Source organism: Nicotiana tabacum, chromosome 5 (genome assembly GCF_000715075.1).
Source record: "Nicotiana tabacum cultivar K326 chromosome 5, ASM71507v2, whole genome shotgun sequence".
Lineage (NCBI taxonomy): Eukaryota > Viridiplantae > Streptophyta > Magnoliopsida > Solanales > Solanaceae > Nicotiana > Nicotiana tabacum.
In genome coordinates this window covers 17,680,388-17,752,476 of record NC_134084.1, presented here as the reverse complement: position 1 = coordinate 17,752,476, position 72,089 = coordinate 17,680,388, and the positions used below count along the sequence as shown (strand labels likewise).

The window sequence follows — 72,089 nt, the reverse complement described above, 5'->3', positions numbered from 1 at the left end:
AAGACATAAAAGAAAGAAAAAAGATACGGTGAAGGGTAACAATTAGGAGAAAGGAAAAAGACCATCGGAATACTTTCAAAATTAGAAGGGACTGGCTCTCCCTATACACAACTTTCTTGAAGATTTTTAGGCTTATAACAACTATGGCTCAAACTCAAGCAGGTTGTGGTCGGCAATATAAATCTTCACTGTCCATGCCGTTCTATTTAAGCTCATTTCAGCCATAAATAAAAAAGGATTAAGAGGACGAGAACTATGTCATGAAAATAAAGTTTAAGGACTTCAAAAGAAATATGGAGTATGTTCCTTTGCCTTTTTGGGGCCAGATTAGAGAAGCCTAAAAGAATTCGTGTCAGCGGAAAGTTAAAATTAACCAATCGGAAGACATGGAGGATGGAGATGGTGTCAACTTGCATTTGTTGGAGTAAATGGCGAAGTGAGAAATTTTTCCAATGGTGTCCAGACTTGGAAGAAGTAAAAATATTTCTTGATAAAGAGTATTCAATATATATTATATACGTCCAAAATTTAATATCTATATATCTATATATAAAGGAGGGAAAAAGAATGCTGACTTGACACTTTTCTTTGGCCAAGAAACTCAATTATCTTTTTTCTCCTTTTTTTGACTTTTTTCTCTTTATTTCTCCATTTATCTTATTTTAATAGTTCAAAAAGTCTTTAAATGCAATTAATCACCTTCCACTAAAATTGTTCTTTATTACATATCAGAATTAATTTTGAAACTGAAAACGCTCCATTTAAGGAATTTCAATAGGTTTTTCAGCATTAAACATAATGCACCAATACACCACTATATATATATATATATATATATATAGATTCATCCTTTACCTTGACTTTGTATATGTTAGTGGATTTCATGGCTTCATGTTTTCAATTTCATTGTTAATTTGTTATTATTAAATTTACGTGCTTGCTCTTCTAAAAATATCAACGGTATGTAATTTTTTGTTCGCTCCATCAGATATAATGACGATCTTCTTTTTTTATAGGTGCAAAACAACAGTGTTAATACATTATTTTTGGAACAAAACCAGCCATGCGGGATGAAATCCTAGAGTAAGTTACAGTTAAGTTGACAGATTTAATTCATAGAATTATATCTTATGCCATTAAATAATGTCATTTTTCCATTTTGTTGGATTGCAATTGTTGTCTCATTTTTTGTTTTGCTTTCAAAGATCGGACAATATCAATTTTCTTTTCTTGTAATTTTTATTTTTCTATTTTGTTTGTTTTCATATGTTTTTCCCTCCCGTTACTGCACATATTGGTTACCTTTTTTGCCTATATTTTTCCTTTAATATCTCCTCCTAATTTTATGTAAAAATCCCTAAAAATTAGTTTTTTCGTTAAAGTACCCTTATCATTATCTCTTATAAATTCAAAGGGCTTCAATGGAGAAAAGGGAGGAATACCAAGACAAAAAAAAAATACATTCACATAAGATTTCATGTTGGAAAAAGTTATATCAAATTTGGCTCTAACTTCTTGTCAAAATTTTACATGAGTTTATTCGAAAAAAACTATACATCAGTAAAAATCTATATATTAATATAAATGTGGGCAATCAAGAAGCTTATGTGGCATGCCTCCTAAGCCATCATTCCTATTTATCTTTTTCCTCAGATATTTACAATTATTTTCTGTTTTCTCGATCTTCTATTCATTTTCCATTGTGATGTTAAAGCCTTAATAAAAGGTTTCAGTTATAAAATTGATTTTTCTTTCGGTTACAGCTTTTGTGATCATGGATTTCTCCAAATTCTTTCAGTTACACCTTTATAGATGCATCCCTTAATTACAGAATTTGAATGGAATCTTCACCATTATATTTTGAAAACCACTATATAAGCAGACATCATATATATATATATTCACACATTGTGCAGTAAAGTTTAGCAAAAATAGGTTTATTGATAAGATGAATTCAAGGGACCAAGCCATTAGCAATCCAAGGTCATTTTCTAATTTCACGTACGGCATCAACACCATCACTATCTGGCACTCCTCTTGGATCAGCGCACTATATCATACTATATATATATATAGAAAAAGCTCTTCCTTGACCCATGGCAGAAGGAGTCAGGCAGCTTCCATTAATATCATGGGTAGAAGCAAGCGAAGTAGAAAGGAAACAGGGGGTCAGAAGCATTGTAGAAATTCTTTCATTCAAGCAACAAAGAGTAAATATTGTAGGAGGAATATATATCGGTATAGAAAAGGAAAATGAAAACAAACAAAGAGTAAAGGTGTGGAATTTGGCAAAGTCCCACGTCGGTGGGTTAGCCATTTGGTTGGGAAATTTTCCCTATAAAAGAAGGTCTAATGTTTAGGATTTAAATACACCTCTCATTTGTCTTCTCATCTGTTTAAGACATTTGTATCTTCTCTCTTTAATATTATTTCACTTGTATTTTTGGAGTGGAATAAAATATTGGTTGTATCCGAGGAGTAGCCAAAATTAGCCGAACCTCGTAAATTCTGGTGTTCCTTTTATTGTTGCTTTATTGTCTTATTTATTATTTGGTGGCTGTCATAATTTTGGTATAGTAGTTGTGACTTATTCACACTATATACATTTGGCTTCCGCAACAATTGGTATCAGAGCCAAGGTACTGTCTAAGTATGCTCTGTGGTTGCAGCATAGTCTGATCTTCCACATCAGAAAAGATTTATCTTGGTAACTGAGTCAAGGTTTTGTCTGAGTATGCTCTGTAGTTGCAGTTTAGTCTGATCTTCTACATCAGAAAGGAAATAATCTTGATTTGTGTCGTCAACTATTAAATAATATTTGTGTCAAATATGGGAGACAATAAACAAGAAGAATCTACATCAAGTGTCAACAATACGTCATCATTGGCATCTTCGCTTATAACAAGAATTGTGTCAAATGCGAAATTTGCGGTAGAAATTTTTGACGGGTCCGGACATTTTGGGATGTGGCAAGGCGAGGTTCTAGATGTCCTTTTTCAACAAGGGCTAGATCTGGCCATTGAAGAAACGAAACCATATGTTATTGGAGAAGAAGATTGGAGAATTATCAACCGTGTTGCTTGCGGTACCATTCTATCCTACCTTGCTAGAGAGCAGAAATATCCATACACAAAGGAAACTTCTGCAAGTAAATTATGGAAAGCACTGGAGGATAAATTTTTGAAGAAAAACAGTCAAAATAAATTGTACATGAAGAAGAGACTGTTTCACTTCACCTATGTTCCTGGTACCACGATGAATGAACATATCACCAGTTTCAATAAGTTGGTCACAGTTTTGCAAAATATGGATACAACTTATGATGATGGTGACTTGGCCTTGATGTTGTTGGCGTCACTTCCTGATGAGTACGAGCACCTTGAAACTACTCTACTCCATGGAAATGACGAAGTTTCTCTCAGAGAAGTTTGTTCAGCTTTGTACAGCTATGAACAAAGAAAGCGAGAAAAACAGAAGGGCGGAGAAGGAGAAGCACTATTTGTGAGGGGTCGTCCTCAAAATCAAACGAGGACAAAGAAGGGAAGATCCAAATCAAGATCCAGACCCAACAAAGATGAATGTGCCTTTTATCGAGAAAAAGGGCACTGGAAGAAAGACTGTCCGAAGTTGAAGAATAAGGCCAAATATAATAATGGAAAGGCCATTATGGATTCAAATGTAGCTGATTGTGATGATTCAGACTTCTCATTAGTTACAACAAAGTCATCAACATCATCAGACATATGGTTGATGGACTCGGCTTGTAGCTATCATATGTGTCGCAACAAGGACTGGTTCGTGGATTTTCAAGAAGGAGAATATGGAATTATTCACACAACGGATAACAGCCCTCTTACCTCATATGGGATTGGTTCAATACGATTAAGGAACCACGATGGAATGATCAGAACATTAACAGATGTTCGATATGTACCAGATTTGAAGAAGAATCTCATCTCTGTGGGAGCCCTTGAATCAAAAGGGTTCAAAATCATTGCAGAAAATGGAGTGATGAGAGTATGCTCCGGTGCACTAGTGGTAATGAAGGCTAATCGGAAGAATAATAATATGTACCACTATCATGGCAGTACAATTATTGGGACAGCGACAGTGACATCCAGTGACGACAAAGAGGCAGAAGCAACCAAGCTATGGCATATGCGCTTGGGACATGCTGGAGGAAAATCCTTGAAAACTCTATCAGATCAAGGATTGTTAAAAGGAGTCAAGACTTGCAACTTGGAGTTTTGTGAGCATTGTGTTAAAGGGAAACAGACAAGGGTTAAATTTGGTACAACGATCCATAATACTAAAGGCATTTTGGATTATGTACACTCTGATGTTTGGGGTCCTTCCAAAACACCTTCATTGGGTGGGAAGCACTATTTTGTAACCTTTGTTGATGATTTTTCCCGAAGAGTATGGGTGTATACAATGAAGAGCAAAGATGAAGTGTTGGGAATTTTTCTCAAATGGAAGACGATGGTGGAAAATCAAACAGGCAAGAGGATCAAGTGTATTCGCACAGACAATGGAGGTGAATACAAAAATGATCATTTCAATAAGGTCTGTGAAAATGATGGCATCGTCCGACACTTCACTGTTAGACATACACCACAACAGAATGGAGTGGCAGAACGAATGAACCGGACCTTGCTGGAGAAGGTACGGTGTATGTTGTCCAATGCTGGCTTGGGCAAAGAATTTTGGGCTGAGGCAGTTACATATGCATGCCACCTCATTAATCGCTTACCATCTGCTGCTATTGATGGCAAGACACCATTTGAAAAATGATATGGAAAGTCTGCTGTAGATTATGACTCTTTGCACGTGTTTGGCTCAAGTGCATATTATCATGTGACAGAGTCAAAATTGGATCCAAGGGCAAAGAAGGCTATTTTTATGGGAATTACTTCTGGAGTCAAAGGATATCGCTTATGGTGTCCTATGACAAAGAAAGTAATATTCAGCAGGGATGTTACCTTTGATGAATCTGTTATGGTAAATAAGGTAACAGAAGATACCAAACAAAATGAAGGTGCTTCTAAGCAGGTGGAGTTTGAGGGAAAATTTATTTTTCCTACACAAGAAGCAGAGGAGGAAACAAATGAAGATTACCCTCTGGAAGGAGAGCCAGTAGAGGAGATTCCAACTCAGGAACCTCAACAACAACTTGAATCAATAGCAACCAGCAGGCCAAAAAGAACAATAACAAAACCTGTTCGTCTCATAGAGACGGTTGCTTGTGCAACCTCAATTGTAGCTGATGATGTTCCTACTGCTTATAAAGACGTTGTCCAAAGTTCAGAAGAAGATAAGTGGAGGATTGCCATGAATGATGAAATACAGTCCCTTCATCAGAATCATACATGGAGATTGGCCAATCTCCCGAAGGGAAATAAAGCAATTGGGTGCAAATGGGTATTTGCAAAGAAGGAAGGGTTTCCTAACCAAGTAGATGTTCGCTACAAAGCAAGATTGGTGGCCAAAGGATATGCTCAAAAGGAGGGAATTGATTACAATGAAGTATTTTTTCCAGTTGTAAAACATTCCTCCATTAGAATTATGTTGGCTTTGGTAGCACAATTGGATTTGGAACTAGTTCAGATGGATGTAAAAACTGCGTTTTTACATGGAAACTTGGAGGAGGAAATCTACATGACTCATCCAGAAGGATTCAAAGTTGTTGGAAAAGAAAATATGGTGTACAAACTTGAAAAATCATTGTACAGATTGAAACAATCTTCTAGACAATGGTACAAGCGATTTGACGAGTTTATGTTGCGGCAAGGGTACAAGAGAAGCAAATACGATCATTGTGTGTATTTGCGCAAGCTTAAAGATGGTTCCTTTGTATATCTTCTCGTATATGTTGATGATATGTTGATAGCTTCCAAGAATTCAGAAGAAATTGATAAATTGAAGATTCAACTAAAGAAGGAGTTCGAGATGAAGGATCTAGGTGAGGCAAAGAAAATTCTTGGCATGGAGATAATAAGAGATAGACGTTCAAAGAAACTCTGTTTATCTCAAAAGGAATATTTGAAGAGAGTACTTCAACGTTTTGGCATAGATGACAAGACTAAGCCAGTTAGTACTCCACTTACTCCCCATTTTAAGCTGAGTACTACTATGTCGCCAAAGGATGAAGTTGAACGAGAGTATATGTCAAAGGTACCATACGCAAATGCTGTTGGTAGCTTGATGTATGCAATGGTCTGTACGAGACCTGACATTTCACAAGCTGTTGGAGTTATTAGCAGATATATGCATAATCCAGGAAAGGAGCATTGGCAAGCTGTGAAGTGGATTCTACGGTTATTCATAATACTGTAGATGTCGGGTTAGTTTTTGAGCAGGAAGATAATCAGTCTGTAATTGGATATTGTGACTCAGATTTTGCGGATGATCTGGACAAACGAAGATCAACTACTGGTTATGTGTTTACTTTTGCAAGGGGACCAGTTAGTTGGAAGTCTACTTTGCAGTCAACAGTTGCTTTGTCTACAACAGAGGCAGAGTATATGGCTATTACAGAGGCTGTGAAGGAGGCAATTTGGCTTCAAGGATTGCTAAAGGAGCTTGGTGTTGAACAAAAAGGTATCACAATTTTGTGTGATAGTCAAAGTGCTATTCAATTAGCGAAGAACCAAGTTTATCATGCAAGGACGAAGCACATTGATGTTCGGTATCATTTTGTACGAGAAATCATAGAAGAAGGTGGAGTCACGATGAAGAAAATTCATACTACAGAGAATCCTGCTGATATGCTGACAAAAGTGGTGACTGCGGTCAAGTTTCAACATTGTTTGGATTTGATCAACATTGTTGAACACTGAAGATTGAAGATGAAGACACAACCAAAATTTGTTATTGAGAGAAGATTAAAGATGTGGAATTTTGCCAAGGTGGAGATTTGTGGAATTTGGCAAAGTCCCACATCGGTGGGTTAGCCATTTAGTTGGGAAATTTTCCCTATAAAAGAAGGCCTAATGTTTAGGATTTAAATACACCTCTCATTTGCCTTCTCATCTGTTTAAGGCATTTGTATCTTCTCTCTTTAGTATTATTTCACTTGTATTTTTAGAGTGGAATAAAATATTGGTTGTGTCCGAGGAGTAGCCAAAATTAGCCGAACCTCGTAAATTCTGGTGTTCCTTTTATTGTTGCTTTATTGTCTTATTTATTATTTGGTGGCTGCCATAATTTTGGTATAGTAGTTATGACTTATTCACACTATATACATTTGGCTTCCGCAACAAAAGGAACAACGAAATATAAAAAGGAAAGTTCCATTTACAAAGTCAGACCGAGATTGAAGCATTGGTAAATAATTAAATATGATTCAAATGCAGTATGATCTATATTTTCAAAGCATTGGAAGTTTTGAGTTACTTAATTTGCCCTTTTTCTATTACCACTTGATCCTTTACAGTAAATAGATATTAGGTTAAATAAACGAAATTAATGTGTAAAAAAAATATCAGATATTAGGGTAGGTATAAACACATTTATAGAAAGTATAAGTAAATTTTATTCAGTAAAAAATTGGAATATGACAACTATTTCTTTAATATAACAAAAAAATTATAAAATGGATTATATATAAATCATTTAAGAAATATTTGAATCATTATGTTATAATCTATTTTACAACATATCTAATGATATCTTTTAAGGAAAATTTTGACAAACTTCAGTTTCCTATGTATTTTACGGACTAAATATTTAAAATTGGTCAATATTAAGGTGATGTGGCACGTCCGCACAATCAACATTGTATGTTTTTATCCTTTCTTTTGTATTTTTTTGATAGAACAAATAAAACCTTTTATTTCTTCTTTTATTATTATTATTTCCAAATAAAACAAGCAAAAAGCAGTAAACTAATCCAAATTATCTTTTCGTTATAGGTTGTTAATTGGAAGTACTATTTTTACAATTCCATAGATTGTTGTTGGTAGCCAACATCACCTTTTAAAACTTACTAACAGTTGCCTTTAAAAGTCATTTTATCTTATTATTTTACTCTTTTTTCATTCCAGATAGAACTCCTTTGTCAACTTTATCATCTTTCAAAATCTAAAAATATTAATTCCTGTCACACCTCCTTTTTTGCGTGCCGGCCCCGAAGGGTAAATGCGCGAGGGAATTTTTCTAATTTAAGTGACAATGTTCGAAATGAGATTATTTAATTAATTCAGAGTCGCCACTTGGGAAAGGTTTGGCTTTTGGTGTCCCAAGTCACCGGTTTATCTTGAATCCCAAATCGAGGAAATTTTCGACTTTCCAAATGAAGTCTGCGAACCAGAATTCTAAGTAAGGAATTCTGTTGACCCGAGGGAAGGTGTTAGGCACCCTCGAATCCCGTGGTTCTAGCACGGTCGCTTAAATTGTTATAATGGCTAAATATCTGATTTAAATACATGTTGTGACTTATGTGCTTTTATTAAGTTTAAACCGCTTTTATTATTATCATTTATTTTTTATAGAATTGCAACGTCGTGAAAATGCATCTCGAACCACGTCACAATCAATGCACCCGTAGTTGTTAACACATTTCGACTCCGTTGAGATTTGAATTTGGGTCACATAAATACGCACCCGAGTTTAAGAATGTAATTTAATTAAGTCGCGCCTAAAGAGTTTAACGCGTTTTTATCTTTGGGGAGGGTCATGAAATTCGCTAAATGACCCATCCCGGATTCTAAGTATTTAATATATACATTTGTGAGGGCCCCGCAATTTGTATCCGTACCTGGCGAGGCTCGTCTTATTTTTTTTTGAAAGGATAACACCTACAATGACTACATTTTCAGTTATGTTTGTCTCTAGACAGGGCGAGATCCTACTTAATTGCAAGTTTAAAAAGGGTGTAACTTCTTAGTCATTTAGATCCAGACGGACGTAAGCGTGAAATTTGCGCTCAAATAGGTACAAAAGATAGTCAGTCACAAACCTTTACACCCAGCCCTAATGGAATTCTAATTTACGGGAAATGACGATATGTTAAGCAATTATGTCATGCATTTAGTAATCATCCAAAAGGGTAGTGCGTGTCTATTCAAATTAAGAAATACTGATTGTTTATTTCTAGCTGCGCATGCAAAGCTTCCTTCCTGATTATTTACTTATGGGTTTCATAATGTTGTTGAGAGTAAGAAAACGACTAAAATCATTTTAAAGTTGGCATTGAGATTTTAACAAAGCGAAGCTAATATATCAACTTTGTTACTGATACGTCATTATACGTCAGAATTACGGATTCCGAAATCATTTGCCTGTTTCGGTTAACCTTTGATGTTTAACAGCTAAAAATACAGTGGCTATAAATGTGGAGACAAGTAGATGAATGTTGATTTCCTCTTCTAAGTTTAACTACAACATCTAACATGAATTCAAACTAAAAATCAATTTTCAGTCTATAATAGGTTACTGATACCAAAAGTTCACAGCAAAACACCTCCTAACCAACTAAATATTGAACAACTACAAATCAGTTGAATACCCATAACTACAAGCGTGTGGAATATGCTCAAATCAGGAATGTGGCTTCATTTCATTCAAGTTCAAGGTTACATTAGGGTGAGCTTAAACTGTGTACCTGGATGTTGAAACAACCACAGGAAGAAAGTAGAAGAATCAGCAGCAGTAAAAGGAATGGCGGCAGCAACAACAAAAGCAGAGTAAACCCCAATGAACGAACCAGAAGTAGCTCAATAAAACAGTACCCAATATCCAAGCAAAAGACTCAAACAAACTCAGTTGAGACCGGGGAATTCCAATGTTAACCAACAGGCAATATATAGGTGAAACCGAAACAATAATAGAAAACAATTTCTAATTCTCAAACACTCAAAATAAGGACCCTAAGTTTTGACAAAACAAAGCAGTTGATGATGATTTCAAACAGAAAAAGTGAATAAAAGTAGAATTTTCAGCTTCTTCTTTTGTTCTCAAATCTCTTTTGGTCCCAAACCCCTTTTCCGTTCTAGTTTTTCTCTCTTCCCTTTCTGATTTCAGAACTCTCTCTTTTCTGATTTTTAGAATTATTCTGCCTCCCTATTTTCTGATCTCTTTCCTCTCTTTTCTCTAAACTTCTGATGTCCCCAAAACTAATGGAAACCTTCTGTTTTTATAGCCTAGCATCAGCCCATTCAACAGCCTGTTAAAACTACTGAACCCCTCCCATGTTCTCCTCATGTTCTTTTCACTCAACAGATTAAAATAAAAAGCCTTCCCATGAGATTCCCCTGACAGCCCTTTTTTCATTGTTAAAGTGGTCTATCTCTATTAAATTAGCAAATATGGGCAGCATGAGTATGTCCTGACAGCACATGCTGTCCATTTTACTCTAATTCATTAACAGCTGACAAAACACATACTGCCCAAAGCCTAAAGTGAGTAAACATGCTATCAATTTAAACCAAAGTCGGAAATCTATCCTAGACTGCAGCTATAAATCAATCCTTAAATGTTTTCTGATTTAACTTAACAGACTAACACACGTTGACAATCAATTCTCAGCTGATTCAACAATGCCTCAGTAAATCAAATTAAATAGCATGAGTCAAATTAACTATCATTCCAGACTGAAACTAATTGACGACATATATCGAATCGACTACGCGAATCACAACACATACAATCAAAGCCAATGATCAGAATTCAACAGTATTAACATGTGATTTGAATTGTACTGACCAAAACAAAAAGGTTGCCCTGAAAACTAATTAATCGACCAAATTCAATTTCAGTCAATTGTATAGTTTACAACCATACACCCAATCAGTAAATGAAGAAAAACTCGACCAAATGAAAGATCCGGGCAAAGTGGACAGAAAAGTCGACACAAAATGAAAACAAATCGAAATGACATTTAAACACATGAACAAACATTGAGCAAAACAAACAACATGAACTGGCAAGGAAAAGAAGAAGAAAATACCTTAAAGAATTGAAAATCATATGACCATGTCTCGGATTTTGACTCGAACCTCTTTTGGGGTTGAACGGACTTTAATCGAAGTGTTCTCAACTGAGAATACTTCGATTAAAATCTATTAGACCTCAAACTTCTTGTTTAAACGGACAAAAACTCAGATTCTGGACTTCTAGGGTTCCTAGGGCAGATTTGGGATTCAAATTTTTCTGCTTAGATTCGGACCAAACCAAGCCTGGTTTGGTCACGAGGGAGGTTAGGGGAGTGCCTGGCATGGGTCTGGGGGGGTGGCGGCATGGGTTGGGGTCCGGCTCGAATCTTCAAATGAAGATTCGAGACGGTGGAGGAAGATTCGAGACCTACGGTTAGTAGATCTGTGTTCAGGGGGTCGAGGTGGCCTAGGGGTGTTAGTCTGAGGGTCACCGGCGTTGTTGCCGCTGGGTTTACGGTGAAGGGAAAGGAGAGTCGCGCTAGGGTTTCGTGGGGTTTGGGTCTGGTGAGGGAGACGACCTAAAGGAAGGGGGGTCTGGCTTAGGGGGCGTGGGGGTAAGGGATGAGGGATTATATACGGGGTGGTTGTTTGATCCTGGCCGTTGAATCGAGTGGGATAAATGGCCAGGATCCTTTCGTCAATGGGAAACGGTGTCGTGTGGTTTAAAACGTGGGACTGGGTCGGTCTGAAATGGGAATGGGTCGGGCCATGAGGGGCGTTTAACACCGTGGGATCAAGGGAGATGAACGGTTCTGATTGCATATCCTACACGGCGTCGTTTGGTTTAATGAGGGGTTGCATTGGACCGTTAGATTTGTTTAAATCAAAGGTCCAGATTTGACTGGCACTAAACGACACCGTTTGGTGAGGCTGTAGGGATCAGGGACCGGACTGGGTCAGGCCATTATTGGGCCTGATTTCTTGGTCTCAAATTTGAGCCCAATTCCAGATTTTCTTCAATTTTGAACTCTTTTCTTTTCCTTCTTTTAATTTCTAATTTAAACAAAAATCCTAACTAAGTTGTAAAATAAAAATAAAACTTATACAAATATTAATTACTACTTAAACAACAATTAGCACACACATTAAACATTTAATTAAAATAAAAAATCACTCAATGACAACAAATAGAATAAAAGATACATATTTTTTGTGATTTTCCTTAAACCCAAATTATGGTTTGATTAATTTCTAATAGTAGAACGATATCCTAAATTTACACGCGACATATATCTTTTTATATTTTTATTTGACAAAACTAAAACAATCAGAGACAAAACTACAAATAACTACCAAAAATGCCACGTAAATTCCAAAAAGTTGTACAACAAAACCATTTGTTTTTTATTTTTCGATTTCTTTTGGAGCAATTGTCGTGTAGACAAAAATCACGTGCTCACAACTGCCCCTCTTTATTCGAAAACATACGAGGTTTTCGTGCAAAGATAAAGTGAGCGGATATGAGCGATTTTTGCCCGTTGGACTATTCCGTGTGAAGCACATTTTTTGAAAGATTTGACCGAATCTTTGCTTCAAGGATTTCCTACATATCCTGGGCTAAACAGGAATCAGGTCAATGTAGTTCGGGAAACCTTGGTAGCTGGGACTACCATGGGATTGCAATGCTTGTTGTTACTGCTGTTGTTGTTGCCACTACTGCTTTACCGACCTCCTTATTACAACCAAAGGAAATTGAAACTGAACTAACTATTTATGTCTGTCAACCGCTAGTTACAAGATTCCTATCGATAATTCTTTTGCAACTTGATCTTGGGTCTTAGCTGATTCTGCTTGTAAACTTCGATCCGAATCTTGATGCTTGCAAGTTGTAGGCGCATGTTTATTTCTGCGGTATTGAGGGAGACGGGATTGGCGGAGCTCGAAACGTTGATCAAATTTTGGAGCGACCCGCCATTTGTTTGTTCCAGTATTTGGGAACATCTTCTCTTTTTGTTCTTTTCTTCTTTTCTTTATTCAAGATTGAGTCTCATCCCGTAGGTCATCTCGATCCATGCGCCTCGAGGTCAGACCTGCTGAGACAAACAAAACAAACGAACGAAATTTTTCTGCCCCAGTTTCACCAGGAAAATTTCGTTAGTCAATCGCCATAATAATCTACAGCACTGATGCAGGGATTGGAAAAAAGAAAAAACTCTAGCCTACAAAACGTAACTCAGGGATTGGAGCCCTAATGTCGTCAAAGGTAAAAATGCACAACTCAGGGATTGGAGCCCTAATGTCGGCTGAAGGAAGGTTGCTTAACTCAGGGATTGGAGCCCTAATGTCGGCTAAAGGAAAAACGCTCAGTTCAGCGATTGGAGCCCTAATGCTGGCTAAATGAAAAATGCTCAGTCAGGGATTGGAGACCTAATGTCGGCTAATAGAAAAACGCTTAGTTCAGGGGTTGGAGCCCTAATGCTGGCTAACAGAAAAACGCTCAGTTCGGGGGTTGGAGCCCTAATGCTGGCTAACAGAAAAATGCTCAGTTCAGGGGTTGGAGCCCTAATGCTGGCTAACAGAAAAATGCTCAGTTCAGGGGTTGGAGCCCTAATGCTGGCTAACAGAAAAATGCTCAGTTCAGGGATTGGAGCCCTAATGCTGGCTAACAGAAAATGCTCAGTTCAGGGGTTGGAGCCCTAATGCTGGCTAACAGAAAAACGCTCAGTTCAGGGATTGGAGCCCTAATGCTGGCTAACAGCAAAATGCTCAGTTCAGGGGTTGGAGCCCTAACGTTGGCTAACAGAAAAACGCTCAGTTCAGGGATTGGAGCCCTAATGCTGGCTAACAGAAAAAACGCTCAGTTCAGGGATTGGAGCCCTAATGTTGGTTAAACGGAAAAGTGCTCAGTTCAGGGAGTGGAGCCCTAATGCTGGCTAAACAGAAAAACGCTCAGTTCAGGGATTGGAGCCCTAATGCTGGCTAAAAAAAGTGCTCAGTTCAGGGATTGGAGCCCTAATGCTGGCTAAAACAAAATTCCCAACTCAGGGTTTGGAGCCCTAATGTCGGCTAATAGGAAAACGCTCAGTTCAGGGATTGGAGCCCTAATGCTGGCTAAATGAAAAAGTGCTCAGTTCAGGGATTGGAGCCCTAATGCTGGCTAAATGAAAAAGTGCTCAGTTCAGGGATTGGAGCCCTAATGCTGGCTAAAACAAAACGCTCAATTCAGGGATTGGAGCCCTAATGCTGGCTAAATGGAAAATGTCGGGGATTCTAACTGACCCTCTTTTTTTGAGTTTTCTTCTTTCAGTAAAGTGTAAGAGAGAATTTTGGGGAAACTTCCCTTTTGAGTAGATTCCTTATTGTCAAGCTGTTTCTTGCACTCATGTATTTCTTTTTCTTTTTGGGCGACACCTGCTTCTTGCACGGTTGCTTTGGATCACACCTGTTTCAATTTTCCAAACAAAGAACAATTGTCAGTTTGGAAATGGTGGTTGGTTCGATGGCCTTGATCATTTCAATTGCTTGGTCTTGGCCTAATTCCTGTTGAGAAACTCTGCCATTGATTGGATTCACAGGCGAAACCCTTTTAAACTGCTCAGACTCGCATTCCCGAATTTGTGATGATTTGCCCGTGTAAGGCTTTGGTTCTTCCATCCCATTCTGCTTGGGGATTTTTATTGGGAAGACTCTGTGGGGATTTGTACAAGGCAGACTCGTTGGGGATTAGCTGGGGTAGACTCTTTGTGGATTTTTACAAAGGGAGACCCTGTGGGGATTTGTCATTTTTTTTTATTATTTATTTTTTATTTTTTTATTTTATATATATATATATATTTTGTGTGGGTGTGTGTGGCTTTATTTCGAATGCAACCAACATCATGATCAATTGGGATTTGACAAACATACCACTGAAGCGGGGTATTTACTTCTTACGAAACGGAGCTCCGCGAAACCGGTCCTGCCACCTATTCTTTCCAGTATATTCGGAACTTGGGGTTAAAAATGAAAGGGATTCGAAGAAAAGTAAAACAAAGAACGGAGAAAACAAATTTTAGAAGAGAAATGTCTCTTTTGGGACAAGAAAAACTTATCTGAGGAAAACATGTTGACTTTAAATTGACATGACATGCTTTTTGGACTGGACGTCTGACCTTCAACGAACTTGCATTTCCTCATGAACCAAAACGGATCTATGTTTCCAAACCGGTGAAACTTTGCCAAGACTTCTTGAGGTGGAATTATCTGTTCGGCCGACAGCGCCCTTTGCGGGGATTCGCTAGTCGACCTCTCTCATTTCTCTTCTTGTTGTCGCTTGATAGCACTCTTTGCGAGTTTTTACTAAACAAGCTCTCTCATTTTTGATTTCTCTACTCCTGTCGCCTCACAGTGCCCGAAGGTTTTCACCGACAAGACTCTCTCGTTTTATTTCTCTCAATTCTGAATGTACCGGCTTCTAATCATGATATCTCTTGGCTTCCCCTGCCTTTGGCAATTGATCCGAAGGACTTGTGCTTGGTAAAAGAATGGTAGATGAAACTACAACTTCTAAGCCGTTTGGTGTGCCCCGGTTTCAATTTCAGGGTAAATTGGATTTTATTTTTGGTGTGACTGAACCCCAGAGAGAGGCTGCCTACGTATCCTTTCGGAATCAAGTCAGATGTAGTTCAGGCTCAATCAATTTTTTTTTCTTTTTTTTAAGGTAGCCAAAGAAGCGTAACTGGCTCAAGGGCTTGTGGAGAGAGTTGATAGTGTTTGGGCAGTGGGGATGAATCCTTCATCATCTCAAATGTGCCACAATATCGCCGAAGTAAACTCAAACATAGTACCTTTTGACTGCATCCGCATTCACTGCTGTTTCAGGATCATTTCCTTCAATATCGCCCAGATACAATGCTCTTCTCGGCAATATCTTCCTGATGATGTATGGGCCTTTCCAATTAGGAGCAAATTTTCCTTTCGCTTCCTGGTGGTGTGACAGAATGCGCCTTAATACCAGTTGACCCACTTCAAAATTCTTGGGTCGGACTTTCTTATTGTAAGCACGGGCCATTCTTTGTTGGTACAACTGCCCGTGACAAACTGCAGCCATTCGTTTCTCGTCAATCAAAGTCAACTGCTCCAATCGAGTCTTAACCCACTCGCTATCTTCAATTTCTGCTTCGACAATGGTTCGGAGCGAAGGAATTTCTACCTCTGCTGGTATCACAGTCTCGGTCCCATAAACCAACAAGTAAGGGGTTGCCCCTATTGATATGCGTACCATAGTACGGTATCCCAACAATGCAAAGGGTAACTGTTCATGCCATTGTCGGGAACTCTGGATCGTCTTCCTCAAAATCTTCTTGATGTTCTTGTTTGTTGCTTCAACAGCGCCATTGGCCTTGGGCCGATAAGGAGTGGAGTTCATATGCGTTATTTTGAACTGTTCGCATATATCTCCCATCAAGTGACTATTCAGGTTTGCTGTGTTATCTGTGATGATAGTTGCAGGAATACCGAAACGACAGATAAGATTTGAATGTACAAAATCCACCACAGCTTTCTTAGTAACTGATTTGAGAGTGACAGCTTCTACCCATTTCGTGAAGTAGTCGATAGCAACCAATATGAATCTGTGTCCATTTGAGGCCTTCGGCTCGATCAGACCAATGACGTCCATGCCCCAGGAAACAAATGGCCACGGTGCAGACATGGGATGCAATTCTGTGGGAGGTTCATGAATCAAATCACCGTGCACCTGACACTGATGACACTTTCGAACGAAGCTAAAATAGTCCTTTTCCATGGTCATCCAGTAATAACCTGCTCGAAGGATTTTCTTTGCCAAAACATACCCGTTCATGTGGGGCCCACACACTCCTGCGTGTACTTCATGCATGATTCTCCCCGCCTCCTCGGCGTCAACACATCTTAACAGATTGAGGTCCGGGGTCCTTTTATACAATAACTCGCCGCTCAAAAAGAAACCACTTGCATGCCGCCTAATGGTACTCTTTTGATCTCCAGTAGCATGTTCGGGTTATTCTTGTGTCTTCAAGAACCTCTTGATATCATGGTACCATGGCTGTGTACACGATCCTGCCTCGATTACGTTACAGTAACTGTGTCTTTCCCTGATTTGGATTTCCAAGGGATCGACATGGGCGTTGCCTGGGTAGGGTAACATTGAAGCTAAGGTAGCAAGTGCATCCGCTAGTTCATTGTGACACCGCGGGATATACCTGAACTCTATTGATTTAAAACGCTTGCCGAGGTCCTCCACGTGCTGTCGGTAAGGAATAAGCTTGACATCCCGAGTTTCCCATTCACCTTGGGCTTGCCGGATAATCAGGTCAGAATCTCCCATAATCAATAAATCTTCAACATCCTGATCGATCGCCATATGCATGCCCATGATGCAGGCTTCATATTCAGCTGTATTGTTCGTGCAAAAGAAACGCAGTCTAGCTGTAGCAGGATAGTGCTGACCAGAGGGTGAGATCAAGATTGCCCCAATTCCTACACCTATGGCGTTTACGGCCCCATCAAAGAACATCTTCCAAATATGAGCGTTTTCCGAAACTACTTCTATGGTGTTTATTTCTTCATCTGTAAAATAAGTACTCAATGGTTGGTATTCCTCATCAACCGGGTTTTCGGCCAAATAATCTGCTAACGCCTGGGCTTTCATTGCCGTGCGAGCGACATAGACTATGTCAAATTCAGTAAGCAAGATTTGCCACTTGGCCAGTCTTCCAGTAGGCATTGGTTTCTGAAATATGTACTTCAAAGGATCCAACCTGCTTATGAGGTAAGTAGTGTGAGCTTGGAGATAATGTCTCAATTTTTGAGCAACCCACGTCAAAGCACAACACGTTCTTTCCAGCAAAGTGTACTTGGCCTCGTAGCCGGTGAATTTCTTGCTCAAGTAATAGATCGCCTGCTCCTTCTTTCCGGTTATGTCATGTTGCCCAAGGACGCAACCAAAAGAATTTTTCAAGACTGTCAGATACAAGAACAGAGGTCTCTCTGGCTCTGGCGGGACCAAAACTAGGGGATTTGAAAGATATTCTTTGATCTTGTCAAAAGCTTCTTGACATTCAGCCGTCCATTTGATCGCTGCATCTTTCCTCAATAGCTTGAATATGGGCTCACATGTGCTAGTCAGCTGGGCAATGAATCGACTGATATAGTTTAACCTGCCCAATAGACTCATCACATCTTTCTTCGTTCTTGGGGGAGGTAGATCTCGGATAGATTTTGTCTTTGTTGGATCTAACTCGATACCTCTCCTGCTTACTATGAAATCCAAAAGCTTGCCTGATGGGACTCCGAAGGCACATTTGGCCGGGTTCAGCTTCAAGTCGTACTTTCTCAGTCTCTCGAAGAATTTCCTCAAATCTTGGATATGACTGTCCCGAGTCCTGGACTTGACTATCACGTCGTCCACATACACCTCTATTTCTTGATGCATCATGTCATGAAAAATGGCTGTCATGGCTCTCATGTAAGTTGCCCCAGCATTCTTCAGACCAAATGGCATAACCCGATAACAGTAAGTGCCCCAAGGTGTAGTGAAGGCAGTCTTCTCGGCGTCTTCTTCATCCATCAACACCTGATGATACCCAGCGTAACAATCTACGAAAGACTGTATCTCATGTTTGGCGTAATTATCAACAAGGATGTGGATGTTAGGCAATGGGAAATTGTCTTTGGGACTCGCCCTGTTCAAGTATCGATAATCCACACATACTCGAGTCTTCCCATCTTTTTTCGGCACTGGAACTACATTCGCCAACCACGTGGTGTATTGGACTACCCGAATTACTCCCGTTTTCAACTGCTTGGTGATTTCTTCTTTAATCTTGTCACTGACATCAGTTTTGAACTTTCTCTGCTTTTGTTGAACTGGAGGACAATCAGGGTGAATTGGCAATTTATGCACCACTAGATCAACACCTAATCCTGGCATGTCATCGTATGACCAAGCAAACACATCTTAAATTCAAAAAGGAGTTAAATTATCGCGTCTCGTGTTTTCTCGTCCGTGTGAATGCTTATTTTGGTCTCTCGGATTTCTAGGATTTCCCAAATTAACCGGTTCAGTGTCATTCATATTCGGCTTAGGTTTATTCTCAAAGTGTTCCAATTCTCGATTTATCTCTCTAAAAGCATCTTCTTCGTCATATTCTGATTCTTGGTTCATTATTTCACAATTAAACAGCTCGTTGTGATCTGGGCGTAAAGTCCGCAAGCATGTCATATTATTTAAAGCTGCATTATTATAACTGAAAAGACAGATAAAGGAAAAAATAACAGAAATCTGATAAAAGGAAAAAATGAGAAAACACTGATTTTTATTTCTTGGAATTTGGAAGATAACAAGGTTTATATTTCAGGAATTCAAAAACAAGAAACTGAAGGAAAAACATCCGAGTTACATCCTGGGGATAACTCGTGATGCAGGAAAGGTCTACCCGGACTCCTGTCTAGTTGGGAATGGCATGACCTCCCAGTTTCGAAGCTTGGCGTTTGGCCCCACATATAACATCTCAGCGGTGCTTGTGCCTTCTCCTGGTTGAACCATGTGAGCTTCGTAGAGCATTCCTCTCATTTACCCACATATCTCCTCGATCTCTTCAGCCATGAAAACCTCATCGTCTTCTTCTTCGATATATTTCGGTCCGACGAAAGTCTCGTATAAATCTGGAAATGGCCGAGGCAGTTTCCAACCCTCATTTTTCCTCTTCCTTGCCCACTCTTCATCTTTTGGAGTTGGTTGAAAACCTATCCCAAAAAGTTTCTTGGTGGAAGGCAGGGTGATGGGTTCCGTTATTCCTTGCAATGTTCGTCCGAGCCCTTTCCCTGGCCTAAATCCATGTCGGATCATTTCTTTAGCTACTATGATTGAGACGTTGGACAAGAAAGGTTGGGGGCAAGGCCTTCCTTCTTCGTACTGCTCTGCTAGCACAACTTCGAAATCCTGATAAACCGTGTGCTCGCTCCCTTCCCTTGATTCAAGATATGGGATGGATGGGTCCCGATAAATAGACTGTTCGTCTTCTCCGTGGACCACAATTTCCCGATCTTCATATTCAAACTTCACCATCTGGTGAAGAGTGGAAGGCACAACCCCTGCCGCATGAATCCAAGGTCTGCCGAGGAGAAAATTGTAAGACGTATCCATGTCAAGCACCTGGAAAGTTATTTCAAACTCCACTGGTCCTATAGTTAACACCAAGTCTATTTCCCCGAGGGTGTCCCTCTTGACGCCATCAAAAGCCCTTACGTAGACATTTATTGGGGCGGATTCTTCCGGTCCCAATTTCCATTCTCTGCAGGGTGGAGAGCGGACAAATGTCAACACCTGAACCTCCATCCAACATTACCTGCTTGACGTAGTAGTCTTCGCATTTAACTGTTATATGTAAGGCTTTGTTGTGAGCTTCTCCCTCTAGAGGTAAGTCGTTCTTACTGAAATAAACCTGGTTAACGGCGAAGAACCTCTGCGTCATTTGCTCCAGTTGTTCGACTGAGGTTTCAACTGGTATGTACGCTTCGTTCAGGGTCTTGAGCAAGATCTTTTGGTGTTCGGCCGACCACATCAGCAGAGATATCATGGACACTTGCTCGGGGCACTTGCGTAGCTGATCCACCACTTTGTAGTCTAGCATTTTCATCTTTTGGAAGAAAGCTTCCGCTTCCTCAACGCTTACAGGCTCCTTGGGTGGGAAGCGTTTCCGTGTGGCATTGTTTAACTCTTGAGTGTTCGAATACCTTCCAATGAAAGTATTCTCCGGAAGTTCTCCCATGACTTCTCTGCCTTTGTACGTAACCAATGTTCTTTGATAGTTCCACGGTACTGTGGACGGGTCTGTCATTGGCTTCTGTGGCACGCGTCCGATAAACACTGGCTCATTCAGCCGAGGTGGTTGAATCGTCCCCCGGACCATATATGCCCCTTTTGGTACGTACATTGGTTTTGCCCTTTTGACTTCGAATCTCTGCGGCTTCTCTGCTCGACCTCGTGGAACGTAAAAAACTTCATTCCTTACAAGCACCATCATCACTGTCTTTTCCTCGACCTTCTTTTTGGGCTCAACCTTGACAGTACTGTCCTTCTTTTCCCCTTTTTCTAGCTTCGGGGTGGTTTTAAGCTTTTTCCCTGCATCGACGATGGCGATTATAGCTTTTAAAGCAGGATCAAATTCTTTGTCCTCGCAAATCATTCCAATCAACGGCCCGTTATTGTGAGCAGGCAACGGATTGTTAGTCACATTTGGGACCTCCTCGTCCCTTAGTACTATCTTCCCCTGCTCTATTAAATTCTCAACTACCCTTCTCAAAGCCCAACAATCATTTGTATCGTGCCCTTCTGCTCCTGAATGATAGGCGCACCGAACACCGGCTTTGTAAGCAGGTGATGTCGGATTATGCCTTGTCTAAGGGACTGGCTGCAGGAAACCCATCTGGACTAGCTTTGGGAACAAGGTAGAATATGGTTCACCGATGGGTGTGAAAGTCCATCTTCTAGGTGGTTCCTGAGGGCGGAAGTTATTTTGAGGGGATGTGGATTATAGTGGTTCCGGTAGGGAGGCTAATTTCTAGGAGGTGGAGCTTGGCCTCGATTGGCTTGCTGTGGTGGATGGACATAGGGCTGGGTATTCATGACCATGTAGGGTTGAGGAGCATAAGCCACATTTTGGTGGGGGTAGTAATGTTGTGGGGTTCTTTCTGGAAAACGGGGCCTGGGATTACGATATTCCCTCGCTTCTGATGCTGCCATGGACGTTTCTTCCTTTTTCTTTACTCTTGCCATTCCTCCGGACCCGCTTTGGACGGCTTGGGAGGTTGCCCTTATGGCTTCTTGACTTAAGATTCTACCCGTTTTCAAACCATTCTCTACCATCTCTCCGATCTTGATTGCTTCCGCGAAAGGCTTTCCCATGGCTGACATCATATTCTAGAAATAGTCTGATTCTTGAGCCTGGAGAAAAGTAGTGACCATTTCTATCTCGTCCATGGGAGGTTTTACCCTCGATGCTTGCTCGCGCCATTTGATAGCATATTCTCTGAAGCTTTCTGAAGGTTTCTTCTTCAAGTTTGACAGAGAATTTCTGTCTGGTGCAATGTCGATGTTATACTGGAATTGTCTCACAAAATCTCTGGCGAGATCATCCCATATATGCCATCGAGATATGTCTTGGTCCATATACCACTCTGAAGCCATTCCTATCAGACTTTCTCCGAAGTATGCCATCAACAACTCTTTTTTGCCGCCGGCTCCTCGCAACTGGTTGCAATACTTATTGAGATGAGCAATGGGGTCGCCGTGCCCGTCATACTTCTCAAACTTTGGGGTTTTGAAACCCACGGGTAGGTGCACGTGAGGGAACATGCATAGATCGGTATAGGAGACACTCTTCTGTCCGCTTAAACCTTGCATGTTTTTCAAACTCTGCTCGAGGCTCCTCATCCTTTTCGCCATCTCATCTTGTTCAACAGCTTTGGAGTTTTGATCCTGCCCAGGAGAAAACTCGTATTGAGGTTGTTGAGGATGAGTGTTGGTGGTGAACCGAGTCGGTTCCAGTGAGAAGGATGGTGTTTGGAATGTGAGTGAGGATGAGTCAAAATTTGGCTTGTGTGTAGCAGGTTGTGCCACGATTGGACAGGGAGGTGCAGTGAATATGTTCGTAGCTAGGTCCGTTGTTGACATCCGGGGATAAGAATCAGAGGGCGATCCAGCAGAGAGGGCTGAAATCGCTGGGTACCTGAATGGGGTAGCTGGATAGCTTATGGAGACGTTGGAAGTCCCACTTGTCCTGGAGAACAACTCAGGGAACCCAGGGATTACACTCGGTGGTTCTTTTCCGTTATTCTAGTCATCCAACATTTCCAATATGCGGAACCGCAGGATTCTGTTTTCCTCAGCAGTTGCTGACTCGGGCGTCAGGACGGCCGAGATTGAACTCTCCTCGGAAACAGGAACTGTCGGCAAAGGAATTTCTGAAGACATCTCTATGCTTCCCTTTGATCTTGTGAAGTACGTGTGAATACTCCCTCTCGACTTAACGACGGGTAACTGAACACTTCCTTTAGACCTCGTGAAGTATGAATGTGAGGCCAGACCTCCACCGAACCAAACCACCTTTTCTAAAAACCTGGATAACTCAGCAGCAAGCAAACGGTTAGTTTGAAACAAATAATAGATAGGTAATCGCACGTTGGGGCGTGATGCACCTATACAGTTAAGTGAATTTCTACATGTTTGCAACGAAGACATGCGTCATTCCGGCTTCTCTTTAGGCTTTCCTTTATTTATTATTATTTTTTTTATTATTTTATTATTTCCTATTATTATTGTTTTCATTATTTGCAGTTAAAAATGTGACCGGATCCGATGAGGATTGCCTACGTATCACGATGCCGCGTGAATCAGATCATTACGTAGTTCAAAACAGATGAGTGTAAAAGAAGCACACATTTTATTACTGAAACAATCTATTACAAACTAACATTTTCGAGAAAAGGAAATAACAAGCCTTGAAATAAGTACAAACTCAACAGACTAATACACCTTGATGCAAAAGACGGACCGACTCGACCTATGAATACATTAATGTTCCGAGAATTGGTGCCCGCGGGGCATCGTTCGGCCTTGCCGCGGTCTTAGGTGTGAGGTCCCTTTCAAGTTGTTCCAGCTCATGCATGGTCTGCTTGACATAAATCATCACTGCCGAGAGAACGGTAATGCTGGTCATATTTTCACATCGTAGACACCTTTTGATAATGGCATGGGCAATGGTCTTAATCTTATCCCTGGTTTGCCTTCTTTCTTTGAGTAGGTGCTCTATTTGATCCTTACGGGATGTCATAAACTGAGAATTCTGGAGGCATTGATTTTGCCACTGCTGAATTTCTACTTCCATCTGGGCTAAAAGCTTGCGGCAATGTCTATTTTCAACTCCAAGGGTTCGGGTTTGTTCAAACGCTCTGTCCACCTTTCCCTTCAGATTGGCAATGGTTCGCTCGTGATCCCTTTCCAACTGCTGCAGGTGCCGGTTACGCTTTTCTGTCCTTCTTGCCCAGCGTGATTTGAGCCCTGCTATGGTAGTTTCTGACTCACTCCGGCACTCCCCAATTTCCATCCTTAAAGCTTTTATCAATCGTTCATCCGACCGGCTCCTTTGCTGGTTATCAACATCTATCCTCATTTGTTTGATCTGGGCCCTGAGCATCTCGTTTTCCTGAGTCAACCTATTCTTTTCTCCCAGATTGGTAGCAACTTGCACGTTGTGCTCATATTTCAGACCTTCAACTTGTTGCTTCAATTTGCTGATTTCGGCTCGATAGCCTCTTTCTTTTGCTAACCAATCTCACTCCCTTTGCGACGACTCGGCAAAATTCAGGATGTGAGGTCTTTTAGCCGTCCTTTCGTGTTCGAGTTCTCTTCTGTACCATGCAAGGTAACCTGGCGCCATTTCACTTTTGGCCCGATCCTGCACACAAGTATCTGCTTTCAAATATTGACATTCATTCCAGATCTGGCAGATTTTTGCTTCAGGAAATTGTCCGTCAGGGCTTATCTCAATTGTTTGAGCACTAAGATCTTCCTCGTGTGGTACTATCTGGCATCTTCCGAGTTGTCTCAAGACTCGGCAGGGCGCGTAAGGTTGAATGCTCTTAAGTCCCATCAGTAGGAAATGAGTTCTAGTTGCTGTCATATACATGACCTCATCAACAGGCAACCATCCCAGTGTCCACTGTATTTGGCTGGCAGTGAGAGCTTGAAAGAATGAAGTCCATGACATAACTCCTTTGGGCAGACTGACCTCCTTGGTTCTCGTGTAAAACTCTTTTATGCAAGTTTTCTCCGAGGAACCATGGCTCAAAAGCTCGGAACGATGACAGAGATGTTCAGTCATCCATATTTGTAGCAGCAAGTTACACTCTTCGAAGAAATTTCCCCCGGCTTTGCAGGCTGTGAGAGCTCGAAAGATATCTGCTACCACCATAGGCACGAGAGTACTGTCATTCTGAGTGAGCAAAGTATTGACGACCCCGGATATTTTCAGATCAATATTTCCATCTTTCCTCGGAAATACCAGAAGGCCCAAAAATGTTATCATGAAAGCCACCCGTCTGTGCTTATCCCACTTCTGACAACTACCTTTGTTGTATAGCTTGTTAATCGGATTGTTGAATCCTCCTACATGACCATACTTGTCGTATATGAAGCATGGATTACAAAAACCGGCGGTCAGATCTGGGTTATGGACCATCCTGGGTATTTTTAGTGAGTCTAGAAATCGATGCACCGTGACAGCTCTTGGGGCAACCAGGTATTTTTGCCTTAATGGAAGTTCAGCATTTCCGATGTACCCAGCCATTTCCTCCAGAGTCGGGGTGAGTTCAAAATCGGAGAAGTGGAAAACATTGTGCGCTGGGTCCCAGTAGGTGACCAAAGCTCTTATGATATCTCCCCGAGGCTGGATTTCCAATAAACCCGTGAGACCTTTCAGATATTTCTTGACCTCATCTTGCCCTTCAGCACCTAGATCATTCCATCATAGCCGTAACTTGACAGGGATTTTAGTCATTATCGAAAAGCGTTCATTTTGCATTGTGTTCATCCTGCACATTAATTAAGGTGACTTTAAGCAAAAATGATTTGACTCAAAAATATTTTGACTATATTTTTTTAAAAAAGAAGATCCGATTTTCGAACACGGCCTTTCAGCACTTCAGGGATGAAGATTTTAAGGTTGTGAGGGTCAACCGATCAAAAACTCTAAAAGACGACCGAAAGTGGCCGTTTATGCAAAATCAGCCTTCCGCCGTCCCTTTCGGGAACATTTGGCTATTTTTGACAAAAACAATCACTTGATTTATTTATAACCCTCTTTCTAGTAATGAACCACATGGGGAACACGGCCTCACAGAGCCTCGGGGACGAGGATCCTAAGGCTGTTGGGCAATTTGGTCAAAAAAAATAAAAATGACCAATAATGGCCGTTTGTGCAAAGTCAGCCTTCCGGCGTTCCTCTCGGGAACGTTCGGCTATCCTTGACAAAACGGCATTACCCGACTCAGTCATGATGAAATTAAAGTTCTAACATTTGGCTATTTTGAAAAGGGAAGGTTGGACCCGATGAGGATTGCCTACGTATCTCGCACCCTGTGAGAATCAAACCGGCGTAGTTCGGGCCGATCAGGCGTAGAGTAAATAAACTAAACCCCTTCTGAATACTATCTTTTAAAGAAAAGGAGAAAATATTTTTCTGGATTTTTTTTTTAAAAGAGAAAGAAATATTTTTTTTTTGAATTTAAGACTTTTCATTTTTATTTTTTTGAAATTTCGAAAATCTTTTAAGGAAGTACTTGGACTATTAGTCTGAATTTATAAAAGAGATACTACAAAAGAAACAATATTTTTTTTTTGAATTTTGAATTTTCCCTTCTTTTTTTTTTACTTTTAAATATATATTTTTTTGGATTTTGAAAGTGATTACAAGGAAATTTTTTTTATATATGTTTTTTTTAATAAATCAAACTAAAAGACAAACTTTGTTTTCGTTTTTTTTTTCTTTTCTCTTTTTTTTTTAAATTTTTTTTGAAATTGGTCAACATGCAGATCCGAAGCAAATAAATGCACAAAATAAACGGGATGCAGCAGGATGGTCTTTTCATTTCAGGTTGCCTGTCTTAGATGGACCCAACCCCTGTGTTGAGTCCCCTATGTCAAATGCAACATGATGCAAATAAGCGTTCCTACTAGGGATCCGGCATGAGGTCTCGTTATACTAGGTTTATAACCTCGGTATATGTTCTAGACTGTGTACCCGAGCGGATAACTCGAGTCGAGGAGGGGGCTACGTACCGGGGACCTGCGAGATCGTCCGGCTTTGTAACTTGTCCGACCTCTTTCTTATTTCAGGTATTGACACTAACAGAATAGGGAGTCTCGACCAGCGAGCTTCTCCCCGGAGGTAAGAAGAGAAAGGTTTCGGCACAGTTTATATACAGTTCAGATAATATCAAAGCGGTAAAAAAAACATTTAGCACGTTATGCCAAAAGATGTAATAAAGATCAGATAATAAAGCCAAATATAACAATTATTCTAAGCTCGAATTCTTGAACCCTGAACTAGAGGTTCTGGGTTGCAATCCCCAGCGGAGTCGCCAGAGCTGTCACACCTCCTTTTTGCGCGCCCGCCCCGAAGGGTAAATGCGCGAGAGAGTTTTTCCAATTTAAGTGACAATGTTCGAAATGAGATTATTTATTTAATTCAGAGTCGCCACTTGGGAAAGGTTTGGCTTTTGGTGTCCCAAGTCACCGGTTTATCTTGAATCCCAAATCGAGGAAATTTTCGACTTTCCAAATGAAGTCTGCGAACCAGAAATTCTAAGTAAGGAATTCTGTTGACCCGAGGAAAGGTGTTAGGCACCATCGAATCCCGTGGTTCTAGCACGGTCGCTTAAATTGTTATAATGGCTAAATATCTGATTTAAATACATGTTGTGACTTATGTGCTTTTATTATATTTAAACCGCTTTTATTATTATCATTTATTTTTTATAGAATTGCAACATCGTGAAAATGCATCTCGAACCACGTCACAATCAATGCACCTATAGTTGTTAACACATTTCGACTTCGTTGAGATTTGAATTTGGGTTACATAAATGCGCACCTGAATTTAAGAATGTAATTTAATTAAGTCGCGCCTAAAGAGTCTAACGCGTTTTTATCTTTGGGGAAGGCAGTGAAATTCACTAAACAGTCCATCCCGGATTCTAAGTATTTAATATATACATTTCTGAGGGGCCCGCAATTTGTATCCGTACCTGGCGAGGCTCGTCTCATTTTTTTTTGAAAGGATAACACCTACAATGACTACATTTTCAGTTATGTTTGTCTCTAGACAGGGCGAGATCCTACTTAATTGCAAGTTTAAAAAGGGTGTAACTTCTTAGTCATTTAGATCCAGACGGACGTAAGCGTGAAATTTGCGCTCAAATAGGTACAAAAGATAGTCAGTCACAAACCTTTACACCCAGCCCTAATGGAATTCTAATTTACGGGAAATGACGATATGTTAAGCAGTTATGTCATGCATTTAGTAATCATCCAAAAGGGTAGTGTGTGTCTATTCAAATTAAGAAATACTGATTGTTTATTTCTAGCTGCGCGTACAAAGCTTCCTTCCTGATTATTTAGTTATGGGTTTCGTAATGTTGTTGAGAGTAAGAAAACGACTAAAATCATTTTAAGTTGGCATTGAGATTATAACAAAGCGAAGCTATATATCAACTTCGTTACTGATACGTCATTATACGTCAGAATTACGGATTCCGAAATCATTTGCCTGTTTCGGTTAACCTTTGATGTTTAACAGCTAAAAGTATAGGGGCTATAAATGTGGAGACAAGTAGATGAATGTTGATTTCCTCTTCTAAGTTTAACTACAACATCTAACATGAATTCAAACTAAAAATCAATTTTCAGTCCGTAATAGGTTACTGATACCAAAAGTTCACAGCAAAACACCTCCTAACCAACTAAATATTGAACAACTACAAATCAGTCGAATGCCCATAACTACAAGCGTGTGGAATATGCTCAAATCAGGAACGTGGCTTCATTTCATTCAAGTTCAAGGTTACATCAGGGTGAGCTTAAACTGTGTACCTGGATGTTGAAACAACCACGGGAAGAAAGTAGAAGAATCAGCAGCAGTAAAAGGAATGGCGGCAGCAGCAGCAAAAGAAGAGTAAACCCCAGTGAACGAACCAGAAGTAGCTCAATAAAACAGTACCCAATATCCAAGCAAAAGACTCAAACAAACTCAGTTGAGACCGGGGAATTCCAATGTTAACCAACAGGCAATAAATAGGTGAAACCGAAACAATAATAGAAAACAGTTTCTGATTCTCAAACACTCAAAAGAAGGACCCTAAGTTTTGATAGAATAAAGTAGTTGATGCTGATTTCAAACAGAAAAAGTGAATAAAAGTAGAATTTTCAGCTTCTTCTTTTGTTCTCAAATCTCTTTTGGTCCCAAACCCCTTTTCCTTTCCAGTTTTTCTCTCTTCCCTTTCTGATTTCAGAACTCTCTCTTTTCTGATTTTTAGAACTATTCTGCCTCCCTATTTTCTGATCTCTTTCCTCTCTTTTCTCTGAACTTCTAATGTCTCCAAAACTAACGGAAACCTTCTGTTTTTATAGCCTAGCATCAGCCCATTCAACAGCCTGTTAAAACAACTGAACCCCTCCCATGTTCTCCTCCTGTTCTTTCCACTCAACAAATTAAAATAAAAAGCATTTCCCATGAGATTCCCCTGACAGCCCCTTTTTCATTGTTAAAGTGGTCTATCTCTATTAAATTAGCAAATATGGGCAGCATGAGTATGTCCTGACAGCACATGCTGTCCATTTACTCTAATTCATTAACAGCTGACAAAACACATGCTGCCCAAAGCCTAAAATGAGTAAACATGCTATCAATTTAAACCAAAGTCTGAAATCTATCCTAGACTGCAGCTATAAATCAATCCTTAAATGTTTTCTGATTTAACTTAACAGACTAACACACATTGACAATCAATTCTCAGCTGATTCAACAATGCCTCAGTAAATCAAATTAAATAGCATGAGTCAAATTAACTATCATTCCAGACTGAAACTAATTGACGACATATATCGAATCGACTACGCGAATCACAACACATACAATCAAAGCCAATGATCAGAATCCAACAGTATTAACATGTGATTCGAATTGTACTGACCAAAACAAAAAGGTTGCCCTGAAAACTAATTAATCGACCAAATTCAATTTCAGTCAGTTGTATAGTTTACAACCATACACCCAATTAGTAAATGAAGAAAAACTCGACCAAATGAAAGATCCGGGCAAAGTGGACAGAAAAGTCGACACAAAATAAAAACAAATCGAAATGACATTTAAACACATGAACAAACATTGAGAAAAACAAACAACATGAACTGGCAAGGAAAAGAAGAAGAAAATACCTTAAAGAATTGAAAATCAGATGACCATGTCTCGGATTTTGACTCGAACCTCTTTTGGGGTTGAACGGACTTTAATCGAAGTGTTCTCAACTGAGAATACTTCGATTAAAATCTATTAGACCTCAAACTTCTTGTTTAAACGGACAAAAACTCGGATTCTGGACTTCTAGGGTTCCTAGGGCAGATTTGGGATTCAAGTTTTTCTGGTTAGATTCGGACCAAACCAAGCCTGGTTTGGTCATGAGGGAAGGTCAGGGGAGTGCCTGGCATGGATTTGGGGGGGTTTGGCGTGGGTTGGGGTCCAGCTCGAATCTTCAAATGAAGATTCGAGATGGTGTGGTAAGATTCGAGACCTACAATTAGTAGATCTGTGTTCAGGGGGTCGAGGTGGCCTAGGGGTGTTAGTCTGGGGGTCACTGGCGTTGTTGCCGCCAGGTTTACGGTGAAGGGAAAGGGGGGCGGCGCTAGGGTTTCGTGGGGTTTGGGTCTGGTGAGGGAAACGACCTAAAGGAAGGGGGGGTCTGGCTTAGGGGGCGTGGGGGTAAGGGATGAGGGATTATATACGGGGTGGGTTGTTTGATCCTGGTCGTTGAATCGAGTGGGATAAATGGCCAGGAACCTTTCGTCAATGGGAAACGGTGTCGTGTGGTTTAAAACGTGGGACTGGGTCGGTCTGAAATGGGAACGGGTCGGTCCATGAGGGGCGTTTAACACCGTGGGATCAAGGGAGATGAACGGTTCTGATTGCATATCCTACACGGCGTCGTTTGGTTTAATGAGGGGTTGCATTGGACCGTTAGATTTGTTTAAATCAAAGGTCCAGATTTGACTGGCACTAAACGATGCCGTTTGGTGAGGCTGTAGGGATCAGGGACCGGACTGGGTCAGGCCATTATTGGGCCTGATTTCTTGGTCTCAAATTTGAGCCCAATTCCAGATTTTCTTCAATTTTGAACTCTTTTCTTTTCCTTCTTTTAATTTCTAATTTAAACAAAAATCCTAACTAAGTTGTAAAATAAAAATAAAACTTATACAAATATTAGTTACTATTTAAACAACAATTAGCACACACATTAAACATTTAATTAAAATAAAATCACTCAATGACAACAAATAGAATAAAAGATACATATTTTTGTGATTTTCCTTAAAACCAAATTATGGTTTGATTAATTTCTAATAGTAGAACGATATCCTAAACTTACACGCGACATATATTTTTTTATATATTTATTTGATAAAACTAAAACAATCAGAGACAAAACTACAAATAACTACCAAAAATGTCACGCAAATTCCAAAAAGTTGTACAACAAAACCATTTGTTTTTTATTTTTCGATTTCTTTTGGAGCAATTGTCGTGTAGATAAAAATCACGTGCTCACAATTCCAAAAACTGATGAGTGCATGATCATGAAAAGATATTGAAAAAGTCAACAATCACCTTTTCACATCGTGTTATCAACAGGCGGGCAAACCTGCTGAACATTAGCACGAGGATTGGAGGCATGTTTATCGACATTCCAGAGCTAGGGAACCTATGTAATACACGATATGATTTGGTAAAAGGTACCACTATTAACCTTTTCAATTTTTGTACTAATTAATGTAGTTTACATATGCTCATATCTTTAAAATGCAATTATCTTTTATCATATGTGATTCCTACCGTGTATAAAAAGATTATACAGCATGCACATCAAGTTCTTCGAATAATTACCAAGGTAAAAATTGATTGATCTTATATATAATAATTATTATTATTATTTAGTCGTATTTATTTTTCTTTAATAACCGCACGAAGCGCGAACAAATTTACTAGTTTTACTTATTACACAGTAAAAGACTTCATAATATCTCGGCCCTTAGCAAAAGGTGACTTCCCCCGGTTGGAGTATATAAACTGAAAGAAATCGCAGATGCTTTAATGGAGTATTAACTCCCACATATGCGCCGAAAACTAGATGCATTATAAACCTTTTTTGCTAGTGTAGGCTTCATAGTATAAATAACTATACTTAACTTTTTGACTTTGTTAGCTCTTTATAATACATATAGGACATCATTGTAGAGGAGCTCACTGAAATTTTGCTCACTTCTGTAATATTCAGCATCTTCTTGAAGCATTTTTAATGAAACTTCATTTACTTGATAAAAAGGAGAAAAAAAAGAACTTTAATGACTTAGGTTTGAAGTTGAATTAAGCTAAAAGCATGTTTAGAGTGCCCATAAATGATTGTCTAAACAGAGTTATAGTTTCTGTGTTAATCGGATGATAGAAAAAATATGTAAGAGGCTGCTTAAATGAGATAACTTATGATGAAATTGCCATATTGGTTTCTCTCCATTAGTAACAATCTCAAACACTACGTGATCTCCCTCCTCTAGGCAATTTGTATCACGGAATTCGTGCCATCCGCCATTAATACATGCGCCAGTACCAAAAGAAACGTAACCTTAAATTCCACGACCTTTGTCTTTCATCTCTAACAATCAAATCACATTTCTTGTTGATGAGACCATTTGTCAATGCAAATTGTTTAGGGATGCACTGAAATTTTGCATAACCATTTGAACAAATTATCAAAACAATTATTAAGCTCTACATATTGTCACCAAAAATAATACCAAAACAAATAGAAAAGAAGAAAATGCTACACATGATTACTTTAGCCTAAGCAAAGACTTACCAAGAGATCATTTGAAAGGCAATAGGGTCTAATAGTGCATACAAAATGCGTTAATGCCTTGCTTGATGACTTGATGTTGGGGTTTGGTTTGCCTGTTACACGGTTAATTACATGCAAAACCATATTAATAAACTAAATATGACAAAGAGATCACAAATTAAAATATCAAAATATGAAACTTTATCCTCATGGAAGCTGAGCCAGAACCTTTAGAACACTCAATATATAAACTTGAGTGAATAAATAGAGCAAACTGCCCCTTTACTATGATTTATGACACTTGAAAATGAAGTACACTTCTTATAACAAGCATAAGCAACTAAAAGAGAACCCTATAAAAGAAAGGACAATGTTATGTAACGCATTAAAACACTATTGTATTACGAAGTGGGGTTTGTAACTTAGACTCCTCATGGTACAACTGAAATAATTCCAACCAAATGTATTCTACTTATAGGAAACATTTTATGTTTCATAAATCATTTTCCAACTGTTTGGTTGGGCAACTTTTGAAAACTGTAGTTGTTTATGAATAATATTCATTTTACAGTTTTGAACAGTCAAACACAAATATAAATTTCTTGGTGTATATAAGTATAAAGATGGTTGAGGTTTCTTAAATCAGAAAACATACCATGAAATTTCCACACTGGTTGTTCTCCATTAGTAACAACCTCAAACATTATATGATTTCCCACCTTTATGTCATTTGCAGCACGGAATTCACTCCATCTGCCTCCCATATAGACTTGAGAACCATAGGTAGTTAGCTTTAAATTCCATGACCTTTGTCTTTCATCTCTGATAATCACATTGCATTTCTTGTTGGTGAGACCATTCGCCAGTGCAAATTCTTTAGGAATGCGCTGAAATGTTTATAACCATTTGCACATATCATCAAACATTCATATGCTTCATATTTTCAATGCAAAAAAAACTCCAATAAACAAAGAGGGGAAAAGGCTAACCAAGAAACCATTTGTAAGGCAATATGGTTTAACAGTGCATATAAAATATGATTGACCAACAGAGTTGTGAATAGCAGCATCTGCATTGGGAAAAGTCTTGCATTGTTAATTTTAGACAAATCCATATCAAGAAATTAAATATGACAAAATAATTTAAAATAAAACATGAATATCATCTAAACATCCATCCCATCTTTTAGCTAACTTTTCAAAATAGAACAGCCCCGTGCACAAGGTATCCCGCTTTCAAGCAGGGTCCGGGAAAGGGCCGCATAACAAGGGTGTGATGTAGACAGTCTACCGTAATGTAAGCATTAGTGGCTGCTTACGCGGCTTGAATCTGTGGCCTATAGGTCACAGGAGAGAGACAACTTTTGGCTAACTCTTCATTTAAATAAATTAAAACATATTACTATAAGTTAAGGGAATTAACTTGGAAATACATCAAGAACAACTAATGGACTATAAAGATCTTAATTACCTTTAAATTCAAAATTCTTGGAAGTCTCTTCAACAGTATGGACTTCTCCTTCTTCTTGTTGCACATACTCTGCATATTCTCTATCACATTGACTTGAATCAAATATGATTACCTCAAACTCCATATTACCTTCATGTCTAAACACCAACATATCTCCCAATTGCAAATCATGCTCCTCCGCAAATTCTGCCCAACCATCTCCGAATCGACGGCCGTTCACCTTCACCAGCCACTTCTTACCGTCCCTTTTTAGTATTGCATGTTCAATATGGTCGCACCCCTTCAGATACTTCAAGAAACCTATAGGAATTTTCTGCAATACAACATAAACTTAGGGTAACGCTGTTTCAAATCAGTATGCTGGTTTGTTTAGGGCATGAAATTGTAATATCTACTCAGTTAAACAATAAAAAATGATCATATGCACATGCACTATGGTTATGATTTTTGAGTGTTTTCCTTTTATGGGATAAATTCTTCCACCATGCATACACACACATAATTAATACATATAATAACAGAAAACGGAATTATAAATAAAGGATTACTTACAAGATCATGCTTGAAACCTGGCAGAATAGGTTTGAGAAAATGAGGTTTCTTTGGAGGAATTTTCATGGCAGCCAAAAAATTGTACTTTTATGTGCTTCTGTTTTGTATTTGATATAATTGGTAGTTGAAACTTAGACTTCAGCCGACGGTCTACCAAAAACAACCTCTTTACTTTCTCATGGTAGGGCTAAGAACTACATACACATTATACTCTCTAGACCCCGTATATGAGATTCATCGAGCCGAGTGTCTGTCGTAAACAACATCTCTATCGGTGTTGTTAGTCTTATCACAAGGTAGGGATAAAACTGCATACACACTATCCTCCTGAAACTCTATTTGTGGAATTTCACTGGGTTTGTTGTTGTTGTTGAAATGAGGGACGGCTTTTAGGCCCCACATTAGTGGGGGGGGGCATTTTTTGTTACACCTAATAGATTATGTATAATTTTAAAAAAAAGTTTTGTGAAGTGAAAAAATTCGATTTCTTTCTTTAACAAATATAGAGAAGAAGGATTTGCAACTGCTAAGATTTTTGCCAAGGAATTTGCACTTGAAATGAATATCGAATCCAAATTTCATAAGAAACGTGTGATATATATGAAGTAATAATTTGATGAGAATGTTGATAATAAAATCTCAAAATCTTTCGAAGAGTACTTTAGAGGAGGGGTTATACACATTTTATTTGATGGAGCTAAGTAAAAGCTAAGCAGTGGAAATTCAAAAGATTCCCTGGGAAAAAAATAGATATCTCTCCTACATTACCCATTGATTACTTTTATACATAGTAGACAAGGTTATTTTTTTACTCAAAATAGATTTGAGCAATTCGAAGCATATAAAAATATTTTTGGTTTTCTATTTAGCCGGTAAAAACTAAGATCACTAGATGATGAAAATTTGAAAAAATATTGACTTAATCTTAAATGTTCCTTAAAGCATAATAATCAATTTGATATTGATGATTTAGATTTATTTTCTAAATTAAAAGTATTAAGTAAAATAGTACAATTAGACGATAACAGTTTAATTGATACACTCAATCAAATAAAAAGATGTGATTCTTTTCCAAATGCCTATATTGCTTATGGAATAATGTTAATAACTCCTTTTACCGGTGCTTCAGTTGAAAGAAGTTTTCAAAATTAAAATTGATAAAATCTTACCAAAGATCAACAATGTCTCAAGAAAGGTTAAGTGGATTAGTTGTATTATCAATTGAGAAATACTTATTAGGAGTTATTGATTATAAGAAAATTATTAATAACTTTGTATAAGCTTTGGTACTCAGGAGTCCAAAGAGGTAAGAATGAAGTGGGTATCTTGGTGGATAGGGAACTTAGAGAGTCTGTGGTTGAGGTTAGATGAGTGAATGATAGATTAATGAGTATTAAGTTGGTGGTCAGAGAGTGCACCATAAACATCGTTAGCGCCTATGCGCCTCATGCGGGCCTAGATGAGGAGGTTAAACGACGATTTTAGGAGGGGTTAGGTGAGATTGTGCACCACGTTCCGCCTGCTGAGCAGCTATTCATAGGAGGGGATTTCAGTGGTCATATTGGGTCGACCGTAGGTGGTTATGGCGAGGTGCGTGGAGGCTTCGGTTTTGGGGAGAGGAATGGAGGAGGTACCTCACTTTTGGACTTCGCTAAGGCTTTTGGGTTGGTGATTGCGAACTCTAGCTTCCCGAAGAGAGAGGCGCATTTGGTTACTTTTCAAAATGCGGTGGAAAATACTCAGATTGACTATCTCCTTATCAGGAGGTGTGACAGAGGGTTGTGCAAGGATTGCAAGGTGATTCCGGATGAGATACTCGTGACACTGCATAGGTTATTGGTGATGGAGATTGGTATTATGTTAAAGAGGAGAAAAAGGTCTGCTCGAGGAAGACCGAGGATTAGGTGGGAAGCCTTAACTAAGGATAAAGCCCAAGAGTTGGCGGGGCAGTTGTCGGCTATGGGAGCTTGGAGGAGAAGTGGCGACGCAAGCACTATGTGGTCAGCAACATCCGAATGTATAAATGAGGCTGTGAGAGAGGTGTTAGGGGTCTCGACGGGCATCTCTGATGGGCACAAAGGAGACTGGTGGTGGAATGAAGTGGTCTAAGGTAAAGTAGAAGCGAAGAAGGCGGCGTAGCTAAAGTTAGTGGGGAGTATAGGTGAGGAGGAAATAAGAGCGTGCGTAGAAAGGTATAAGGTACCTAGGAAGGAAGATAAGCTGGAGGTCACGAAGGCTAAAACTGCGGCTTATGGTCTCGTATGTATGAGGAACTAGGGAAAGAGGCGGGGAGAAAAAGTTATTCCGATTGGCCAACCTGAGATAGAGAAAAGCTCGAGATTTGGACCAATTGAGATACATCAAGGATGAAGATGGTAGAGTTGGAGGATACGCAGATTAAGAGAAGATCACAAACTTATTTTCATAAACTTCTTAATGAAGAAGGGGATCAAGATATTGTGCTAGACGAATTAGAACGTTCCGAGAGTCACCGTGACTCTGGTACTGTGGGTGTATCAAGGTTGAGGAGGTCGTAGAAGCTATGCGTAAGATGAGTAGGGGTAAAGCGACCGGTCCAGACGAGATTCCGGTTGAATTTTGGAAGAGTGTGGGGAGAGCAGGTTTGTAGTGGTTGACTGGGTTGTTTAATGTTATTTTTAAGGCGAAGAGGATACCGAATGAGTGGAGGTGGAGTACGGTAGTTCCATTGTATAAGAACAAAGGTGATATCCAGAGTTGTAACAACTATAGGGTATCAAATTACTGAGTCATACCATGAAAGTGTGGGAGAGGGTGGTTGAAGCAAGGGTGAGGAAGGCAATGTCTATATCCGACAACCAGCTCGGATTCATGCCGGGTCGTTCGACTACAGAAGCTATACACCTTGTTCGGAGGTTGGTGAAAATGTATAGAGAGAGGAAGAAGGATCTGCACATGGTGTTTATTGACCTGGAGAAAGCATATGACAAGGTTCCTATATAAGTTTTCTGGAGATACTTGGAGGCAAAAGGTGTGTCGATACCGTACATTATGGCGATCAAGGACATGTATGATGGGGCTAAGACTCGGGTTAGGACAGTAGGAGGAGACTCTGAATATTTTCCGGTTGTAATGAGGTTACACCAAGGTTCTGCACTCAGTTCGTTCTTATTCGCCTTGGTGATGGACACGTTAATGCACCATATTCAATGGGAGGTACCATGGTGCATGCTATTCGCCGATAACAAAGTTCTGATTGATGAGTCGCGAGCCGGTCTTAACGAGAGGCTAGAGATTTGGAGACAAGCTCTTGAGTCTAAGGGTTTCAAGCTGAGCAGGACGAAGACGGAATGCCTGGAGTATAAGTTCAGCGCTGAGCTGGGGGAAGTGGGCGTGGATGTGAGCCTTGAATCACAGGTCATCCCAAGTAGAGGAAGTTTCAAGTACCTTGGGTCGATTATCCAGGGCGGAGGGGAGATCGGCGAGGATGTCACACATCATATTGGGGTAGGATGGATGAAGTGGAGGTTAGCATCTGGAGTCTTGTGTGACAAGAGAGTGCCACCGATCCCCAAAGGTAAGTTCTATAAAGCGGTGGTTAAACTGACAATCATGAATGGGCTTGAGTGTTGGCTTGTTAAGAACTCACATACCCAGAAGATGAAAGTAGCAGAAATGAGGATGCTGAGGTGGATGTGCGGGCACACTAGGATGGATAAGATTAGGAATGATGATATTCGGGAGAAGGTGCAAGTGGCTCCCATCGAGGAAAAGATGCGGGAAGCGAGGCTCAGATGGTTCGGGCATGTTCAGAGGAGAAGTCCAGATGCTCCGGTAAGGAGGTGCGAGCAGCTAGATGTGGAGGGGACGAGAAGAGGTAGAGAGCGGCCTAAGAAGTATTGGGGAGAGGTGATCAGACATGATATGGCAAGACTTCAAATTTCCTAGGACATGACACTTGATAGGAAGTTGTGGAGGTCGAGTATTAAGGTTGTAGGTTAGGAGATAGTTGAGTCTTGCCTTACTTATACCTTTGCGAGACTAGTCTGGTAGAGTTTTTACCTAAGATAGCTAGTGCCATTGTTGTGTCTTACTATTTCAGTGCATGACGTATTTAAAAGCTATCGCTTTACTTTGCATCTTTCTTCTGGATTTCACGTTCATATTTTTTTCTTATTATTTCTGTGGTGATACTAATATTCTCTGCTTTTGTCCTTTTGTTCTATTGAGCCGAGGGTCTTTCGGAAACAGTCTCTCTACCCCTTCGGGGTAGGAGTAAGGTCTGCGTATACACTACCCTCCTTACACCCATTAGTGGGGATTTCACTGGATTGTTGTTGTTGTTGTTATTGTTGTATTAAAACTTTGTATCTCAGAAAAACTAGAAAAATAGACTTCAAATAAATAAATAAATTAAAAATTAAAAAAAAAAAATCTTTCACAAAGTTGGGATTTAGGCCACAAAATTAGCAGGGTCGCCCCTTGTTGAAACTTGACTTCAAGTCAGGGTTGCAACAATTTGGTAAATGAAACTTGAAAGGTCTTACGGAATGTTCATGCCCACATTCTTATGCATTTTCCTTGGTTAGAACCATTGTACATGTCTAAATACCTTATTGGGATAATACTCTAGTTCTGATTTTTCAAGTCAGTGGCCTATGTAAAGCAGTAAAATCACTATGCACTGTCAATCAAATACCAGATTTTCCAGCATCCCAAGAAATTGTGTTGAACAGAAATAGTCGGATTAGGTGTAAGCTCACCGTCAATCAGAGTGAATGGCACAGTCATTGCGACAATAGAGAAAAAAATAAGGAAAAAGGGCCAAAATATTTACAGCTTATAGGCGTGGGCAGTGGCGAGTTTATCATAAAAGAGGGATCGTCAGCTTGTTTGGCCAAATTTATAAGTTGATTAAACTAGCTTACAAATATTTTTTGGCTTATTTGCCTTTTGGTATAATTAAAAATACTTATAAGCCTGACACTTATAAGTAAAAAATAAACTAAAAATCATAATTTGGTTACCTCATCTTATGAACTTTTACCTTAAAAACATTTTAAGTTTAACCAAAATTTTTACTATTTTATCTTTAAAATATTTATTTTACAACAAAACTCCTACATCAATACTCACTGTCTCAATCAACCTAACCATGCTTTTCAGCACCTAATGTTTATCAGCTATTTCAGATTAGCTAATCCAAACGGGCTCTTAATCCAATATTCAATTTCCAAAGGGAGTCCAAGAGAGGCAGTAAAATCAGCTAATTTTGTAAGTGGTTTTTCAAAAGTAGTATTTGATTAACTAATTTAAAAAATATTTTTGAATAATAATTAGTATTTGATCAAATATTTAAAAAATACTTTTAAGTGTAACTTTTCTCAAAAGTATTTTTCAAAAAAAATGATTTTTAGGAGAAATTACTTTTTTCTGCTTCTACTCAAAAATACTTTTTTCTTCTGAAAGCTAGGAAAACACCTTAACTTTGAAAAATATAATTTGACAAAAAAAACTATTTTTGGACAAAAAAAAAAAACTAAACCAAATACATTAATAAAATATTTCTTTAAAAACATATATCTCGAGTTCCAACTCTAACTTAATGGAACTTCACTAAGAATACCGCACATCAAATTAGAAAAAGAGCGAGGCAGTAGTGCAAATTGGTGACGTATGAGTGTGGACTAACGGCGCCACATTTATATGGTGAAAAATTCGATTTAAACGAAAACTGTTATAAAACAATAAAAAAAGAATAACAATGTTGCAGACAAAGAGAGAAAATTCTTATTGAATTTTGGGATGATTTACAATTGGGTAAGACCCCTCTATTTATAGGGGAAAAATAACTTAGCCACAAAGTAAAACTCTCTACAAGATAGACATTCACTCTAAATAGAATTCTATTCATAACACTCTCCCTTGAATGTCTACTCGATAAGTAATGTGCCTCATTAAAACCTTAACTAAAATAAAACCCAATGGGAAAAACAATTCTAGAAAAGGAAAAAGAGTACACATATTTAATAATACGCCTTTTGGTTGCCTCGTTAAAAACCTAGCAAGGAAAACCCAGTGGGACAAAACCTTATAAGGGAAAAAGAGTGCAACGCGCATTAACTCCCCCTGATGAGAGCATCAATTCACATCCTTGAGCCTTCGCATCCCGATTTTGTACACTAGCTTCTTGAAGGTTGACATTGGTAGAGATTTTGTGAACAAATCAGCCATATTATCACTTGAACGAATCTGTTGCACATTGATATCACCATTCTTTTGAAGATCATGTGTGAAAAATAACTTTGGTAAAAATGTGTTTTGTCCTATCTTCTTTTATGAATCCTCCATTCAATTGAACTATGCATGCTGCATTATCTTCATACAAAATTGTGCGCAATTTGTCACATTTCAAACCACATTTGTCTCGAATAAGATGTATTATAGACCTCAACTACACACACTCTCGACTTGCTTCATGAATAACAATTATCTCACCATGATTAGATGAAGTAGCCACAATTGATTGCTTAGTCGATCGCCAAAATATGACAGTGTCTCCACAGGTAAATACATAACCTGTTTGAGACCGAGCCTTGTGTGGGTCAGATAAATACACAGCATCATCATAACCAACCAGATCGGGACTGTAATTGTTGCCATAAAATAAGCCCATATCGGTAATCTCTTTTAGATACCGCAATATGTGTTTGATTCCATTCCAGTGTCTCCTTGTAGGAGCAGAGCTATATCTTGCTAAGACATTAACTGAAAAAGTTATGTCAGGCCTTGTAGTATTAGCAAGATACATTAGTGCACCAATTGCACTAAGATATGGTACTTCAGGACCAAGTAGCTCTTCATTCTCTTCTTGAGGCCGGAATGGATCCTTATTCACATCAAGTGATCGAACAACCATCGGAGTACTTAATGGATGTGCTCTATCCATGTAAAACCGTTTCAATACCTTTTCTATGTATGCAGATTGATGAACAAAAATTCCGTTTGCCAAATGTTCAATTTGCAAACCAAGACATAATTTGTCTTTCCGAGATCTTTCATCTCGAATTCTTTCTTTAAATAATCAATTGCCTTTTGGAGTTTTATAGGAGTTCCAATAAGGTTTATGTCATCAACATATACGGCAGGTACAACAAATTCCGATGTTGTTTTCTTTATAAAAGCACATGGGCAAATGACATCATTTATATAGCCTTCCTTTAATAAATACTCACTAAGACGATTATACACATTCGTCCTGATTGCTTTAGACCATACAACGATCTTTGCAATTTGATTGAAAACATTTTCCGGGACTTTAAATTATTTGCGTTTGGCATTTTAAATCCATCGGAAATTTTCATATATATCTCATTATCAAGTGAGCCATAAAGGTAGGCGGTAACCACATCCATTAAATGCATGTCAACCTTTTCATGGACAACAAAACTAATGAGATAGCGGAAAGTTATAGCATCCATAACGGGTGAATATGTCTCTTCATAATTGACATCAAGCCTTTGTGAAAATCCTTATGCAACAAGGCGTGCCTTATATCTTTGTACCTCGTTTTTCTCATTTCTCTTGCGTACAAAAACCCATTTATAGCCAACAGGCTTAACACCATTAGGTGTTTGGACTACAGGCCCAAAAACTTCACATTTTGCAAGTGAGTTCAACTCTGATTGGATTGCTTCTTGCCATTTTGGCCAATCAAGTCTTTGTCGACATTCTCAAACAGATTGAGGTTCAAGATCCTCACTTTCTTGCATAATTCTAGATGCAACATTATATACAAAAACATAATCCACCACTATATCCCCTCGATTCAACTTTTTCTCAATATCGATTGGATTTATTGATAGTTCCTTATTTTCTTGAGCCTCGGGCTTAGTGGATTCCTCATGAATCTGAGAATTTATTAAATCGTGGATTTCTTCATGAGATTCTTTCGTAGTGTCATTTTGATCATTTATTTTCCTTTTTCTAGGATTTCGATCTTGGAACCTAATGGTCTGCCACGTTTTAGGCGTGCTTTTGACTCATTAGCTATGACACTAGAAGATTATCCAATAGGGACATCAATATGGATTGAAACATCCTTTTCAAATCCGTAAATGCGTCTGGCATTTAATTTGCGATTCTTTGCAAAAAGATAATCTTTTGCACCTCTTTTTCACAAATAGTAGCACGTGGATCAAGATGAGATAATGATGGATTTTTTCAGAAAATTTCTCGTTTGGTTTCACCAACTTCTCCCCCTAATTTTGGGAAAAGTGTCTCATCGAATCGACAGTCTGTAAATCGTGCAGTAAACAAATCCCCCGTCAATGTTTCTAGGTAGCGAATGATGGAAGGCGATTCAAACCCAACATATATTCCTAACCTTCTTTACGGACCCATTTTGGTGCGATGTGGCGGTGCTACAGGCACATATACTGCGCATCCAAAAATTCTTAAATGGGATATATTAGGTTCATGACCCAAAACTAGTTGCAATGGGGAATATTTATGATAATTTGTCAGTCTGAGACGAACTAGCATTGCTGCATGCAAAATGGCATGACCCCAAACAAAAGTTGGCAGTCTCGTTTTCATGAGTAACGGTCTTGCTATCAATTACAGACGTTTAATTAACGACTCTGCACGACCATTTTGAGTGTGAACATGAGCTAGATGTTCCACTTTTATCCCAATTGATAAGCAATAATCATTAAATGTTTGGGATAACTCAGTAGTATTATCAAGTCTAATAGACTTAACTGGATTATCGGGAAATTGTGCCCGTAATCGAATTATTTGTGCCATTAATTTTGCAAATGCGAGGTTGTGAGATGACAATAGGCACACATGGGACCATCTAAAAGATGCATCTATTAAGACCATAAAATATCTAAACGACCCACTAGGTAGGTGAATAGATCCACAAATGTCCCCTTGTATACGTTCCAAAAACGCAGGGGACTCAATTCCAACCTTTGTTGGTGATGGTCTAATAATTAACTTGCCTTGATAACAAGAAGTGCAAGAAAATTCATCATTTAAAAGAATCTTTAAATTCTTTAACGGATGCCTATTTGAGTTTTCTATAATTCGTCTCATCATAATCGATCCAGGGTGTCCCAATCGATCATGCCAAAGTACAAAAGTATTGGAATCAGTAACCTTTTGGTTTACAATAGAATGTGCCTCAATTGCACTAATTCTTGTCCAATACATGCCACAAGATAAAGATGAGAACTTCTCAATAACCCTCTTTTGGCCAGAGACATTCTTGGTAATGATGAGATATTCAAGATTATTCTCATCTATTGTCTCAATATGATATCCATTTCGACGGATATCTTTAAAACTCAACAAGTTCCTCTTGGACTTGGAGGAGAACATTGTATTCTTTATGATAAGTATTGTTCCCTTAGGCAGAGTTATAGTAGCTCTTCCAGAGCCTTCAATTAATTTACTACTACCAGAAATTGTAGTAACATCTGCCTTACACATATTTAAATGAGAGAAATATTTCTTCTCTTTGAATATTGTATGTGTCATACATGAATCAATTAAACAAATATTTTTACAATTGAACTTTGATCCAAGTTTGCTTTGTGGAATATCCATATTTTCTTCCCATTGTTTTACATGCAAAACAAATATACGAATAAACATTAGTATTTTCAGAGAAATAAACTAGGCTTACAAACAATTTGCTTGAACACAACTATTAAAAGTGCAGCATATTTTTCCGAATTACAATCGGCTTGTTCATTGTTGTTCTTTTATCTCACATAATTTCAATAAGCCTAAACTTCCAAAATCAGGACTATGAAATGAAGTGAAAATAAATAAATAAAATTAGCGTGACCATTACGAAAATTCACATGGTCGAGTTATGTAGATTGACGCCTTATACCTTAACAATCAAAAAAAAGAGAAAACGTCTACTTGGACAATTGTGAATTTTTTTTTCTATTAATTTATACACATAATCAATTATACATAATTGATAACAAGGGTAGTAATTCACTAATTGAGTTGCTATCGTATATCTTACATCTGTAAGTTCCGGTTTTCGCTAGATTCTTTTTTTCGTTCCTCGATAAAAATAAATAAGCAGAACTAACTTTCAAAAGACTTACTTTAACAAGGCAGAACTAACTTCTATTGTTCAACTCCAGTAACTGATTTTTTTTTCATATCACAATTACTTTAACAAATAATATATTAATCATTGAAGACTAAATAAATTGAAACATCATTTGCAACGAATACTAGAACTACATTTAATCAAAACGAACTAACACAATTTTATAAAATAAATAAAACTAATGACTACTACTCATGTAAAGAACTATGATTACATGATATTTATTCACTAACTACTATGAATAGGCAAAAATAAAAATTAAACTACTCAATCATCTTTAATCACGGATCCATCACCGATCAAGTGGTCTATTTTCCCATCAGGGTGCTCAAAGAAGTCTGCCACATCCAAGTGGGTGATGTCAAAATCATTGTCAGAGACAAAATTAGCTTCAGGGCCTTTGTTCTCTAGAGATGCTTGATAAAGCTCAACCAAATGTCTTGGTACACGACAATTATTTGCCCAATGGCCTTTTCCACCGCAACGATAACAATCGGTTTCTGTACCATTTGCCTTTGGTTTCTCATCTTTCCCTTTCCACTTTTGGTGGTTATTTTTCTTTGGGGGGTGATCAACACCAGGAATATTTCTTCCTTGTCCACGGCCACGACCACGACCACGACTACGAATAGGGCCACGACCCTTTCCACGCTTAACATAATGGGAATACACCTCATCCACTTCAGGCAATGGTGTAGACCCAGTGGGTCGATTTTCGTGATTTCTCATGAGCAAGTCATTGTTTCGCTCAGCCACAAGGAGAAGAGAAATCAACTCAGGGTACTTTTTTAAGCCTTTCTCTCTGTATTGTTGTTGCAAGACCATATTGGAGGCATGAAACGTTGTGAACGTTTTTTCAAACGTATCATAATCAGTGATAGTATCTCCACAGAGTTTCAATTTAGAAGTAATTCTGAACATTGCAGAATTATATTCAGAAACAGACTTAAAGTCTTGGAACCTCAGATGAGCCCAATCATATCGTGCTTGTGGAAGAGTGACCAATTTTAAGTTGTCATATCTTTCCTTTAAGCCATTCCACAAAACAAGTGGATCTTTGACTGTGAGATATTCTATTTTCAACCATTCATCAAGGTGATGGCGCAAGAAAATCAAGGCCTTAGCACAATCTTGGGTGGATACTTTAGTTTTGTCTTTAATGGCATCTCCAAGACTCATTGCATCTAAATGGATTTCAGTATCCAACACTCATGTCATATAGTTCTTGCCCGAAATTTCAAGGGCAACGAACTTTCTTTTCATAATATCAGTCATAATTAAAAGAGAAAAAAAGTTGTACCTTAATCTTCTTGAGACGGTAGACTCTCATGCTGATAATGTGTTATAAAACAATAAAAGAAGAAGAACAATATTGCAGAGAAAGAGAGAGAGAAAATTCTTATTGAATTTTGGGATGATTTACAATGGGGTAAGACCCCTTTATTTATAGGGGAAAAATGACTTAGCCACAAAGTAAAACTCTCTACAAGATAGACATTCACTCTAAATAGAATTCTATTCATAACAAAAATAGAATTATAGGACTAAAGTTTCATAATTATAAAAATGAAATCAACGACATTAAAAATAGGACAACAACAACAACCACCCAGTATAATCCCACAAGTGGGGTCGGGTAGGATATACACAGCCTTACCCCTATCCTAGAAGGGCAAAGAGACTATTTCTGATAGACCCTCGGCTAAAGAAGGTGAAATAAACCCTGATAGCAAGTAATAGCAAGACAAATAATTAGAAAACTAAATCGAAGATAGCAACAGAGAATATGAAAGAGGTACCGATAACAAGTAATATCAAGATAATATATTTAGAAAACTAAATCCAAGACAACAAACGAGAATATGAACGAAGTACTGCTAGCAAACTACGGAATTACCGATGTCAAGTAATAACGGAACAAGACATGTGAATATAGCAAACTAAGGAAAAAAGGGTACCATACTAGCACTAATACTATCGAACTAGAGAAGACAAAGGGAAACGCACGACTACCTACTAACCTTCTACCCTAATCTTCAACCTCCACACCCTTCTATCTAGGGTCATGTCCACGGTTAGCTCAAGCTGCGTCATGTCTCGCCTGATCACCTCTCCCCAAGACTTCTTTAGCCTACCTCTACCCCTCCTCTCACCTCCCAAGTCCAACCTTTCACATCTCCTGACTGGGGCATCTGTGCTTCTCTTCTTAACATACCTGAACCATCTTAACCTCGCCTCACACATCTTTGCCTCCACAGGGGCCACTCCCACCGTGTCTCGAATAACATCTTTCATGATTCTATCAAACCTAGTATGCCCACACATCCATCTCAACATCCTCATTTTCAATACTTTCATCTGCTGGACATAGGAGTTTTTGACTGGCCAACACTCTACCTCATACAACATAGTCGGTCTAACCACTACCTTGTAGAACTTACCATTAAGTCTCAACGGTACATCCTTATCACACAAGACACCGAAAGTGAGCCTCCACTTCTTCCACCCTGCTTCGATATGGTGTATGACATCCTCATCTATCTCCCCATCCTTCTGAATTATAGACCCCAGATACTTGAAACTCTCTCTCCTGAGAATGACTTGTGTATCGAGTCTCACATCCCCGTCCGCCTCTTGGGTAACACCGTTGAACTTGCACTCCAAGTACTCCATCTTGGTCCTGCTCAATTTGAAACCCTTAAATTCCAGAGTATGTCTCTAGACCTCCAACCTCTCGTTAACGCCACCTCGCGTCTCATCAATCAGGACTACGTCATCCACAAATAACAAGCACCAAGGCACCTTCCCTTGAATGTGTCGCGTCAAAGAATCCATAGCCAGGGAAAACAAAAACAGGCAAAGTGTTGATCCCTGATGCAACCCCGTCCTCTAACCTCCAAACATCTCCATAGAAACTGCCGGGACTTTGTCATAGGCTTTCTCCAGGTTAATGAACACCATATGCAAATCCTTCTTCACTGCCCTATACTGCTCCATCAATCCTCTCATAATGTGAATGGCCTCAGTAGTCGACCGTCCCGGCATGAAACCAAACTGGTTCTCGGAAATGGATACACACCTCCTCAACCTCCCTTCAATCACCCTCTCCCACACTTTCATCGTGTGGCTTAAAAACTTGATACTCATATAGTTGTTGCAGTTTTGGACATTCCCCTTGTTGTTGTACAACGGGATCATCATACTCCGCCTCCACTCTTCGGGCATCTTCTTCGTCCTAAAAATGACGTTAAACAACCTAGCAAGCCATTCCAAGCCTTCCTTACCCACTCTCTTCCAGAATTCCGCCGGGATCTCGTCCGGCCCAGTCGCTCTACCCCTACTCATCCTGCGCATACCCCCTACAACCTCCCCCACTCGTATGCGTCTACAGTACCCAAAATTTTGCTGCCGCTCAGAGTACTCCAACTCCCTTAGCACAATGCTCCTATCTCCCTCTTCATTTAAGAGTTTATGGAAGCAAGACCGCCATCTCTGCCTAATCTGTGCCCCCTCCAATAAAACTCTACCCTCCTCGCCTTTTATGCACCTCACTTGGTCCAGATTCCGGGCTTTCCGCTCCCTCACCTTTGCCAGCCTGTACAACTTCTTGTCCCCGCCTTTATCCCCAATTTCTTCGAGCCATTGTTTAAGTTTTAACTCCATTTAAATAAGCTCTGTAGAAATAGTGTTCAGATCATAAGTAGGAGTCTAGTTCTTGGCGAATTACCAGAAGACTTCTCTTGCTACAAGTTATGGCAATTCGTCATGAGTTTCTGATAGATGGACTTGCCACGAGTCTTGATGGATTGTCAGGACTTTAGTACAAATAGTTCACAATTCCTAGCGTTTTACCGTAAGTTTATGAGAAATATCATCAACATGTTTTTACTTCATAGATAATCCAAGTCAACTCCAAATTTGATATCCAACATTCTAATACCAATCACGACAATTCCCAAAGGTTAGATTTAACTCAAACTTTCAAAAACAATAGATTCAATTTGTCTCTTCAACAAGCAAGCTCAACAATTGCCAGATTGATGGTTTTGTTTGGTTAAAAACCAACAATAACACCTTTAGGGGTCATTTGGTAGGGTGCATAAGAATAATGCTAAATATGGTGTATTAGTAATGCTAGTATTAGTTATGCTGGTATTAGTTATGCTGACATATTTCTTATCCATTGTTTGGTTTGATGTATTAAAGTATTGCACAATTTCTAAAAGAATTATTTATTTACAAAAATACCCTCAAATCTAGTCCACACTCTAACTTTTTAAAAGAAATATATGTTGAGAAATATTTTTATATGAAAAAGTTTTAAAAAAATTATTTTATTTGTCTACCTATGTTGTAAAATAAAATTAAATATTTATTTATAAAAAAGGAAATATGCTAAGTATTTATTTATTTACTAGGGATATAATTTTATTTCTCACTATTTGGATTATTTTGAACTTGCATTAATATACTAACTAGTATATTTTAATAAAACATAAATTTTGAAGGACAATTCTGTCTTTAACTAAGCTAATACATGCATTAAAATCCATTACATTGCTAATATCATTGTTTTCTATGCATTAGTTATACATAGGATAATACCAAATAAGATGTATAACTAATGTCTGCATAACTAATGCATAAGTTCAAAATGTCTACCAAATAATGTATTATTAATACACAAAGCTAATGCATGCATTAATTTATCTAATGCATCCTACCAAACGACCCCTTAGTATTTAAGGTAATAGAAATTATGAAACCTGCCACATGCAAAGTTTTTCCTTTCTTTGTTTCAAATGAAAATATTGCTGGTTATGTTCAACATATATATCAAAAAGCTAAAATTGATCAACAATTCAAAATAAATCATCTTAAAAATTAATGCGTGATTTGATATAGGAAATGGCACTGAACTAGAAGAACTGATAATTTTTTTTATAAAAATTTGGCAGGTAAAAAAATGAACTTAAAACAACCCAATTTCAATTGATTTTTTGCCCCATTAGCAATTTTTAAGCTAGTCAATACATGAATATAACACACTCTTGATGATCCAATGGACAAAATATTGTTTAATGTAAAATTTCTTTTCCATCGAATACCAGCTCGTCTGGAAAGAGCCCTATCTCCTTGGGCTTTAAATCCCTTCGAAAAAGAGAATCGATCATCTTCGCCTTCAAATAGGGATTGAGAGACTTTCCCCTACCCAACCTGAATTCTAAGGGTAATCGATGTGAACCATAGAGTTTAGAAGCAACCGCTTTTAGTCGTTCCCAACGTTTAGATTGAGTAGACATCAAAGGAGAGAGAAGGGGTTTATGAATCACTCAAACGAGCCTTTCTAGCTGCATTTGAATCGGCATCCCTATCCATATGTTTATGCGCAGGGGCATCCAAGAGAGAGAGAGATTTAACTGCTTTAATTTTTCTTTTTTCTACGAATTGCTTCATTGTTCAGTCGACCTCTCGAAGGATGCTTGCATTTTCTCAAGAAATATGACCTACAAAACACATTGGATTATGTAAGTCAACGTAAAAATTGCTGGGAAGCCAAAGGGTTTAAAATGATAACTATATTAAGTGACATTGCTTTAAGTGTTGATAATTTTCGATCTCTTATTACGCATGTAACCAACATTCTCTTAGCATATTTTCCATAAGATTAGGAAATCACTCCCCAAAGTTAGCCACAATTTGTTTTGTCTATTAAGTCAAAAATGTAAAAATATGTTTTGTACACTTCAGCAACCAAACAAAAAGACCAAAACAAAGATTATCTCCAAAGAAGAGAATACTTGCCTTGATCCCTGACTGGAGTTTCTCCATCAGTAACAACTTGAAATTTCCATATTGGTGTTTCTCCATTAGTGACAACCTCAAACATTACACGATCTCCTTTCTTTAAGGAGTTATCAACAATGAATTTACGCCATCCATCTCCAATATAGGCTTCAGTTTTGTTTTTCCAAGAGTTTAGCTTAAAATTCCACAACCTTTGCCTTTTATCTCTTATAATCAAACCGCTCTGTAAGAGATGAAAGACAAAGGTCGTGGAATTTTAAGCTAAACTCTTCGAAAAACAAAACTGAACCCTCAGGGGTTGGCCTGGTAGCAATTGACTTGAGCCTTAGGGTTTGCTCCCTTTCAAGGTCTCAAGTTCGAAACCCACTAGGTGCAAACAATTTCTGAGGGCCATCGGACTGGGTAAAACCTGAATTAACCGTGGTGCACTTGCGGGAAACTCCTTGCCGAGGGCTTGTGCACCCTCGGGATTAGTCGGGGCTCTTAGAGACTCGGACACCCGGTGCAAATAAAAAAAAATAAAAAAATCAAACCGCTCTTGTTGGCGAGACCATTTGCGATTGCAAATTGTTTAGGAAGGTACTGAAATTGTGTATAACCATTTGTACACATCATAAAACAGTTCATATTTGAGTTCATATTTGACTTCAATTAACAGAGGAATATACGAAAAATGGTGCACATATGCTTCCTTTAGATTCTTGAAGAGTATGCACGAAATGAGTTTTGAGACTTACCAAGAAACCGCTCGAAAGGCAATATTCCCCAAGAGTGCATTTAAAATAAGATTGACCAAAAGGCTTTTTGGTAGCAGCTTCTACATGGGAAGAAGCCTTGTTTGACAACTTGATTCTGGGGCTCGGTTTATCTGTTACATTGTCAAGCGATTAAATATGACAAATAATGATACTTAAAAGATGAACAAAAGCCAGATATCCACCCCACCTAGATAATATCAGTTTTTCTTGTAAATTAAGCATGTTGTTTATGTATTCAGACACGGATCCAGGATTTGATCGTAGAGGGAAACCACTATTTTTAACATAGATATGTCAGCTAGTAGCAACAAATTTTGGCGTGCTAACTCCTTGAAAACTTAATGATTATGAGTCAGTGACCGTAAGATGTTCAAAAGAATCAAAAACTTGCTCAAATAAGATCAGATTAAAGGTTTGTTAAGCAGTCCAAACAGAGTCTCGGTCACCGTCGTTGAATCGATGGATGTTTGCTACTTTATCGAAGTAATCCTTGAAGGCAGAAGGGTTTTTGAAGTTTTTTATTACTGTTTTTGGGGAAAATTTTGGTGAATTACTTATTTTGATACATGTCAAGAAAACAATAATGCTTATAAGCTTAGATATAATTGGGGATAAAGAAGGTGATTGGCTTCTTGCTAATGGAATATCTTATCCCCTTCCATGTACTAGTACTAAATTATCATTAACTTAGAAAAGATTAAGAAAAAAAATTCTCAAAAAGAGTTTTTGACTATTTTGTGTAGAAATTCTGAAGCAATAATTATAGAGAGAAGCTTGGTTTGAGGGTATTGAGAGAGAGATTTGAAGGGAAAAAAGCTATACTAAGTTGACTACTATATACTAGTGCTAAATTATTGTTGAACTTAGAAAAGATAAAGGAAAAAAAACAAGTTAAGCACTAAATACAGAATACTAAACTATCTTGAATTCAAGGAGGAAAAAACTAAAATGAAAAAGTGCAGAATTACGCTGGTGTAGGTCTCAATCTCCGTTCATCTAGTGAGGGAGGAGATAATGCTGCATGCTAAACCACCACAACAATCCAGCTTCTGCGTTTGAGGGGGCACATCAAAATTGTTTAGGGGGTCCTTGATATATATACAAATATATATATATATATATATATATATATATTGTTTTTGCCGAGGCTAACGAGTTCCCGTGACCCCTCTACTCGAAATGTAGGTTTGAATGTATTATTTCCTTTAAAGGTTGCATAAGTGATCTAGAAAATAATTTCAAGAGTAATAGCATAAAAAAAAAAGTTGAGGACCGGAACTGGCCATTAAAGTTTCCACCCTATAAACTTGAGGGAATACATACAACAAACTGCACTTTAATACGACGTTGATTTAAAAGTTTAGAGCCAGCTGAGATAAAGTACGGGTAAATTTCATAAACGGTCATAAAATCATAAAACTTTCACTAAATCACACAAAAATCATAGTGACCGGCAAACACAAATTTAAGGTAGTATTTTCTTATTTCAAGTTTTTTATTTTTTACTTTCAGTTTAATAAATAATAACCCAATTAAAATAGGAGAAATATACTCCCTCCATTTCAATTTATGTGAACCTATTTCCTTTTTAGTCCGTGCCAAAAAGAATGACTCCTTTCCTTGTTTGGAAACAATTTACCTTTATGCAATGATTATAGCCACACAAAATATATGTGCCTCATTTTACACAAGTTTAAAAGCCTTCTCTCTTCTCTCTTCTCTTAAACTCTGTGCACAGTCAAATGAATTCACACAAATTGAAACGACAAAACTTTCTGGGAAGCCAAAGGGTTTTAAATGATAACTATATTACCTACAAAACATTAGATTATGTAAGTCAACGTAAAAATTTCTGGGAAGCCAAAGGGTTTAAAATGATAACTATATTAAGTGACATTGTTTTAAGTGTTAATAATTTTCGATCTGTTACGCATGTAACCAACATTCTCTTAGCATATTTTCCATAATATTAGGAAGTCACTCCCCAAAGTTAGCCACAATTTGTTTTGACTATTAAGTCAAAAATGTAAAAATAAGTTTTGTACACTACAGCAACCAAACAAAAAGACCAAAACAAAGATTATCCCCAAAGAAGAGAATACTTGCCTTGATCACAGACTGGAGTTTCTCCATCAGTAACAACTTGAAATTTCCATATTGGTGTTTCTCCATTAGTGACAACCTCAAACATTACACGATCTCCCTTCTTTAAGCAATTATCAACAATGAAATCCATCTCCAATATAGACTTCATTTTTGTTTTTCCGAGAGCTTAGCTTTAAATTCCACGACCTTTGTTTTTCATCTCTTATAATCAAACTGCACTTGTTGGCGAGACCATTTGCGATTGCAAATTGTTTAGGAAGGTACTGAAATGGTGTATAACCGTTTGTACACATCATAAACCAATTCATATTTGAATCCCATTAACAGAGGAATATGAAAAAATGGTGCACATAAGCTTTCCTTTAGCCTGAAGATTCTTGAAGAGTTTGCACGAAATGAGTTCTAAGACTTACCAAGAAACCACTCGAAAGGCAATATTCCCCAAGAGTGCATTTAAAATAAGAGTGACCAAAAGGCTTTTTGGTAGAAGCTTCTGCATGGGAAGAAGCCTTGTTTGACAACTTGATTCTGGGGCTCGGTTTATCTGTTACATTGTCAAGTAATTATGTATGATAAATAATGATACTTAAAAGATGAAGGGAATTTAGATACCCACCGCACCTTTTGGTTAAGACAATATAAGTTTTCGTTGTAAATTAAGCATTTTGTTTATATATTCAGACACGGATCCAGGATTTGAGCGTAGCGAGGATACCACTTACAATTTTTAAAATAGATATGTCGGCTAGTAGCGACAAAATTTGGCGTGCTAACTCCTTGAAAACTTAATGATTATGAGTCAGTGACCTAAAGGATGTTCAAAATTCTCAAAAACTTACTCAACTAAGATCAAGATTAAAGGTTTGTTAAGCAGTCCAAGCAGAGTCTTTGTCGTTGAATCGACGAACTTTTGCTTCTTTGCGAAGTGATTTTTGAAGGCAGAAGGACTTTTGGAGTTTCTCTATGGCTGTTTTTAGGGGGAAATTTTGCTGAATTACTTGTTTTTATACCGGTCAAGAAAATGGTGATGTTTATAAACTTAGTCATAAAGAAGGCCGTGACTGGCTTATTGCTAATGGAATATCTTATCCCCCTTCCAATTTCCTTTAATCTTTTTATGTCTCTCTCTATCACCTTTTCGACATCTAGAAGGATGTTTCTCAAAAAAAGTTTTGGACTATTTTGTGTAGAAGTTCTGAAGAACTATTTGTGGAGAGAAGCTTGGTTTGAGGCTTTTGAGAGAGATTTGAAGAAAAAATAGTTATACTAAGTTGACTACCATGTAGTAGTGCTAAATTATTATTGAGGGGGCACATCAAAATTATTTATGGATCCTTGATGTATATACAAATATTGATACATGGTTTTGGCCGAGGCTAACGAGTTCAGGTGACCCCTCTACTCGCCGTGTAGGTCTGAATGTATTATTACCTTTACATGTCGCATAATTAATCTAGAAAATAATTTCCAAAAAATTACAGAAAAAAAAAAAGTTGAGGACTGGAACTGGCCATTAAAGTTTCCAACCTATAAAGTTGAGAGGATCCATAAAACAAACTGTACTTTAATATGATATTGATTTAAGAGTTTTAAGCCAGTATTGTTGTTATAACAAGTAGCTAAAAAGTACCCTTTATATAAGACTTTGCTATGCTATTAATACAGGGAGGAAACAGAAATGTGTAGATTTATTTTCTTAATTTGCACTAACTATGTTTTGTATGATCTAAAATGTATGTAAAAAAATTAATTTTCATAAAAAAATTTATAAAACAATTCATTTGATGAATAATTCATTTCTAGCATGGGCGGAGCAAAGGTTTTTTTGTTGAATCTCCTTGACATAAGAAACTACTATAGCGGCAAAGACTAATATGTTGATGAAAGCAAGTTATAAGAAATAAGAAATACGAACAATAACGGAGTAACACCACAATTTCCTGTTTCTATTAAATGAAAATTGTAAAATTAACTTTTACACACTTAAGACAAAAAATAGAAGTTTTTCCATCCAAGACGTTACGCAGAATATGGAAATGCATATGACAATAAAAGAGATCAACAAAGAAATAAGGGGGGCTGGCTATAAGATGAGAAACTTGCCTTGAAACTTCCTGATTGGAGTTTCATCAGTAAGAACTTGAGATTTCCATATTGGCGTCTCTCCATTAGTAGCAATCTCAAACCTTATACGATCTCCCTCTTTTAAGCAATTATCAGTAACAAGTTTACGCCATCCATCTCCCATATAGACTCGACTTTTGGAAGAACTTAGCTTTAATTTCCACGACCTTTGTCTATCATCTTTTATAATCAAATCACACTTCTTGTTGCTGAGACCATTTGCTTTTGCAAATTGTCGAGGAAGGGACTGACATGGTGTATAACCATTTGCACACATCAATAAACAGTTCTTATTCTTCATGTTTCTTCGACTATATAACACCAATTAACAATGAGAAAAATAAGAACATACTACCTTTATCCCAGTTGTAGAAACACTTTCAATCAAATGTGACATCCATCACTTGAAAAATCTTGATAAATAATGCAAAGTAAGCTAATTTTGGTTAAGAAGTAACGCATTAGACCCCCTTCGGCCATCGCCCCAGAGCTAAATCAGTATATGCAAGCCGAATTTCGACAATAAATCAACACTGTTTACATAAATTCATGCTCACACCATTGCTTTAGCCTAAAATTCAATAAGGTTTGATAGTGCATACAAAATGAGTATTGAGACTTACCAAGTAACCACGGAAAAGGCAATAAGGTTGGATAGTGCAGACAAAATGAGATTGACCAAAAGGCTTTTCATAAGTAGCTGCTTCTGCATGAGAAGAATCCTCGTTTATTGACAACTTGATACCGCGACTCGGTTTTTCTGTCACATTGACAAGAAATTAAATATGACAAATTAAATTACACATAAAAAATTATAATAGCATTATATATCCACCCAACCTTTAGGTTTCTGTTAGAAAATAAGCATCATTAGTGTTTATGTATTGTTTCCTGTACAAGTTTCATAATTAATCAAGAAAATAATTTCCATAAAAAACTTCACCTTTGAATTCAAATTTCTTGGAAATCTCTTCAACATTATTGGCTTCTTCTTGTTGTTGTCGCAAATACTCCGAATATTCTCTGTCGCAGTGACTTGAATCAAATATGGAAACTTCAAACTCCATGTTTCCTTCATGTCTGAACACCAATAAATCTCCTAACTGCAAATCATGCTCCTCTGCAAACTTTTCCCAACCTTCTTCTATATATCGGCCATTCACCTTCACCCGCCACTGCTTAATACCCCTTCTCAATACTGCACGTTCAATGTGTTCATGTACCTTCAGATACTTCAAGAAACCAGTAGGAATTTTCTGCAGTACAACAATAAGTATAATTAGTATAGCCTTGTCCCAAAATGACTAATATCTATTTCTAAAAAGTGACAATACTATTATCTACCCAATTAATCAATGAAAGAGTATTCATTTAGAACATCTAACATCCCCTACCTTCAGCTCTATATCATACATAAAGCAGATATATATATAACAAAAGATGAAAAGAAGTTTTAACGTATTACTCACAAGTCCATTCTTGAAACCTGGCAGAATGGGTTTGAAAAAATGAGGTTTCTTTGGAGGGATTTTCATGGCTGCCAAGAATATGTAATTACAGAGGAGAAGAGGTGTTCTTTTTGTTTTTCCTTAGATAGAATGAAAGAATTCAGGGGAAACTAAATAGTTGCAAGGGAACTTAAAAGTTACTAATGGAATTAATATGTCAGATGGCCTTTTCATATTCAGAGGACAGTGTAATCCAATACCAATAAATGCAGCATTAATAGTGCACTTTAACATACTTGAAGGACTAATACTGCACCACTTTATATTTAAGTGCCATTTTGAATCAAAGTCCAAACTTACGGGACGATGTTGTGCCTTTTATCAAGATTTTACATATAATAGATCTTTTTTCATTTATCAGACTAACTAGTATCCTAATAATATGGTTAAATTAGAGATGTGATTACAGCATAGCCAAATTCTGGATGTAATTAGACTGAAAGAGGTTTCATGAACGTTCCACGATACGAATGGCAATAGACAAGAATCCAAAAGGCTACCTTAATCTAATTACTAATCATGCATGAACGGATATTCTCAAAACAGAAGTAGAATACACCATATATAGAAAGTAGGTTTCTGTGAGATTTAGCAACATGAACTCTCTTCTCCCCGGTCAGAAAGAAAACTAGGTATATATATAAAAAAATTAGACATACAAGGAGTAATGTGCTGCAATGTCATATTTAGTGCATGGTTTACATTAGTACAAACTAGTGGAACTACACAGTGGTGGGTGGTGGACCCATAGATAGGTCGTTACAAAAAGTAGGGCCGGGAAGATTGCTACTACCTAGTACATGGCTAAGATGTATCTTGCCCAACAGATCCTCCTTCCCGGAGTAAATTCACAACAAAAGATGGTGGATCGTCGAAAAGGGTGATGGAGTTTGGGCGTATCAGACTACAGCAACATGAAGAAAACGCAAACTTCAATATTTACCTGGGAGGCTTACATTTCACTAGCTTCAGTGCTGATTTCCTTGCCCATCACCAAAAGCTTCGATTTCTTAGCTTCTCTGAATCTTGACATCCTTACCAGAATACTTACCTGAATTATTTTTAAACAAAACATTATATAATCATATAAGTCTGATGAAGATCATTTATATGGAAAATGTCATAAAGCAATCCTTACGCAATTTGAAAGAGGACCAAAATCTCATGGACATAAAATAAAATGAGAAATTTTGGTACCTTTTGCAGCGGATAAATAAGAAACTGACTGCAAGTCCCACAAATTTTCGCAGGGAAACAGATCTAGTCTTTTCACAATCTAAATACAAATTCATCAAAGTTTTTTGAGATGTAGGGAACAGAACGCAACTTGGAGAGATATAGTTATCTTTTATCACTAAAAGTTGAACTCAACTTTCATATCAGATATAGTCAAATAGAAGTTACCTAAACTTACTTCCCCAACTCCCTTCTTTATTCTCTCACCATTCACGGTCAGCTAAAAATTTACCAATAAAAGTGCAATGGACACTATTTGAAACCTTTAAGATTTTGTGTATCTTCAAAAGTTAACATAATATTTTAAAATCTCAGTGAAAAATTGTTTTCTGGTTCCAACTTCCATATTCTAATAATTGAAGGGACAAAGAGGAAAAACAACAACATATATACTAACATACAGGATGGTCATGAAACTCAAAAGGAGATAAAGAAATACTCACAATGGACATGCGCTATCGGTATTGTTGTCACGACCCGAATTTCCCATCCTCGGGAGTCGTGATGGCGCCTACTAATGAGAGCTAGGCAAGTCAATCCTTAACTACTTACTTCATTATCAAATTACTTCTTTTTAACAAATATAAGGCGATAACATGAAAACAGTGGAACTTTACATAAATAAGCGGATGTTGTTGTTGTTGTAAGGCGATAACATGAAAAACTGCGGAACCTTAAATAATTAAGCGGAAGATAACAATTAAACATCTGACATCTGCGTCTATTACAATTACTTAAGTCTCAACTACCCAAAACCTGGTGTCACAGTGTCACAGACGGTCTAAGATTTACTACATACAAAGTCTGAAGAAATAATAATACATTGTTTCTGACTGTAAGGAAAATGAAACAGGAAAGTAGGGATAGAGGGAGACGCCAGGGCCTACGGACGCCTGCAGGTCTACCTTGGATCTCCGCATGGACTGAAGGTAGCCTCCACACTACGGTCCAAAAGCTGCTCCGGCATTTGCACATGGTGCAGAGTGTAGTATCAGCACAACCGACCACATGTGCTGGTAAGTGTCCAGCCTAACCTCGGCGAAGTAGTGACGAGGCTAGGACCAGACTACTAAATAAACATGTGCAGTTCAAATATATATACAGCGGAAAAGAAATACAGAATTAATCAGTCAATATGGGAGGGGGAGCATGGTGTGGGGGAGATAACAATTCCGAATAGAAAGACATCAAGTAATGAAAGAACAGCATAACTCGGATATCAACGAATAATCAAAAATCAACAAATGCACGGCATCACCCTTCGTCCTCACCAAAGCAATCATATAATAAAAATGTACATGGCATCACCCTTCGTGCTTTTACTCTCTTTCCTCACCATATAATCAATATAATCGGCACGGAATGGTACATCGTGCAGCACGGCATCACCCTTCGTACTTTACACTCTTTCCTCACAAAACAAACAATACACGGCATCACCCTTCGTGCTTTACACTCTTTCCTCACAAAAACAAGCAATACACGACATCACCCTTTGTGTTTTAATACTCTTCCTCACCCAAACAACAATCACAAACAATGGGGCAAGGGAATAAACAAGATTATAATAGGAATCCCGGCAAGGGAATAAACAAGATTATAATAGGAATCTCGCGGCAAGGGAATAAACAAGATTATAATAGGAATCCCGGCAAGGGAGCAACATCAATAATATCAACATCCCGGCAAGGGAGATAACCAATAAAGCAACAATATCCCGGCAAGGGAACAATTTAATGACTTCTTTCTCTTATTTACTTTTACTTCACAACTCACTTTACCACTTGAGCCAATGCTCCAAAGGGTTCAATCAACTCATATATTTACACAATTCATAATATAACTTGAGCCAATGCTCCTCGATGTTCAAAGGTCACAATTCCTTCCACAAACTTTTCACAACAAATAGAAATCACCTCTAAAGCATGGATAATACAACGAAGTCAGGAAAATCACAATATAAAACTCACGGGCATGCTTGACACCAACGTATAGATACTCGTCACCATGCCTATACGTCGTACTCAACAAGAAGCAAATAGCAACTAGGACACAACTCCTAATCCCTCAAGCTAAGGTTAGACCAAACACTTACCTCGATGTCACGAACACAATTCACGATTCAACTATAGCTTTACCCATTGATTCCACCACCAATTCGCTTGTATCTAGTCACAAGTTACTTAATTACATCAATAAACGCTAAATGAATCAACCCCAATGCATGAAAATGAGTTTTCTAAAGTTTTACCCAAAAAGTCAAAAATCGCCCCTAGGCCCACATGGCCAAAACCCAAGGTTCGAACCAAAACCCGATTATCCATTCCCCACGAACCCAAATATATAATTTGTTTTGAAATAGGGCCTCAAATCGAGGTCCAAATCCCCAATTTTTGAAAAACCTAGGTTCTACCCAAAACACTCAATTTCCCCATGAAAATCATTGATTTTAAGTTGAAATCATGTTAAAAGATGTTAATGATTGAAGGAAATGAGTAAAATTTAACTTAAAATCGATTTGGAAGAAGAGTTGTTCTTGGAAAATCACCCAAAGGAGTTTGTGTTTTGAAAAGATATGAAAAATGGGTTTAAAATCGCCTAAGTATAAAGTTGCAGGTTGCAGGTCCAAGGTATGGGAAATGCGAACAGGGGTTCGCAACCTCTACTGGCTTGGGAATTGCGAAACAGGGTTCGCATTTGCGACTTGGGAATTGCGAAGACAGGGTCGCATTTGCGACCCAAGGCTGATTAGGGGAATTTCGCATTTGCGATCATAAACGTCGCATTTGCGACTGGCCTTTAGCATTTGCGAGCCAATTGGTCACATTTGCGATCAGGCCTGCCCAGGTCCCATTTTCGCATTTGCGATGGAGGTCTCGCATTTGCGATCCAGGCTTAACTGAAAACCTGCAATTTTTCTAAGTTCAAAATGCACTCCGTGGCCTATCCAAAACTCACCCGAGCCCTCGGGGCTCCAAACCAAATATACACACAACCTCAAAAACATCCCACGGACTTATTCGTGTACTCATATCACCAAAATAACATCAGAAGCATCGAATTAGACCTCAATATCAAAGAAATTTATCAAAACTTCTTAAATATCCAATTTTCCAATTAAGGTCCGAATCACGTCAAACGGACTCTGTTTCTTACCAAACTTCACAGATCTATCTTATATCATATATAAGACTTGTACCGGGCGCCGGAACCAAACTACGGGCCTAATACCAACATGCTCTAATCAAAATTCATTTCCAAATCTTTTAAACAATTTCATAAAACAATTTCTTTCAAAAATTCATTTCTCGGGCTTGGGACCTCGGAATTCGATTCCGGGCATACGCCCAAGTCTCATATTTTCCTACGGACCCTCCGGGACCGTCAAATCACGGGTCCGGGTTCGTTTACCCAAAACGTTGACCGAAGTCAAATTAATTCATTTTATAGTCAAAATTTATCATTTTTCACAGATTTTCACATATAGGCTCTCCGGCTACACACCCGGACTGCGCGCGCAAATCGAGGTGATGCTAAAAGAGCTTTTTAAGACCTCGAAAAGTAGAATTCATTTTAAAACAAGTGATGACCTAAAACAATTGTGCCATTGTTTATAAGTTCAAACTTATACGTCTCCTACTTGAAGACCATTTGCTTTCATGAACTGTGGCAATCCCTTTTTAACTCCAAAGTGATGTCCTATCGGCCCTAGCCACACTGACCATGATGTATGTTTTTCATCTATGAGAATCATCTCACAGTGTCTATTCATCAAGCCAGTTGATTTTGCAACAGCCAATGGAAAATACTGCTCAAATTTTATCCCAATATAGAGATCAATGCCTCGTTGTCACAAAAAAGGAAACTAGTATTAACATTTTAACTGAAATTTATTCTAATCACTTAGTTCATAGAGAATTGAACAGAAGCTGTATGTATGTTGTAGACTCAGTGGTTTATATCTGTCGGTAAAAAGAAAAATTCAGCCAAATTACTTTTAAAGATGAAATTTAGCACACTAGACTATAAGGACAAACTTTAAAGAGCAACCTTAAAGAAAAAGTCATACAGCGCAAATATTCCACATAGTTTATACAACCAGAACCAAGACATACTATTACTGAGTAATTGGGACCTGGAACAAAAGCTGGCTAGGCCAGTCATTACTTCCAAGTCTTTTTAGGAGTAGTAGTTTTCAGACATTTACTTACCTTACATGGAAATTTTTATAAGAAAACATTATACATACTTTTTGAGGTTATGCACATATATTGGATCAACAAAATTAACCAAAAGTCAAGTTGCTTCAATGTTCCTCCCCTATTCCAGAATATCTGCCTGCAACATATATTACCATGAAAGTTGTTACAACATCAGCTAGGGAGGCCCATTACAATGTTTTCAATATAACATCCTTAGTAATGTTACATAATTTCACACTATAGCAAACATGTAAATACCTTTTAAAATAACTATTTGCAAGAAATAATAACACAATTATGAGAAACATTAAATAGAAGCCATGAAACTGTAAAAATCAATTTGCAATTACCGACCTGATTGTGTGAATATTCTTTTACAGCGTCAATTCATAGAACTTAAACTCGACAAGACAACAACAACAATACCAACAACAACAAAAAAAAACTAGTGGAATCCCACAAGTGGGGTCCAGGGAGGGTGGTGTATATGCAGACCTTACCCCTACCCTACGAAAGTAGAGAGGTTGTTTCTGATAGTCCCTCAGCTAAAGGAAGATGAAAAGAAATAATAATAACAAGCAATATCAACAACAAATGCCAGAAAAATAATAGCAACAATCTAAGCTCGACAAAAATATAATAAAATTGGAAGAACACTTACAATGGAAGTGAGCTATAGGTATTTTCTCATTCTTGATGAGTTCAAATTTGTAAGCATCTCCAACTTGGAGACCTTTTGCTGCTCTGAATTTTGCCCATCCACTTGTAATTCCAAAATGACGTCTACCCGCTAGCGGCCCTAATCGTACTGACCAAGATCTCTGTGCTTCATCTTTCAGAATCATCTCACACTTTCTATTCATCAACCCACTTGACTTTGCAAAATGTCGTGGAAAATACTGCCATAAAAGTTATTCAAATATGTAGAACAAGTTCAGTCATCACCAAAAGAAGAAAAAGAAAAGGACAACAATCAAAAGCGTTTAAGTTCTGTGAACTGATAGTGTATAAATTTTACACCATTAGGTTAAGTTGCCTACAATAACAGGTAAATGTTGTAACCAAGAAAATAGAGAATAGCCTGCTATAATAAGTTAAATTACGCTTTCTTTACACTGTTAGTGTGTATAATTAACTTAAACTCCAACAAAATCAGTTCAAATCACTTACCAAAACTGGCTTGCTGATGCAATAAGGTTTAATGATTGCAACAAAATACGGAGGATCATCGTCACCGGAAGTTGGAGTAGATACTTGTGCATTGAGAGGAATCATGTTTGAGGGCTTTTTCCTAATGTTTGTTGCTCCTTATAAAGAAAGAAAATAGCAAAAGAAAGAGAACGTAATGAGTAAGTGTTACAATTAAGATAAAAGCAAGATCATATTACATAAGGTTTCCAAATAATAAGGAAACGGCTAAAAAAGCAAGAATGGTGTAACAAAAATGAAGTTTAATGATTTAAAATTTAGTTTGACAAGATTCCAGAACAAGTAGAGCTGTATTAACTGCATTATGCTGTCAATGCATACATTAATAAAAGTTACAACATATTCTAAATCGCCACTGTCCCTCAACTTACAAAAGAAATGAAGAAATTCAATGCCAAGCCAACAGAGAAAGGATAATACACAGAGAAAGGATAATACACTGCAGCAGAGTTTAATTGGTAGGATTCTGGAGTATATAACAAAGTAAAAGGATCGTATAAAAATTAAGAGGTTGCTTAAATCAGAAAACTTATGATGAAACTTCGATCATAAAAAATACTCCTAAGAGGTTGCTTAAATAAGAGAATTTACGACAAAATTTCCAGATTGGTTTTCTCCATCAGTAACAACCTTAAAAATCATATGATCTCCCACCTTTAAGTCATTTGCGGCATGGAATTCACGCCATCTACCTCCAAGATAGACTTGAGAACCGTAGGTAGTTAGCCTTAAATTCCATGACCTTTGTTTTTCGTCTCTAATAATTAAACCACAATTCTTGTTGGTGAGACCATTTGCCAATGCAAATTGAGTAGGAATACGCTGAAATCATTTATAATAATTTGCACATTTCATCACTTATGCATCACATTTTCACCATAAATAACTCCGACTGAAGAAAAAAAAAGAGGAAAAAAAAGGATTCTTGAAGGGTTATAGGGAAATGAGTTTGGAGACTTACAAAGTAACTGTTTGACAGGCATATGGTTTAGCAGTGTATACAAACTGAGATTGACTAAAAGGGCTGTGACTAGCAGCTTCTGCATTGGGAAAATCCTGGCTTGATGACAGAATGCAGGGCTTTGCTTTGTCTGTTATATTGTTAATTATAAGCAAATCCATGCCAAGACATCATAGCATGACAAAAGAGAGTTACCATTATAGGAGTCGTTTGGTATACTGGTGGGATATCCCACGGGGTTAGTTATCCACCTGCTATATATGGGATAGCTAATCCCACCCTTTTAGTGTAATAGTTATCCCGGATTAGCTAATACCTCAAACCAAACATGGGATTAAGTTAATCCCAAACTTTCTTCCTAGATTATCATTCTTACCCCATGTACCAAACGATCCCTTATAGTTGAGTAACGTGTAAACATCCACCCCCTCTTTTGGCTAACTTTTAAACAAAAATTAAACTCTAATTTTAAGACTAAAAGAATTCATTTGCATATTCATCAAGTATACACTAATGGACACTAAGATCTTACCTTTGAATTCAAACAATAAAGATGTTACTAAACCACAACAAACATACAATTTATCCAAACATTGTATCCACAGTAGAATGTAAAATGCAAAATTATGATACGACGGATAATAAACATCCAAACAAGCTGTAAAGATCTTACCTTTGAATTCAACATTATTGGCTTCTTCTTGTTGTTGCAGATACTCTACATATTCTCTATCACAATGACTTGAATCGAATATAACAACCTCAAACTCCATATTTCCTTCATGTCTGAACACCAACATATCTCCCAATTGCAAATCATGATGTTCTGCAAAATCAGACCAACCCGCTTCGAATCGATAGTCATTCAGCTTGACCAACCACTTCTTACCATCCCTTCTCAATATTGCATTTTCAATATGGTCATGTCCCTTTAGATACTTCAAGAAACCAACAGGAATTTTCTGAAGTACAATATAAACTTAGATTAGCCTTTTCCCAAACTTTTGGGCAGGAAATTGTACTAACTATCATACATGCAAACAATAAACAATTAAAAATTGTTCATATGGACCATGCTTTTTATTTTCTAGGGGCTTTTTACTCGGAGGCGGATTTAAAATTTCTAGTATATGAGTGCATTATTCAGAAAAAGGAGGAAAAAATATATTAGGTGGACCAATTTTAAAAAATATATACATAAAATATCTAATTTTATAAAAGACTGATGAGTTCCATAATTTTCGTTCTAAATCCGGCCGTGCTTTTAGCTCTGTGTCATACACGCATATAATAAACAAAAGAAAAGATGAAATGCATATCATACTCACAAGACCATTCTTGAAACCAGGCAGAATTGGTTTGAAAAAATGAGGTTTCTTTGGAGGGATTTTCATGGAAGCCAAGTATATATCTCTTGTTTAACTCTGTTTTTTTGTGAATAACATACTGAAAGGTGTAACTTCTGTTCATTGGGACGCAATAATTTGGTAAGTTAAACTTGAAAGGTATGATAAACTTGAAAGGTATGATTTTTAGTGGAATTTACTGACAGCAAAGGCAGCTTTTCCAATTCAGTGGACTGTGTAAACCAATAAAAAGACATCATACGACACATTCAACAAAGACAAAATTTTCAAGAATCCCAACGAAAAAGTTGAGAGAAATGGTGTAAGAGGACAAAGGAACAAAGCAAGGCAAAGAGGACAAAGGAAGGCAAAGATCAGCATAAATGAAATATTTTACAGTCGTCGGAAGTGGTTTAGATCCCTGTGTTATTTGGCTAAGCACATTAAGCCTTTAATTAATATAACCGTGTAATTTTAGTCCTTTAGACTAACAGAAAGTTAAAACTTAATAGTATTGTAATATTGTGGTTTAGATCCCTGTGTTATTTGGCTAAGCACATTAAGCCTTTAATTAATATAACCGTGTAATTTTAGTCCTTTAGACTAACAGAAAGTTAAAACTTAATAGTATTTTATTTAAAAATACAAAATATTAATTTAAAAAAAAATAAACTAACAATATTTTATTAAGTTAAACTTTCTGTGAAATTTTTAAATTTTAAACTAATAGAAAATTAAATTAATATCCTCATTTCCAACCAAGAGGTTGTGAGTTCGAGTCACCCCAAGAGCAAGGTAGGGAGTTCTTGGAGTTAAGGATGCCGAGGGTCTATTTGAAAATAGGCTCTCTGCCCCAGGGTAGGGGTAAGGTTTGCGTACACACTACCCTCCTCATACCCCACTAGTAGAATTATACTGAGTTGTTGTTGTTGTTATTGTTGTCTCTTCTTTTTAAACTAACAAAAAGTTAAAAATTAGTTTCTTCAACTTTTCATCTTTCTTACGGGAGAGATTTTGAAAGAGCAATATTTAATTAGTTAGAGGAAAATACTTCTACCACTCTCTCGTCCATGTTAAGTTAAATTTTCTATTAAGTTTTTAACTCTCTATTAGTTTAAAAAGAAGAACATGTATTAATTTTAAAAACTTAATAAAAAGTTCAACTTTATAAAATATTGTTAGTTTAAATTTTTTAAAATTAATTTTCTGGTTTAAAGGACTAAAATCACTCGGTTATATTAATTAAAGGTTTAATGTGATTAGCCACTTAACACAGGGACCAAAACCACAATATTGCAATAACTAAGGGACTAAAAGTACTATTTTCTCGGCGGATTTTATCATAAATGGTGGATTTTGTGGGAGGGTTAATCCAAATTTCGAGGGGAGTCAAAGCCCAAAGGGAAGTAAAACTAACGACGCTATATTTTTTTGTGGAACCTTTGATTTTTTCGAAAGAATTTTTACATTACTATGCCACATAGTAAACCTTATTATCCTCAATGTTTAAGGTTTGACTTAATTACACTTAGTATACCAAATTACCAATTCTATACCATAATTAATTAAGGGTATAATTAATTGTACATTTTTTACTCCTTAATTAAAGGAATCTGCACGTTTCTCTCTCCTAACCCCTCAGTCCCACCTACGTTTTACCCATACCCACGTTCTTTTTACTATTTTCCATCTTCTGAAACCAAATTCTCCCTCTAAATTCAAAGAAAATTGAAGAAACCCTTTAACAAAGTTGGTTCCCCATTTTACTCTAGTGGAAGTTCATCAAAATTGAAGTCAAATCTTCAAAGTTCATACACACATTTACCTTCAGCTTCAAATTTTCTCAATGAAGAAGAACAAACCTTCAAAGAGATAAGAGAGCAACAATTCCACCATTGATAGCCATTAAAAAGCTTTGAAGTTTTGAATTCAAATTTGGGTTTTCAAAAATCATTATTTGTTTTGATTGGGTGTTGTTGTAAATAATTGGGAATATATTTTGGAGTTTATATCTCAATTTTGAGGGGTTTTGGTGAAGATTTAGACTTGGTTTTGGCTGAATTTCAGATTGAAACTCGAAGAAGAAGAAGAAGAAGAAGAAGAAGAAGAAGAAGACATATTGCAGAAATTATAGATAAATTGTAGTTATAGTTGTGAGCACGTTATTTTTGCCTTACGAAAACTACTCCAAAAATAAATCAAAAATAAAATAAATTTCTGTTAGTATGCAACTTGTGAATTTGCGTGGTGTTTGTTAAATATTTGTTTTATGTCCGTAAATATTTACGTTGTCCTAATAAAATGAAAAATAAAATAAAATACATGTTGCATGCATATCTAGGATTTAATTATGCATTAATTCAAAATAAAAACACAAAAATATGCATTTTTGTTCTATTTTAAATATTCCACTATGTGATTAATGTTTTGTCTGTATGTTGAACAGTTGTTATAAAGTGATTAATATTGTCTAGAAGTTAAAATTGTTTTATAATTAAATTTAGGAATTTAAATTAGAAAATTGAAATAAAAAATAAAATAAAATAAAATAGAATGTGAAAATCGGACCTGGATTAAAATCCAGGCCCAAAACCAAATTACCCCCCCCCCTAGCCCAATCCAGGCAGCCCCAAGTCCGGTCCAATCCAGACGAGCCAAAACGACAGCGTTTGGTCGTAGTTTCTCAGGGACCGTTGGATCAAATCCAACCAACGGTTAAGATCTCACCCCCTTACCCGTAACCCGTAACCCGACCCATTGACCCGACTCAGCCGACCCTGGCATTAAACCAAACGACATCGTTTGGTTTAATGAACTGATCCTGGCCCTTCATTCTACTTGATCTAACGGTTAGTATCAATTCACCTTCCCCCTATATAAATCCCAAATCCCTACCCTGGCCCCTAGCCAAACACCCCCCTCCTTCCCTGTTCATCATCCCTTCCGAAACTCACCCCTAACCCTAGCCGCCCTAGGATCCCACCGCCTGAAACCCGGCGGCATCAACGCCGCCGGTCACCAAAATAACACCCTAGAACCCCCTGAACATCTTCTACACAGATCTGACCTTAGTTTTCTTCGAATCAGACCCCAACTCTTCGAATACTAAATCGAAGGTGGGTCTGAAAACTCCAACCTTTCCAATGGCTTCCAAAATAACACCATAGCTTCCCCTAACCACCCTAGGTATGGATCTGTTGTTTGTTTGGCTCGAATCACTTCCGAGCTTCTCGAATCTTCTTTTGAAGATTCGGACCAAACAAGAACAAACTCAGATCTGTTCTAAATTGACACCAAATGACCCCTAGGTTACCCTCACCCTTGTGTCGTATTTGGTCCCCCTCGAATCTGACCAGAAATGGTTAAGTCCCAAATCGAATCTTCAAAAAAACCTAGAAATACCAGACTTTTGGATTCTGCCCAAATTAAATAAAGATTGAGGTTTAATCGACCTTAGTCGAAGTATTTTCAGTGGAAAATACTTCGACTAAGGTCTGTTTGATTTCAAACAAAGTCCGAATCCAAGTTGAGTTCGAGTCCGTATGAAGTTTGAAGATTCAGAGGTATTTTTCTATTTCTTTTGTGTATTCTACGTGTATTGTTGTTTGTCTTAATAGCCTGTTAATTTTTCATGATTTTATTTGATTAATTCTGTCATCTTTGTCTCATGCCCGTCTATATGATCAAATATGAAACTATTTCTGTTGGTTGTGATTATTTACAATGTAAGTAATCGACTCGATTAAGTTCGTCGATTAGTTATAATATGAATTCTCATTTATGATAATGCTGATTGAAATAGTCTGTTTCTATTATTTTAGACTGATTATGGACAAATGTTGTAAATAGTCAACTGATTAATACTCGTCAATTAAATCATGTTTGTTTACAAATCAGTAAATTAAAATGTATGATGTGTATATATTGTTTTTTTGAACATGGCATTGTCAGCATATTGACAATGCTCCTGTGTTTGTTTAATTTTTCGTCCAATGTTGAAATTCAGTTGAACTATTAGGCTGAATTCAGTATAATATTGTTGTGATGTTAGTTTTGAATTCGAATTTACAAAGGTTGGTTAAATACAATTGTATTAGGAGGTTAATCCTAGGAATGGTTATAACTGTTAAAACAGACTTTAAAATCTGTTTTGTAACAGATTCTGACTTTAGTTTAAAGGCTGTAAATACAGTAGTATTTCAGGTTTATTTTGGATTGAAACAGTAGGGTAATGTGATAGTGTGCTTATAATGGAATGATAGTGGCTATAATTTAAGTAATAATGGGGAACAAAGGATAATGGGGCTGCTGAAAAATCAGGATAAGAGCACTTAGATTTAAAGTATTCAAAAGCAATTTTAATGGAAAACTTTCTGATTTTAAAAGGAGAAAAGGGTCCAAGAAGCACTTAAAAAAGATAGGACCAGCCCTGTATAAATACAGGGAGCTGGATAGACTTTTAGGGGCAGACTTTAGGAGATTGAAGAAAGAAAAAAGATCAGAGAAAAAGAAAGAAAAGAGAGGAAAGAAAAAGAAAGAAAAGAGAGACTGATTTCTAAAGCATAGAAAATACACACAGAAATACATATACATTTGAGAGAAACAGAAATCCGAGAAGGGAAAAATCAGATTGGAAGAAAGAAGAAACAGAAAAATCAGAAACAGAAAAAAAAAACAGGAATTTGAAACAGAAAAGAAACTAAAATCTGAAATATTATCCCTTTGTTGAATCTGTTCGGATTTATTTGAATCCATAGTTCAATTAAAATCTGAAGTTTTCTTTAAAATACTATTACTGTGCATCTGGGTTTCTCGGGTCTCATTATTGTTTAAGTCTGTGGAAAGACTGCTATTCTGCTGATTTTGTTACTGCTGCAACTGCTGAAAACTTACTTTTTCTACCTTCATTTCCAGGTACTTATCTCTTAAATTCTATGTTGGAAAAAAGATTCAGCATGACAAATCAATGAAGCTTGAATTGCAAAAATTCTATTTTTCATTTGTTCAAGTTCATTAGTTTAAACTTCATTTTTTGTTTCATGTTAGTTAACTAGTAGTGAATTCAATTTGATAGTTATGAGTTAATTGTCTTTATTTGAAATTCATGTAAAACTTTGTAATAATGTTTTCCATTCTAAATTTTCATTAAAGTATAGTTATGATTGAATTGTTAAGATAGGGAACATGGCATGAAGTTGGCTATTAGTTAAGTCCTATGACATTGTTAGTCAGGTATAGAGTATTCTGAAATATCAAGAAATTGCATGGTTAGTGTATTTCGATTGTTTGGTTGTGGATTAAGGTTAGATGTTGATAGTTGAATAAAGAGTAATATAAAAATGTCAAAAACTATATTGCTAGTTTTACCTGATTTAGTTATGGATTGAATGATGTGAGTTATACGTTCATATATGGCGTGATAATAGGTATATATATAACCATTAAGGGATTATGAGTTGATGTATCTCATTATGATGTTAAAATGCTATGAATGTTTTAGACATACAACTATGTTGCATGTAAGGCAATATTATTAATCGATTTATAATTCCCTTTCTTATCAAATTGATGTCTATTTACCATCTTAAATAAATAATTAGGCCTATTAGATTAAAAGCAAGTATATGAGAATAAGATGAGATATACAAATTGCAACACTTTATATCAATGACAATTAGAAATAAGATTTGCACTAATTAAATAATGAAAAAATTGTTCAAAAATACTTCTTCCCTTCATAAATCATGTTTGTTAATTTCATATACAATTCATCCTTTGGCATATATATGTTGTAGTTGCTAGAATCATATTTTTATTTTTTTCTTTGAACTTGAATAGTTGGGCTGAATATAATTTATATCCGGAAATTATAATCGACGGGCAACATTTAATAAATTGTGAATTTCTTTTAAAAGAATTCAAAGACATCCCTTGAATATGAATTTCTCAGTATTTTCATATAAAATGTGTAGATATAACAAATAATTTTGTGAAAAATTCATAATATCATTAAGAATATTTGGTGTAATTAGGGATACGTTCACGTAATCTGATTATACCAATAAAAGCAATTCGAATTATGCGTACGCGCAATTTCGAGTGAATATGTAATATAAGGGATTTCTTCGAGG

General features: G+C 37.5%; 1 protein-coding gene and 1 pseudogene across 1 annotated transcript; both read right to left on the bottom strand.

Annotated features, from left to right (window-relative positions):
• Positions 1–49,620: 49,620 nt before the first annotated feature.
• On the bottom strand, positions 49,621–58,089 carry LOC107787749 (B3 domain-containing protein REM10-like; annotated as a pseudogene).
• A 4,202-nt stretch (positions 58,090–62,291) lies between these two features.
• On the bottom strand, positions 62,292–66,384 carry LOC107787750 (B3 domain-containing protein REM10). The gene is made up of 5 exons (XM_016609364.2): positions 65,941–66,384; positions 65,286–65,574; positions 63,613–63,749; positions 63,104–63,341; positions 62,292–62,578 (listed from the first exon to the last, which is right to left on the bottom strand). The coding sequence occupies exons 1-5, from the start codon at positions 66,004–66,006 to the stop codon at positions 62,547–62,549; spliced, it is 762 nt and encodes a 253-aa protein (XP_016464850.1). The 5' UTR covers positions 66,007–66,384; the 3' UTR covers positions 62,292–62,546.
• Between the last annotated feature and the right edge of the window lie 5,705 nt (positions 66,385–72,089).

Excerpts from the sequence above, each read along its gene's own strand:
- LOC107787750 (XM_016609364.2), bottom strand. The coding sequence starts at position 66,006 with ATGAAAATCCCTCCAAAGAAACCTCATTTTTTCAAACCAATTCTGCCT. Across the intron at positions 65,575-65,940 it reads CTGGTTTCAAGAATGGTCTT|AAAATTCCTGTTGGTTTCTT; the intron begins GTGAGTATGATA and ends ATTGTACTTCAG. Across the intron at positions 62,579-63,103 it reads ACCTATAGCTCACTTCCATT|GCAGATATTCTGGAATAGGG; the intron begins GTAAGTGTTCTT and ends TATATGTTGCAG.